This window comes from Callospermophilus lateralis, chromosome 14 (assembly GCF_048772815.1).
Source record: "Callospermophilus lateralis isolate mCalLat2 chromosome 14, mCalLat2.hap1, whole genome shotgun sequence".
Classification (NCBI taxonomy): Eukaryota; Metazoa; Chordata; class Mammalia; order Rodentia; family Sciuridae; genus Callospermophilus; species Callospermophilus lateralis.
Window position 1 is genome coordinate 61277703 of NC_135318.1, and position 72089 is coordinate 61349791.

At 40.0% G+C, this 72089-nt stretch overlaps 3 protein-coding genes across 3 annotated transcripts in view; all 3 read left to right on the forward strand.

Annotated features, from left to right (window-relative positions):
* The first annotated feature begins 3418 nt into the window (after window positions 1–3418).
* On the forward strand, window positions 3419–10349 carry LOC143380490 (uncharacterized protein C2orf78-like). Its single transcript, XM_076833555.2, is given in 4 exon segments — window positions 3419–3515; window positions 6870–7631; window positions 8435–8542; window positions 8545–10349. Coding segments are annotated over 4 exon segments (2772 nt in total).
* Window positions 10350–36432: 26083 nt separating this feature from the next.
* LOC143380491 (uncharacterized protein C2orf78-like) lies at window positions 36433–43384 on the forward strand. The gene is made up of 3 exons (XM_076833556.1): window positions 36433–36529; window positions 39904–40665; window positions 41469–43384. Exons 1-3 carry the CDS (start codon window positions 36433–36435, stop codon window positions 43382–43384), a joined length of 2775 nt encoding a protein of 924 aa, XP_076689671.1.
* A 26537-nt stretch (window positions 43385–69921) lies between these two features.
* The window catches only part of LOC143380494 (uncharacterized protein C2orf78-like), a 6941-nt gene continuing 4773 nt past the window's right edge, over window positions 69922–72089 (forward strand). The window contains exon 1 of the mRNA XM_076833558.1: window positions 69922–70018. Coding sequence (XP_076689673.1) covers window positions 69922–70018 — 97 coding nt within the window. The remainder of the gene's footprint in view (window positions 70019–72089) is intronic.

Below are 72089 nucleotides of genomic sequence, written 5' to 3' on the forward strand. Positions count from 1 at the left end.
GCAGAACTAACATCATCAAAATGGCGATATTACCAAAAGTTCTCTATAGATTTAATGCAATGCCAATCAAAATCCCAAAGGCATTGCTTGTAGAAAAAGATAAAGCAATCATGAAATTCATATGGAAAAATAAAAGACCCAGAATAGCAAAAGCAATTCTAAGCAGGAAGTGTGAATCAGGAGGTATAGCGATACCAGATTTCAAACAATATTACACAGCAATTGTAACACAAACAGCATGGTACTGGTACCAAAACAGGCGGGTGGAACAATGGTACAGAATACAGGACACAGAGACTAATCCACAAAGCTACACCTATCTTATATTTGATAAAGGAGCTAAAAGCATGCAATGGAGGAAGGATAGCATCTTCAACAAATGGTGTTGAGAAAACTGGAAATCCATATGCAACAAAATGAAACTGAATCCCCTCCTCTCGCCATGCACAAAAGTTAACACAAAGTGGATCAAGAAATTAGATATCAAATCAGAGACTCTGAGTCTGATAGAAGAAAAAGTTGGGTCCGATCTACATATAGTGGGGTCGGACTCCAAATTCCTTAATAGGACACCCATAGCACAAGAGTTAATAACAAGAATCAACAAATGGGACTTACTTAAACTGAAAAGTTTTTTCTCAGCAAGAGAAACAATAAGAGAGGTAAATAGGGAGCCTACATCATGGGAACAAATTTTTACTCCTCACAATTCAGATAGGGCTCTAATATCCAGAGTATACAAAGAACTCAAAAAATTAGACAATAATATAACAAATAACCCAATCAATAAATGGGCCAAGGACCTGAACAGACACTTCTCAGAAGAGGACATACAATCAATCAACAAGTACATGAAAAAATGCTCACCATCTTTAGCAGTCAGAGAAATGCAAATCAAAACCACCCTAAGATACCATCTCACTCCAGTAAGATTGGCAGCCATTATGAAGTCAAAAAATAACAAGTGCTGGCAAGGATGTGGAAAAAAGTGTACTCTGGTACATTGCTGGTGAAATTGCAAACTGGTGCTGCCAATTTGGAAAGCAGTATGGAGATTCCTGGGAAAGCTGGGAATGGAGACACCATTTGACCTAGCCATTGCCCTTCTTGGTCTATTCCCTGAAGACCTTAAAAGAGCATACTAGAGAAATACTGCCACATAGATGTTCATAGCAGCACAATTCACAATTGCTAGACTGTGGAACCAAACCAGATGCCCTTCAATAGATGAATGGATAAAAAAAAATGTGGCATTTATACACCATGGAGTATTACGCAGCACTAAAAAATGACAAAATCATGGAATTTGCAGGGAAATGGATGGCATTAGAGCAGATTATGCTTAGTGAAGCTAGCCAATTCCTAAAAACAAATACCAAATGTCTTCTTTGATATAATGAGAGCAACTAAGAACAGAGCAAGGAGAAACAGCATGAAGAAAAGATTAACATTAATCAGGGATGAGAGGTGGGAGGGAAAGGGAGAGAGAAGGAATATTGCATGGAAATGGAAGGAGAACCCTCAGGGGTATACAAAACTACATACAAGAGGAAGTGAGGGGAAAGAAAAAAATATATAAGGGGGAGAAATGAATTACAGTAGAGGGTGTAGAAAGAGAAGGGGGGAGGGGGGATAGTAGATGATAGGAAAGGCAGCAGAATACAACAGACACTAATATGGCAATATGTAAATCAATGGATGTGTAACTGATGTGATTCTGCAATCTTTAAACGGGGTAAAAAAGGGAGTTCATATCCCACTTGAATCAAAGTGTGAAATATGATATATCAAGAACTAGGTAATGTTTTGAACAACCAAAAATAAGAAAATAAAAATAAAAAAATAAAAAAAACAAAAATAAAAGGGGCTGGGGATGTGATGTAATGGGAAATTGCCCCTGGTTTAAATTCCAAGGACCCGTCCCCCCAGCAAAAAAAAAAAAAACAAATTAATTGCCTCTTTTATTAACACAAAATGAGACCTCAATGAGTTGACACGTTTCTAACAAAAAGTTAAAATTTAAAAGTCCATGTTAACCTCTCTTTTCTTTATGTTATCCATACTTTTTTATATTCTCTTAATGTTCTAACTATTCTCCTGGCTTTCCACCCAAGCATGCAAGACAAAGAATGTGAGAAGCCCAAGATTCTATAGTGGCTGTTTGCATGGGGGAGGAAGTCACAGTAACTGCCACACAGGATCCTCTTACATAAGAAGAGAGAAAGGATCCTCAGTGCCTCTCACATATGAAAGAGGCTGATGGCAGAAAGTCTACATGACCCAGGAGCTGTCCTCAGGAAATTATAAGTTAAAGGAGTACAACAAAAATCCAGAGAGGGAAACTTTACAGTCAGCTAGGTCTTCCACCTCTCTAGAGTTGCTGCTATTTTTCAGAAAAGAACAAAGAATCAACTCACAGAAAAGGAGACCCCTGCTTCTGGAAGCCAAAAAAAAGTAATATCAATGTGTATAAGAATGCAGACTCAAGGCTTGTCCATGAAAAAATGTCTGCAATGAAGAGCGGTGGGGGAAGAAGAGCAGAAGAGTGTTACCAGTCTAACCTGGCCCAGCCCAGGCCAAAGAAAGTAGGGATCAAGAGAAACTAAAGAGGAACTTGGGCCACATCATTCCAGAGAGAATGCACTCAAGGAACTTCCCCCTAGGGCTGGGATTGTGGCTCAGTGGTAAAATGTTAGCCTAGCATATGTGAGGCACAGGGCTTGACCCATGCATAAAATAAAAGTATTGGTTCCATCTACAGCTAAACAAACAAACAAACAAACGAACAAAAAAAACCATTTAACCACTTTCTGAATCCTTGAATACTGCAGTAACTTCACTAATCCAATCTAATTCTGTGTTCCAGAACCACTATACTTGCTCAACCTAAATGTCTCTTTCTTCCATCTCCAGGGATATTAACTGCATATGTTAATAGAGCAATGTATCACTATTACCTCTTACACTGTGAAACATCATTTATAACATATTCATAATATTTTAATGAACATTTAACATGAACACGGAGATGATATCCCTAACACAAGAGCCTGGGGGAGGGGAGTCATGGGGTGAGCCCATTATGTCCCTCTTGCAGGGCTGCACCTACCAGAACTGAGTCATTTAGCTTCTATTATAACTTTCCTGTCACTTTCTCCACCCAATCAACTCTCTTGTCATTTTCCCCACCCAATCCCACCTTCTCCTTGGGAGTCTGACCACCCTATTGGCTACCTCATACATTTAAATGGACAGTTCTGTGACATCATTCTCCCACCAAACCTACTGCCACCTGCTAGAATCTTAGGCTTGCTATGCAGTTGTAAACAAATTTGGATCATCGCAAGTGACCAGTGACCAGTAACCAGTCATTAGAGTGGCCAGTAAACAGTGACCAGTGAACTCCATACTGGGAAACATGTATTCTCTACCCTCAGCCACCCACACATCCTCTGGGGTGGTCTCCTCATCCTTTGTATCTGCAATTGATGTGACCTCTTCTCTGACCATGTCAGGTAAGGAAAGAAACATTTAAAAGTTTTTCATTAGACTTTTACCTTCCTCAATTTACTAATGGAGTCAAAAGAGCTTAGAATAATAGGGGAAAGGAGGGAACTAGAAATCTGGACACCTAATTTCATTTGGAATTTGACATGTACTGTGTATAGAACTGGACTATCTTACTCTCTCACAAAATCTGTTTCTTGATTTGCTACATGAGGATAACAGATTGCCATGTTCTGGCCCCTTACTTTTCTTGCATCTTGAGGGGCATGTTTATAGAGAATGAAATCAGATTTCATGGTTGTGTTGTTTCAACTGAAGGAGACAAATCCTAGGCAGGGTGGAAACCAAGGGATTTCCTCTGTAACAGTTTCCCTTCACCAAGATTTCCACTTCAGTATTTCAAATTTAGTACTCTTCATCAAAGGGACATTCACATATTTGGGAGTTTTCTGTTTAAACTAGGTGAAAAGAGAAATAGGGAGAGAAGAGCAGGAGGACAGGGCTGTAAGGAGGCAGATGTTCTTGGGAAAGCAAGTTTGTGACTGTTTAAGCACAAGGCAACAGGAATTCAGTGGAGGAAAAACATATAAAAATAAGGGAGAAGAAAATGTTAGAATAGTAGAGATGAAGAGAATGATGTTCTCAAGAAAAAAGAGGTTGGTTGGGATGGATGTGGAAGAAAAGCAAAGATTTGATTTAAACCAACAGACAGCATAGAGTGAATCTTCCCAGAGGCTGGTTTAGAGAATGTTTAGATTAACGGACCAGCAAGGAAACTAAGGCTTGAATTGGGGTATCACTAGGGTAAGCAGGTTATCACAAAAGTCACACGTGGCTGTTACAGTTTTTCCTATGACCTCTTTGAAAACCGACAATGTTGACAGTTTAAACATGAACATATTAGAAGTATGTTTTAGAAATGACTCTTCCTCCAAACATGCCAAGGAAAGTGGTTCTAGACAGAGCTGGAGAAATGGCATTTTCCATGTCCTATTTTGTTCTGATTCTTAAACTACAGGGATTTCTAAAAAATGTCTTGTCCAAACCTGCATCAGAAGGACACATTCCTTTGTGTGATATAAGCTGTCAAGGTGAAGATGTTTTCCATCTTTACAACAGTTTTTTTTTCTAAAACAGACAATATACAAATAGTCATTGATGATTTCGAAATCTAAGAAGCAAAAGAAAGAACTATATGAGAATAAAAATTCAAGCTCACATCTCTAATTCCAAGTTTATTTAAATAATTATCTGAAGACTTTTTGTTTTGTCTGCATTTCAAATAATTGTTTGGGGCTGGGGTGTAGGGTAGCTCAACCATTTTTGTTTTAATTTTGTTTTAACATAAAGGGAGAGGAAATGTCAGAATAAAAGACAAAAATTGTTTTAAATTTGTTATTGTATTATACTGTGATGGTTTTCTCAGACTTTATGGACAAGATTTTCTCCTAAATGTGATAATAAACTAGGCTTCTATGATTTTGTTAAAGCATTTTCCACTTTTTTTTTTATAACCAAAAGGATTATCAAAAAATGTGTTTGTATTAAATGAAATATCTACCTAGTGGGATTAATTTCTTTTATTTGGTGTGGGTAATCCTTAGAGAAAGAGAAACAAGAACAGTAATGAAATTACTTTACACTTATTGTTTTTTTCTCTAGTATGTACAAAATTTCTTTCGGAAATTCCTTCTGTCCTCCTTCCTTTCTTCTTTCCCTCACTCCCTCCATTTCTCTCTCCTTCCGACCCCGACTTGCTCCTTATTCCTTCCTTCCTCACATTCATTCTTTCTTCCTTTCTTCTCTTCTTTCCAGTTCTGAGGATTGAACACAGGGTCTCATGCATGCTAGGCAAGCATGATACACAAGCTATATCTCCAGGACATTTTACTTGTTTTCTCAGATAAGATCTTGCTGAATGGCCCAGAGTGGCTTTGAATTCCTGCAATCCCACTGCCTCAGGTTCCCGAGTGTTGGGACCAGAGACCCACCATACCATGCCCAGATTCATAGTGGGTTTTGGCTTCGGTTTTCGCTTTTCCATATGGCTACCCATCTGTTCACTTTACTTAAATTTGTGTTCACTTTACTTCAAATTTGTGTTCTCTTTACTTAAAATTACACACATTTTTAGTATAGTTTCTCTGTCTATATGTACTGCTTGAGAATGCACTCAAACTCACCTTCAATCATGAGCTTTGTTTTGATTAACAGTATTCACTAAAATCAAAGAGAAACATTCACTTTCATAATATTGTATGCATGATAACAGAACTCATTTCTTAGCAAATTTGATATACACTCACTTTTGCTACATATCCATATGTTCATTACTATCTAGTCATTCCTTTTAGTTCTGAGCTGTTTTTCACTTTTGCTTCTATCTTTCCAGAACATACTGTAACTCCCTCCAAATGAAACTTTTTGTAATATCTATTTATTAGTTGTAGTTCAACACAATACCTTTATTTTACTTATTTTTACATGGTGCTCAGGATTGAACCCAGGGCCTCGCATGTGCTAAGCAAGCACCCAAATGCTGAGCCATAACCTCAGCCCCCACATGAATCTTATGTAAAATGACTTTTATTCATGGATGAATTATCACTGTTGGTATTGTGATAACCACACTAAAGATGAGTAACCTGAAGCTCAGAAAGTTTCCATTTCTTTCAAGAAGCATTTCTTGAGAAACTGAATTTCAGGTAGTCATTTTCATGTAGGATCAGCAGTTAGGCTGAAAGAGGGCAAAGAATGACGCTTAAATTATCATTTGGATGGTAAAACTGAACTCCAGGAAATATCATGTGACCTGGACAAACAAAAGGAGATACTAAACATCACTGTGGTGATATCAGTAGATTTTCTATGAACAGGGAAAAACAAATTTCTGTTTCTCCAGATTTCTGGTCTTTGGAACAAGAGTCCTGGCCAGGAAGTAAGTTTCCATAATCTGTTGCTGATTGTGAACAAGTCGATCTCACTTCACTGACCCTTGGTGTACTCATTTGCTAACTGGTAATGTTGGAGTTTTCTCTGAGTTCGAAAATGCTTCAGTTCTAGGGCAAATTCAGGAGTCAATACTAGTGCAGGCTCAAAGGAACCATAGGAGAGGAAAAGGATGCTTTTGGGGAACAACGTGTGAAGCAGACCACTTCGGAATTCTGTGCCCAATTTGACAGAAAAGGCAGGTTATCAGAAGACTAGTTGCAGCCATCCTAAATGGAGGGATTTGGGGTCTCTCAATGATTATTAGAATGAGGGCCCTCCTGATTACTACCACATTAAGACGACATTATTCCTCGAATATTGTAAGAATCTGCCTGTCTCACCAATATTTTCACCACCTCTTCTTCCTACAGAAAATTTCCAAAATTCTTCTTTACATGGAAATGCTGATTCTCTGCAGCTCTCTCTTCCTGTGGTGACCAATGCAGCGTCCGTGACAGGAGGGGTCTGCAACTTCTCCAGAGCCTCTGCTCCAGCTGAAACTTCAGCATGGTTACTGCCCTCAACCTGTGGCACCTCCTTTCAGCCACTCATGGGCAGTGCCTACCTTTATCAACATGCTAGCACAGCCATGGTGTCTAAGGTTACTGGCCAGAACCTGATTCCCATGGCACCTGCCCCCTATCCAAGTATTTCTGAGTGGTATATCCCAGGAAGTGCTGAAAAGAGCTCATCTTCACTTGGGGACTTTAATCTGACTGTCACTGACCAGAACACAGCAGATTCTTCCCTATCAATGACATCCCAGTATGACAAAACTTCCGAAGCCAATGTCGTGATCCCTGGATATCCACTACTATCTGATAGGCTCGTCCAGGTGACACTATCTCAGATTCCAAATCAAGGACATTGCCTCTCACTACCCCACCAAGAAGGAAGCCAGGTCTACTACTATGATCAAAACTCTCTGGGGACTCTGCTCTCTGGAGAACATTGGCCCTGCCTGCAATCCTATGGCTCTGTGCCATATGCAGGAAGTAGTGCCACTGCCCCTCAAACAGAAATGGTGACAGTGCTGAAGGAAGTTCAGCCCACAAATGTCCTACCCTCAGTCCCTACACCTGTGACCTACTACTCTGTGTCCACTCAAAGTATAGAAGGAACAAATTTTCAAGGTGAGTACTAACACCAAAAAGGGGAAGGAATAAGATTACCACTCGAAATGAGGGTCCAGTTTTCAGCTGGTAACTGTGGGTCCACACATCCCTGGAATTCAAGTGCTGATTTTTTAATCACAATCTTGTTCAGCAGTCCCCATTTTCAGACTCTGTCAGAGAAGCATGCAGGACAGCATAATGGCCATCCTTGCATTTAAGAGACCTCTAGGAGCACACGGAAGGAAGCGGCTGTTCACTATTTTTGCACTCAGTCCAGCTACACAACCACACTATAAATATATTTCCCTAATTTTACTTTGGTTTAGAAAAATCAATCAACACATATCAGGATGTGACAGTTTAATTGATCCTTAATTGACTGCAGGTTTAACCTCTATATGTAGAGATGCTGTCCAAAGCAGGAGTCCAAAACCCCTGACCTTTCACATTGATTTCATGAGCAACAGCTGCACCCTCTCCTAGTTCATGGTGTTAAGTGTTCTTACATTCTGGGGAGAGTGGAGAGAATTGAGAGGCCCCTATATGAGGACGAGAGACTTCATAAAACAGATTTTCTGTGTTTCCCACAGAGGAGACAAGTGCTCTACCAGAAACCCATGCTGCCATGGTGATGAACCAGCCCAAAAGTAAGACTTCAAGGGATCACCTGTAACTAATATGCAACTCTTAACAGATACCTGTCAGTGGTCCTTAAAAAGAGCTAATAGAAATGCTTTCTCCACCATAGGTGGTTTCCCTGAATAGTGTATTTCTGGGAAGGGGGAGCATCCTACTTACCATCTTCCTTGGTTCCTTTGTAGGGATGGAAACTTCCCTAGGGATGGAGGCTTCCTTGGGAGTGCAACCTCCAAGTCAGACATTTTGTCTGCCACAGCCTCCAGAATTCCCACACATCTGCAATAAGAGAAAAAGCAAATAATTGAGAAAAACTCACAAACTGAACTTGGGGACATTACCACAATAACTCCAGTCCAGAGTTCTACAGATTTATTGGCATTGCCTCCAAATCAAAGCCAGGAACAGACAGAGATTAAGAATTTGTGTGAGATTAACACCATGCTCTCAGAGCCACTGGATGCCTACCAGATTGCCATGGAGAGCCAGGATCCTCCACTACTCCCTTTAGACATCCCTGAAATCCACCAGCTTCTGGCCTCCATTGGTCCTCTGGACCAAGAGGAGAAGCCACATTCTGAAAATACCCATCTAGAAAGGAGTAGCCTGAGTCTTGAGGACCAAGGCACACTTGGAAATGGGACTGAATTTAGCAGTGGTTTTGCAGACCTCACTGCACTGGTGGGGGATATTCACCTTCCTGAGCTTTTCAGTTCCTTAAAAGACTTTGAACAACCTGAAAGTCCCACAATAACAAAATCCAATGATACCAGAACCATCATGGAAAAGCAGGGGCAGGAAATCACAAGTGCCTTAAAGGGTCCTAGTGAGCCAATGAGGAAGAACAAACATAAAGAATCGGAGTGTCCTGATGGAACTCCTCAGGCCAAAATGCAGCCAAGGGATCTGGAATGCACATTAAGAGGAGAAATTTCTCACAGGGATGCAGACAGTAGCAGGGCTCCTATGCACACTGCCGAGCACTCTATCAGCAAAGCTCAGAAAGCTGCATCCAGCAGGAACAGCAAGGCTAAGGGCCATGGGCAGGAAAAGACCAAGAGGACCAGAGAAAACAGCTCCAGGAAAGCCCAGGAGAGGAAGCAGCCAGGCAATAAAGTCAAGGCAGAAGAGAAGCCAACTCTGCCCAAACCGAAGGGGAAGAGGAACCAACCTGACCTTTGCCAAGAGGCCTTTAAGAAGCCTCGGAGCTGTCTCGGCATGCACATGCTGGAGTCGGTGCAGGTTTTCCATGCATTGGGGAAGAAGAATGATAAGAAAACTGGGCTGTCTTCCTCCCGGGCCCCGGGAAACTCAGGCCGTAACCAAGACCCCCGTCCATGCCCAGCTAGGAAACCATGGCTGGCAGTTAAGGGTCCTGAGAAATCACAAGTCAAAGCCCAGAATCCAGATATTAGTGCTGAAGGAAAGGGTCCCTCTCCATCCATTTATGAGCCTCCACCACCTGGGAAGGTTAAATTGGTACCTTTGCCTTTTCTGACCCTGGAGAAACCTCCACCTCGACCAGTAATCAATCGGAGGCCACAATCTCTGGCCTCACGCAGACCCACTGGGGCTTACCCTGCCCAGCCTGGCCCTGCTAGCTCAGCTCAACCCATGGCAGTCAACCAATCCCAACCAGCTACTGCCAACCCATCTTGGATGCGTCCTGCCAAGCCAGCTCACCCCGTTTTGACTCATGCCATTCAGTCAGGTGTGAGTGCTTCTACCCAGCCTAGTGTCCCTCGGTCTGCTGCTTCTGGGCCTGCACCCTACAAAACATCATCTTGCACTTCTCTCCATTGGCAACCAGTTCCCAATGTTGGGACCAAGCCCCAGTCACAACCGCCCAAGCCTCAAAACCAATATCTTCTCCAAGACTTTGCCTTACAACCAATTCCATGGAGGAAACCCAATGTTTCTGGGCAAGTAGTATCAACTCCCATCACCAAACAGCAGAGGCCAGAGCGGGAAGCCATGAAGAAGAAGGCTCAACAAGAGCGTGAGAATGCTGCCAAGTACACTGCTTTGGGGAGAGTGCAGTGTTTCATTGAGAGGGAAAGAGAGATGGAGATTTCTCGCTACTATGGCTACATAATTTAAGAGCTGCTGCGATCAGTGGTGCCACTTAGGGACCAAATAGTTTTCCACATGTATATAGATAGAGAGATACACATTTATTTATTCTCAGATGCTTTCACAGTTTAATAAAATTATATAAAGAAATGGGATATAATTCACTAATACATAATAAAGAGGCCTTCTGGTACCACTGACAATTGTTAGAAAATAAAGAGGCCTTTGGGTACTACATGGGTACCAAATGGTGTTCTCATATACACATAGATAGATAGATGAAAATTTATTCATTAGGCACAGTTGAAAAGGTAATATAGTTTAATAAAGAAATCCTATAGTATTGATGAGAGGGTAAGTAATAAAGAGGCTTTATGTTGCCATTTGAATACCAAATAGTTTTCCACATATATATACAGAGAGGTACATAGATACAAAGGTATTCACTTATAGATTTTTAAGACAATATAGTTGAATAAAGAAATGTAGTAGAATTGTTTGAGAGATAAGTAATCAAGATGCTTTCTGGTACTGCTTGGGCATCACATAGTTTTCCACATGTGTAGATACAAATTTTATAAATATGTAGATATAAAGATACAAATGTATTAATTCTAATATATTTTTAAAATTTAGTCAAATTGATTGAAGAAATTCAATAGAATTGGTTAATAGATAATAAAGAAGCCTTGTGTTACCACTTGGCTATCAAACATTTGTCCTCATAGATGTATGAATATGTACTCCTTCCAATATACTTTTAAAACTTAATAAAATTGAATAAAGAAATGTAATGGAATTGATGAATAGATAATAAACAGGAGTTTTGAGTTTGAATGGTTGTTAAGTGTGGTTTAGTTTGGTAGCGGTGGGGATCACAGCCTGCATGAGAAGAAAGGAACTCAAAGTTGGCCAGGACAATTGAAGTAAAGGCTAGGAATGGGGGAAAGAGGAAGGCATATGATCTAGCACTAGGAAGGCAAAAAGAAGAGAGATGTATGGGCTTACTGGAAGAATCAGGAATTGGCAAAATGGCTGACCAATAACACAATGTTGGAAACTAGGGTTAAAATGATAAAATGTCTATCAAGTTGAAAATGATAGGAGACGGGTTCAGGTTGACCAGAACAAATGCAGAAATCAAACAAAAAACTCTCATGGAGAATGGCCTATTTTTTGGCCTACCTGAAAGATATTTTACAAAAGAAGATTCAGGGCACAGCTCCACCACGTTTGGGTCACTTAAGATCCTAGCTGGGAAAGGTGAATACAAAACACAGGGAATCTACCAGGGGTGTCAGAGGGTTCACAGTTACCCTGAGGGAAGCTGATCACCTGGGACTTGGCCAAGTGAACTGCAGCAGCATGAGGCCCACCCAGAACATGGCCTGGAATAAATCACCATTGACTCAACACCCATGCACCAGGACAGCAGAGATGCACTACTTGAATTAACCTTCACACACAAGGCCAGTATCACTCTGACACTTTACTAATGGTCGAGAAGCAAGGCCTCAATCTGAGGCTTGTGTCCTCAAGTCCTCAGTGTTGGCAAGGGCCCCCTGCAGGCAGCCAACCTGGCTTTCAGACCACAGTATAGAGATGTTGGGGTAGGGGGTGAAGGAGAGAGATCACACAGGAAAGGGCGATAAATACTGAACTGAGAAGCCTGTCAGGTCCTCTTCCATTGATTCTGGCAAGCGCTGTCTTCAGGGACCATTGCCATGAACCGAACTCACAAGAAAAAAAATCACTCCTTGGCTTCCATCTCCACCCAACACAAGCAGAGTGCGCATGCACAAGGATCAACCTGCCAACAGCTGCAGGACCCAGCAGCCCCAACAGCTTTTACCCATTCCCTCCAAATTGCCAGTCACCATCTTCACCACTCTTCCCACAGGAGACATTGCCTTTTCCCACATTTTGGAAACTTCCAGAGATATTTAACCCCAAAACGTATGTATCACAATTTGTTGAATTATCTGTCCTACAGATTTGAAATGTAACCTTTATGACATATTAAATTCCTATGTGTATTTGCATTCTTCTTTGTAGAATTTGCCTGGCTTTCTTGCTTTTCCTGTTTACCAGGTCTCTGGGATATTTTTTATCATGCATTTCATTTTTTTAAAAAAATATCATTATTCTTTCATTTTAGACATTATCTATTATGTTCATTCATGTGTTCCCTTTTAGATTGGTCTTCTTTTGATTTCTACCGTCTCATCTAATTTCCATTTATGTTGTTCTTTTTTATTATGAATCATAAAACTCAACATTTCAACCATTTTTATGTGGATAACTACAGCATTAAGTAGATGCACAATGTTATTCAAGCATTACCCACTATCCAAATCCAAAACTTTTCACCATCCCAAACAGAAAGCTATATCCATGATATAATTTTCCATTCCCCTCTCAGGTTCTGTCCTATTTTGCATTGCTTGGCCTTCTGGTTTTTAGCTAGTTTTGAAAGAGTGGGCTACTATCTGATGTGCTTGGGGGGTTCTCTTCTGACTTGTTTTCATCGTCTTGAGACGATGCGATTCTCCTGTTTCTTAGAATACCTTTATTTGGGATTTGGTTTCCTTCTTTTCTTTCTATGCACTTTTTATGCAAAATGCACTTTCTTTGTGAAAGTATGGTTGAGGACAGAGTTTCTTATGTGATGGAACAGAAACTTCCACCTCTCCTTCCTCCACCTCTTCTTCTCCCCTCCAGTTCTGTCCCTCCCCATTCTCCCTCTGCTCTCCTTCTCCTCCTCCTCCTTCTTGAACTAGTAAAAACATATCTGCTTATTTTCTAAAATTTTCTGGCTGTTTCCACCTGGAGGTTTATCCTTTGTGTCTATTGTTCCTCCCAGCGATTTCTCCTCTGGGTGAGGCCATGTCCTGAAAAGGAGCATTGGCTGTTCATTTTTCAAGAGAGTAGAGGGTCTGGACACTGTCAGCCCTTCTGATTTGAATGTGCGACATTTGTACTTATAGCTGCCCCTCAGTATCCACAGAGAACTGCACCCGGGACACCTCACAGACACCAAATTCCACAGAGTTGAAGAGAGACTGCACACATTCAAATGATCTAAATCATCTCTAATTACTTATCATAACTACAATGTAAATGCTATGTAAATAGCTGTTGTACCATACTGATTATACATCCTATAGTACATATTGTAGGAGACCTACTGCACTCACTTTGGGGTTGGCCAGAACCCCTCTCATTTTCAGCTGCTCTTCTCCTGCTGGCCCACAGTGCTTTGCACAAATGCCTGCTGGAGCTTTGAAAGCCTCCTGTCTCCCATTTCCTCTGCTGCAAGTGCTGCTGCCAGGCAGGTCTGGTGCCTCCTGCTGGTGGTTGGCCCTATCCTCTTGTTCTGAGGTTCCTAGGGAACACTGTGTTCTCTACTTTTGTGGTAAATGCTACTCTAGGGTTTGGCTTTCTTTCGTCTATTTCCATGGCCTCTAGGCCAAATGTGTCTTTTTCTTCTCTTTGTTTTGGGAGACTCCAAACTGCACTACTGCCTGCTACTTTCTGAAATCTTGATGGATAACATAATTATTTTAAATTGAGAACATTGCAGGTTTCTGTTCCCTGAAGCAGAGCTTCCTTTCCCCCAAACTAGTTAAGACTCTGAGACAGACAGTGAGTCTCCTGTAACAACCATGGCACCTGGTGTCTCTGCTTGCTATGTTGGTGTTTGAGTGAGAAGCAATCTCAAGGTTCATGGGGGAAGGACATCTGGCCACAGGAAGGGGGAGTAGTCTGCGGGACAGGTGGAGAATGGGGACATAGCCTCTAGTCCAAATGTGTCTTTTTCTTTTCTTTGTATCTTCTTTCTGAACACATTTGAGAAGGAATCTCCTATTTGCTCTTCCTCCCCTGGGGGTGGGGGTGGGGTGTCGGGTCTATACACAGTTTCCTTGTCTTCCTTAGCATCATCTTTCCAGTTGTCCAAGCCAGAATCCTTTGACATCCTTTGACTCCTTTTTCCCTCTCCCAACCACACACTTGGAATTTTCCTAAATTTTATCTGCCCTCTCTTCACATGACATCTAGAATACTATCCACTTCTAACTCCATTCCTCCATTTCTGCTGTAACATAATCCCTAACCATTTACTGCCTTTCTCTATCAATGATCGGGGACACACACATTTTCCATAAAAAGACAGATAGATGGTAAATACATAACTGTCTGTGAGCCAGATTGTCTCTGTCTCCATAGCTCCACTCTGCACTTGTAGCATGAATATGGCCATGCAAAATAGAGAGAACACATGAACTTTAGCTTTGTTTGAATAAAACTTTATTCACAAAAACAGGCTGTACTGCTTCAAAGACTCTGGCTCTGCCTGATCCACTGCTATGCTCCCTTTCAATCACTCCACCCCAGAACCCCTGAGCCCACTGGCTGTTCCAAGCCTAAAAAATGCTCCTTAACTCCGTCAAGCCTCTTCTCAAATTGTACCTTTCAATGAGGCATTGTCTCACTACACTCTTTGAAACTGCAATCACCTCTCAGGGTTTCTCCCTTCCTTCCATCTGATTCCCTTCACCAGGGACCACATCTCCTGCAGTGTTGTGAACCTTTCAATACACTGTGCAATTGAATTCTTTGTTGTCTTTATGGTTTAGACTTCCCATCACTCCCTTGCCCGTCAATTCCTAAAATGTAAGACCCTTGAGGGCACAAAATTTTCTCATATGTTGTTCATTTCCATGTGTCCCATATCTTCAACAGTGTCTCAAAAATAAGAGTAGATCAGTACATGTTTGTTGAATGGCATATACCCAAAGGGCTTAAAATCAGCATACTATACTAATGCTGACACATTCATGTTTACAGCAGTTCAATTCATAATAGCTAAATGATGGGACCAACAGAGCCCTTTAACAGATGAATGGATAAAGAAAATGTGGTATCTATATGCAATGGAATATTACTCAGTGATAAAGAAGAATGAAATCGTGGCATTTGCCAGTCGATGGATGGAACTGGAGACTGTCATGCTAAGAGAAATAAGCCAGTCCCCCCAAAACCAAAGACCGAATGTTCTTTCTGGTATGCAGATGCTAACAAAGAATGTTGGGGGAGGGGGAGGGAAGAGTAGAAGTTCACTGGATTAGAGAAAGAGGGATGAAGGGATGGAAGAACTTGGGAATAGGAAAGGCAGTAGAATGAATGGGACATAAGTTTTCTATGTTCATGTGTGAATATGTGACCAATGTAACTGCACCCGACAAACAACCACAAGAATGGGAAGTTAGGGATACATGGGTTGGGCAGCTGAGCATTGGGACCAAGGGCTAAAGCTGAGAGACTTACAAAATGCAGACCACCAGGGCACTGCTTATTTCTCCAGCTCTGACCTGCTGTTCTACCAGGGGTCTAATCAGGCCTGTGTCTGTCTCCCTCCTGAGTAGACCACAGGACTCATCTAAAAGGCCTTCCTACACCAGCTCCTCTCCACGTGGCCAGACAGAAGTTCCAGAACAGGACTGTCTCCTGTGACATTGACTCAGCACACAAGTTCATTGTGGCAGGGCTGCCACTGTAGGTGTGACCAGATCAAACTTTATAGCATGTGGTAAGATCATTATTGAGAGCAATATAATTTGTACATACTGAAATATGCAGATTTGAATGCTGTTTGCCACTCCTGTTCCCAAGCTTCATAACAATTTGTTTTCATTCACTTAATTCTATTTTGCAGTCTCAGCGTCATCATACACTCTAAAACTAGTCTAAAATGTGGTCTGAAGAACCTATAGAGCCTTGGTATAACATAGCATCACGTTCTCCCTGACCTAAATCCTCAGTTTTTATACTGAGATTATTGTTTCAAGCATAACCCCATCCCTACATTTTGTACTGATCAGGATGACTGAGACTCATTTTGGTTCACCCTACCATACTATCTGTCACTGAGGTCCTTCTATACTCTCTTCTCTGTTTTATTAACGATTGGAAACCCTCAAACCTCCATATGGTACATAGGTCCTACCCAGAACAGTCACATTTTATTAGTGTCAACTAATTCTCAATTGCTCCAAAGAACCCTTATTCCTGTCTCTATTTTCCTCTCCATGTATTAGGTATCTGGAAAAAATACCTAAAATCCTCCAATGATCTCCTGTGAGGCTTAGCATTAGAAGTCACACTCTTTACCTGGATTGCAGAGGGATTCAGCCACTGTGGCCTCACTGACCTCATCTCCCACTTTCTTTCTTCCTTGCTACTCTCCAGCCACACCCTCAGAACATCTGCAGTTCCACTCCAGACCTTTGCCCAGCTGATTACTCTCATGAGGTGCTTTTGTAGTGCTCTTCACTTGGCTGGTTCCATCTTATCATTCATGTCACCTCCTCAGAGAGAACTTCCCTGTCCATCCATTCTAAGGAGCTACCCAGTTACCCTGTATCAGTTGGTCTTGTTTCAGTTTTCTTGATAGTCCTGACCCCTCTCTGATATGGTTTGGTTGGTTTATTGTCTTTCTTTGCCCACTAGAATATGATGTCCAGAAAGACAGGAGATTTCTGACTTGCTTCCCGCTCCCTTCTCAGTGCCGACATTGTTTTGTGACCCCAGTGGACATTCAATACATATTCCCGGTTGCTCACATATTACTGAGGTCAATGCTGTCTCCTTGTGCCCAAATCAATTCCATGGATGGTCTAGCCAATTATGGTGATAACCACGATGTGCAAAACTAAACCAACCATTATGTTCCTGGGACCAAGAATTCTTCACAAGGTAGTCTGAGGTAGAAGCATAAAGCCTCAAGATTAGATGCCTTCATTAGCTATCATGGTTGGGAATCTATGCTAGCCAATGGATCTACAGTGAAAACGAACACATCCTGTTTTGATAGATTTCATAGATGTTGGCTTAGAGCCATCAGAAGGACAAATAACTTTAAAAGATGAGCAAAGGGGCTGAGGTTGTGGCTCAATGGTAGAGTGCTCACTAGCATGCATGAGGCACTGGGTTTGATCCTCAGAACCACACAAAAATAAAATAAAGATACTGTGTCCACTTAAGCTCAAACATAAATATTTTTTAAAAATTCAGCAAGATCCTTCGGAGGATTTAGGTCGGTTGCATGCATTGAAACACTACAGCAGCCTATGTGGAACATTGCTAGGGAACAGAGGTTAACAGAAAGCAGAAACGGAATGTGTATTAAAGACATTGTTCACACTGGTAAGATGTTTGCTGTGAACCCATTGGGAATATAAAAAGACAGAATTTGAAAACTAGATACTTGGGAAGACAAAGATGGGATGAACTGTTCAAATATAGGTAAATACACAAATGCATTGCAATTTTAAAATTGTACATTAGTATTGTAGGTAAATTATCTTCTTTTTCACATGGAATTGGGATTACCTGAAGATGTTGTCCCTTAAGAAGGGAGGTGATTTAGCCTTTGAAGAGGTGGGCATTAAGCCCACAAAATGTGGGCATTCAAGAAAAAGGTGGCCATAAAACCATATATGTAAAACCATAACATGAAGAGTAATCTGTGGTTTGGAGCACCACCTATATTTTTTTTTAAGGACTGATATCTCCTGTCAGCAAGGAAATGTCAGGATTGGAAGACATTTTCTTCCTCATGCGTTTAAAGATCTTTAATATGTGTGTTTGTTAAAATTAGTGAGTAAATGTGTTCCTGATGGATTGGTTGTATTTTATAAATACTCTTTTCCTTATTTTCTGGCTAGTTAGCTATGCACTATATAATTTATATTAAGTAATTCAAAATCTTTGTTTCAGTTAAATGTTGCATCTCAAGGTTGAGAATTTCTAAAAGAGTTAAATGCCATAAGAAATTTTAGGGTCCTTTGGTGTACTTCAGGTCAGGGATTTTATCATTTTCTATTTGTTTATATATTTATTTATATTTTATTAGTTGCTCAAGACAATACAATGATCTTGACATATCATACATTTGATTCAAATAGGGTATTAATTCTTATTTTTCCACATGTACAGATTGCAGGATCACATTGGTTATAAATCCATGTGATTACATACAGCAATCCTAGTGTCAGTTGTATTCTCCTGAAGTGAGTAGTAAGCAGACCCTGCAACTTTTTTGTATTTATAATTTTTTAAAGTTTTTTTAAAGACCCTGTCTCAAAATAAGATTTTAAAAGAGGAGCTGGTGACAGCTCATAATTCCTAGTACCAGAAAAAATGGGGGGTGCCTAGTAGGATATCTTCTGGTCATTGAGGCTTGAGGGTTTCCAGTATTGAAGGGGAAAATAGAGCCCAATACCTCCTCTTCCCCACCCTTCTCTCTCTTCCATTCAGGTCATAATGTAAGCAGCCTGTTCCACCATGAACTCTCTTTCATCTTGTGCTGCCTTGCCAACTGACTATGGACTGAATCATCCAAAGCTGTGAAACAAAAGAAATCCTTTCTCTTTTATAGGGTGATTATCCCAGGTGTTTGTTACAGTAACAGAAAGCTAACAATACACCACATTCCTCCTGGTTTTAGGCCTACTGCTTTTCAATGATGTGAAATTGACAAACCTCCAAAACAGGAAGCAAACATCACCCAATGATAGGACAATCCCTAAAAAGGGAAAACATTGATCCTCTCCCAAGATATCCTTTCCTGTGGCAGTGCAATAGACGCTCCACTATTGCCCTGTAAAAACACTGCTTAGTTTAAAAAAATTATAATTTTTGCATTGAGGACACTGGAAGGCGAGCTATCCCCAGGCAAGGACACCATTACCCTTGGTGCAGCTACCTCTTCCCATGTCCCATTCATTGAGTTTCTATAATGAGTAGGAATGGGCTCCACTGCCTCTACCTCCTCAGGTTGTCCATTTGAGGAGCCCCAGGTTACAGGGTGGGTGAACAGCCATGCGGTTTCATTTCTGATTGACACAGCGGCAAGCCGTTCACATTTGACACAATGGATTGGACCCACTTTTTTGGCAGACACCCTCATTATAGGGCTCTCAGGAACCACTACATATCCACTAAAGACACTCCCATTTTTTGCACAATTCAATGCTTCTCATTATCCATTCTTTATACTTATGCCACATTGCCCTTCTCCCTACTGGGACAGTATCTGGTCCACAAAGTAAAAGCCTCAATCATCATCCCCCCTTTAAACTCTACTACCATCTTCTTAATACATTCTGGCCTAGATCTAGTCCCTGAGTCCCCTAAGCGTCTGATTGTTCTTTCCCCCTTGGAATCAACCCCACAATATAGGATACTTCTCAACCTATAGCTAAACACCACTCTCCTCTTCATATCCAACTAAAAACTACCACTATGTTCCCTTCCCCAATATCCATTAACTCCCTGACTCTCAGAAGTTTAAAGCACATCAATCATCTCCCATTTATTATAGGTCCATCTCGTCATACCAACCACCTTTCCTCACAACTCCCCCATATTCAGAGTAAAGAAACTCAATGGCAAATTCTGGCAAATACAGAATGTCAGAAAAATCAATGAGGCAAGTGTTCCCACATATCCTACAGTATCCAGTCCCTATACCCTTATCTCATATCCCAGCCTCCACCACACATTTCTCAGTGCTCCACCTGAAAGCTACCTTGTTCACTATTCCCCTCCATCCTGCCTTATGCTCACTTATGCCTTTAACTGGACTGACCCAGGCACTAATGTGTCTCAGCAGCTCACCTGGGCTGTTCTCTCACAGGGCATACGAGACAGCCCCCGCTAAATTGGCCAGGCTCTCCAACAACACCTGTCCACCTTAAATTTATCTCCCAGCCATCTCATACAACATGTAGATGATCTCCTGCTCAGTAGCCCATCCCCCAAATTCTCCAAACATCACCAAAACCCTACTTAATGCCCTGGCCTCCTAGGGTACAAGGTCTCTCAATCTAAGACCCTGCTCTGCTCCCCTCAGCTGCAATAGTTAGGTATCCTACTGACCCCCCAACTCCCAAACAATACCCTCAGAATGACTCCAGGCCTTAAAGAACCTTCCCCTACCTTCCACTAAAAGAGATAGGCTTTCCCTCTTAGGACTTTTTCAGTATTTTCCCATCTGGATACCCAAATTCCCTCTCAGAGCCAAACTCTTTTATGAAGCCTCAAAAGGGAATCTTTTAGATCTTCTTCCATCTCCCCATTCCTTTTCTTCCACCATTTCTACTCTCCAGAATTCTCTTCTGGAATCACTAAATCTTTACTTACCTATCCCTAGTAAGCCTTTCTTCGTGTCACTCCACTCAGGCAAAGAAGACAAAGGAGTCCTTGAGACTTCTCTAGCAGAAATCAGGGAATATCCCCCGCCCCAGGACATTCTCATCCAAACAATTAGAATTAGTTTATCAAGGTTGGCCCTAGGCCTCAAGGTTTTAGAGACTTTAGCCCTACTGATTGATCCCTGAGGCCAGAAAAAAACATTTTTTGACATTTGTATTATGTCAACTTTTTACTATTCTTATCACACACTCTCTTTCAGAACATCTCAGCTCCTGGTCATTTCTCTCAATTCCCCCAACATTCCCCCAACCAGAGTCCAACGACTGCATGCACAACTCCTGGATCCCCTAACTAGGTAGCAGCAAGACTCCCTATTAATCCCTGCCACTCTTCTCCCAACCAAAATCCGCTCTGCCCCTGTGATTCCACACTCTTCTTCTGAACCCTTGATTTGTATTATTTTATTTTTTTAATATTTATTTTATAGTTGTAGTTGGACATAATACCTCTATTTCATTTATTTATTTTTATGTGGTGCTGGGGATTGAACCCAAGGCCCGGCCTGTGCAAGGAGAGCACTTTACCACTGAGCCAAAACCCCAACCCCTCACTTGATTTCTTAATGAACCCCTCTTCACATATAACTGATCAGCCAATCCCTGACTCTCCAGCTGGTTCATAATTGAAAGCTCCCAGACAGAGTCTCTGTTGGATATAGAAAATGACAAACTCCAAAATACTGTGACATGGGAAGTGGGGGTAAAGGAAAAACCAGCATATTGATGGCATTGATCATTGCCCACTGCATTCTATGCCAGTGACAGAAAAATCCCTATAAAGGAAGCCAGAGCATTGATACTTCCACAAATAAATCTTTTCCCAGTAACACTACAATGAGACTCTGAAGGGAAAGAGTTGAACACTGAATGCTGACCACAGACCCTCCATTCTACTCCAAGTAAAAACATTGTAGAGTAAAAACACATTTTCAAATTCTCCCAAACCTGTTTCCGGAGTACTCATTAATTAAGTCACCTTTCTGTAACCTACATAAGCATTGATTCCCCGTTGGGCGTGTGGCTCATTTTCCACCTTCTGAGAAGTGGGTTCATCGAAGGCAGCACTCTGTTCCTGCATAAAAGCTGTGCTGATCCATGAAGTTTGTATCCAGCCTGGTCCTTTTTTGCTAACAGTCCCCAAACCTTGCAGGCTATGCTATACTTCAAGGAAAGATTACAGCAGATTCTTCTTTTGTCCTCACCCATTTCATTGAGGCTCCTCCCCTCCCCTCAGGCACCACATCTTAACAAGCTGAACTTGCTGCTCTCACTCAAGTTGTATCATGAGCCAAAAACAAATCAGTCAATATTTTTACTGATGCCAAATTCACTTATAACATAATTCATTCTAATATCCTAATCTGCAGGGAAAGAGGTTTTCTTCCTCAAGCAGGAATTCTTAATGCTAATTACATAAAAAATTTGCTTGAAGCTGCTCCTCTATTCCACAAGATGGCAGCGTTGCAGGATGAAGGACATCAGGCTGGCAAGGGATACATTTCCTTAGGAAATAATACAGGGGACTGGCTGGAGAACAGGCTATTCTCTCTTACCACCACCCTTAATTATCACAAGCCTCTATGTTCACAAATCTACACTTTCTCCGTGAAGAAACTAAAGTCCTATTATCTTACCCTGATATGAGCTCCCTCCAATGATCCCTTAATAATTCACTAAACCTGTCCTCTTCACATTTACAGTATCTCCAACAAGTTCCTCAATCCTGAACCACTTGTCTCAAGGATAACCCCAATCCCAATGTGAGACCACCCTCATTTCTGACACACCAAGCTAGGGAGACCTTCCTGGCAAGAACTGGCTACTTGACTTCACCCACACGTCCCCTGTAAGAAAAACAAATAGCTCTTAGACTCCGTAGACACCTTTACTGCATGGGTCATAGGCTTTCCAGCCAATAATAAGAAGGCTTTTACCATTGCAACATAATTTCCCAAGAAATAATTCCATGTTTTGATTTACCTTCAAGTCTCATATAGGCCCCCAAGTTACTTTCTTTATTACCCAACAATTGGCTAAAGTTTAAATATAAAATGAAATTTCCACATTCCCTATCGTCTGTAGCCCTCAGGAAAGGTTGAAAGGACAATTATGTCCTTAAAGGCAACCTTAACCAAATTATCTAGAGATATTCCTTGGATTTGATTAAGCTCTTCACTTCGGCCCTTCATGGATCCAGAGACTGCCCCCAGATCCTCTTATGATCAGCCTCTTTAAACTTCTTTATGGGAGACCCTTTGTTCCCCCACCACCATTCAACCTCAAACACCTAGCATTCCTCAGGTGTGCCAAAACCCTCCTACCTCACCTCAGGGATGCCCTCGGGAAATATGCCCACACTCATCTTCCAACCCCCAATCTTCAAACTCTCCAATAAAGCGACATAGACTGGTAACATGGATTTAAAAAACAAATCCAACAATATGCTGCCCCCAGGAGACACATCTGACTGGAAAAGATATACACAGGCTGAAGGAGAAAGGTTGGGAAAAAATATACCACGCACACGGTCCTCGCAAACAAGCAGGGGTGGCCATCCTCATATCGAACAAAATCGACTTCAAGACTAAGTTAATCCAAAGGGATAAGGAAGGGCATTATATACTGTTAAAAGGAACCATTCACCAAGAAGACATAACAATTATCAATATTTATGCACAAAATAATGGTGCTGCGACGTTCATAAAACAAATTCTCCTCAAGTTCAAGAATCAAATAGACCACAACACAATAATTATGGGTGACTTCAACACACCTCTCTCACCATTGGACAGATCCTCCAAACAAAATTTCAATAACAAAACTACAGATCTAAATAACACAATCAATAACCTAGACTTAACTGACATATATACAATATATCAACCATCATCCAGTGAATTTAATTGTTTTTCAGCAGCACATGGATCCTTCTCAAAAATAGACCATATATTATGCTATAGGGCAACCCTCAGTAAATATAAAGGGGTGGAGATAATACCATGCATTTTATCTGATCATAATGGAATGAAACTGGAAATCAATAATAAAAGAAGGATGGGAAAATCTTATATCACATGGAAAATAAACAATATGTTACTGAATGATCAAGGGGTCACAGAAGACATAAAGGAGGAAATCAAAAAATTCTTAGAGATAAATGAAAATACAGACACAACTTATTGGAATCTATGGGACACAATGAAAGCAGTTTTAAGAGGGAAATTTATCGCCTGGAGGTCATTCCTCAAAAAAAAAAGAAAAACCAACAAATAAATGAGCTCACACTTCATCTCAAAGCCCTAGAAAAGGAAGAACAAAACAACAGCAAATGCAGCAGAAGGCAAGAAATAATTAAAATCAGAGCGGAAATCAACGAAATTGAAACAAAAGAAACTATTGAAAAAATCAACAAAACTAAAAGTTGGTTCTTCAAAAAAATAAACAATATTGACAGACCCTTAGCCATGCTAACGAAGAGAAGAAGAGAGAGAACTCAAATTACTAACATACGGGATGAAAAAGGCAATATCACAACAGATGCTACAGAAATAAAGAAGACAATTAGAAATTATTTTCAAAACCTATATTCCAATAAAATAGAAGATAGTGAAGACATCGATAAATTTCTTAAGACATATGATTTGCCCAGACTGAGTCAGGAGGATGCACACAATTTGAACAGACCAATATCAATGGATGAAATTGAAGAAGCAATCAAAAGACTACCCACCAAGAAAAGCACCGGACCGGATGGGTATACAGCGGAGTTTTACAAAACTTTTAAAGAAGAATTAATACCAATACTTTTCAAGTTATTTCAAGAAATAGAAAAAGAGGGAACTCTTCCAAATTCATTCTATGAGGCCAACATCACGTTGATTCCGAAACCAGACAAAGACACCTCAAAAAAAGAAAACTACAGACTTCATCCATGATGAACCTAGATGAAAACTTCATCCCTGATGAACCTAGATGCAAAAATCCTCAATAAAATTCTGGCGAATCGGACACAAAGGCACATCAAAAAAATTGTGCACCATGATCAAGTAGGATTCATCCCTGGGATGCAAGCATGGTTCGTTATATGGAAATCAATAAATGTTATTCACCACATCAATAGACTTAAAGATAAGAATCATATGATCATCTCGATAGACACAGAAAAAGCAGTCGACAAAGTACAGCATCCCTTTATGTTCAAAACATTAGAAAAACTAGGGATAACAGGAAATTACCTTGACATTGTAAAAGCTATCTATGCTAAGCCTCCAGCTAGCATCATTCTGAATGGAGAAAAATTGAAGTCATTCCCTCTAAAATCTGGAACAAGACAGGAATGCCCTCTATCAACACTTCTATTCAAGATAGTTCTCGAAACACTGGCCAGAGCAATTAGACAGACGAAAGAAATTAAAGGCACAAAAATTGGAAAAGAAGAACTTAAATTATCACTATTTGCGGATGACATGATTTTATACCTAGAAGACACAAAAGGGTCTACAAAAAAACTACTAGAACTAATAAATGAATTCAGCAAAGTAGCAGGATATAAAATCAACACGCATAAATCAAAGGCATTCCTGTATATCAGCAACAAAACTTCTGAAATGGAAATGAGGGAAACCACTCCATTCACAATGTCCTCAAAAAAAATAAAATACTTGGGAATCAACCTAACAAAAGAGTTGAAAGATTTATACCATGAAAACTACAGAACCCTAAAGAGAAAAGTAGAAGAAGATCTTAGAAGATGGAAAAATATACCCTGTTCATGGATAGGCAGAACTAACATCATCAAAATGGTGATATTACCAAAAGTTCTCTATAGGTTTAATGCAATGCCAATCAAAATGCCAAAGGCATTGCTTGTAGAAATAGATAAAGCAATCATGAAATTCATATGGAAAAATAAAAGACCCTGAATAGCAAAAGCAATTCTAAGCAGGAAGTGCAAATCAGGCGGTATAGCGATACCGGATTTCAAACTATATTACAGAGCAATAGTAACAAAGACAGCATGGTACTGGTACCAAAACAGGCGGGTGGACCAATGGTACAGAATAGAGGACACAGAGACCAATCCACAAAGTCACAACTATCTTATATTTGATAAAGGGGCTAAAAACATGCAATGGAGGAAGGATAGCATCTTCAACAAATGGTGTTGGGAAAACTGGAAATCCATATGCAACAAAATGAAACTGAAACCCCTCCTCTCACCATGCACAAAAGTTAACTCAAAATGGTTCAAAGACCTTGATATCAAATCAGAGACTCTGCGTCTGATAGAAAAAAAAGGTGGCTACCATCTACATATAGTGGGGTCGGGCTCCAAATTCCTAAATAGGACACCCATAGCACAAGAGTTAATACCAAGAATCAACAAATGGGACTCACTTAAACTAAAAAGTTTTTTTAACAGCAAGAGAAACAATAAGAAAAGTAAATAGGGAGCCTACATCATGGGAACAAATATTTACTCCTCACAAGTCAGATAGAGCCCTAATATCCAGAATATACAAAGAACTCAAAAAATTAGACAATAAGATAACAAATAACCCAATCAACAAATGGGCCAAGGACCTGAACAGAACCTTCTCAGAGGAGGACATACAATCAATCAACAAGTACATGAAAAAATGCTCATCATCTCTAGCAGTCAGAGAAATGCAAATCAAAACCACCCTAAGATACCATCTCACTCCAGTAAGATTGGCAGCCATTATGAAATCAAACAACAACAAGTGCTGGCGAGGATGTGGGGAAAAGGGTTCTCTTGTACATTGGTGGTGGGGCTGCAAATTGGTGCGACCAATTTGGAAAGCAGTATGGAGATTCCTGGGAAAGCTGGGAATGGAACCACCATTTGACCCAGCTATTGCCCTTCTCGGACTATTCCCTGAAGACCTTAAAAGAGCGTATTACAGGGATTCTGCCACATCGATGTTCATAGCAGCACAATTTACAATAGCTAGACTGTGGAACCAACCCAGATGCCCATCAATGGATGAATGGATTAAAAAAATGTGGCATCTATACACCATGGAGTATTACGCAGCACTAAAAAATGACAAAATCTTGGAATTTGCAGGGAAATGGATGGCACTAGAGCAGATTATGCTTAGTGAAGCTAGCCAATCCCTAAAAAACAAATACTAAATGTCTTCTTTTATATAATGAGAGCAACTAAGAATAAAGCAGGGAGGAAGAGCAGGAAGAAAAGATTAACATTAAACAGAGACATGAGGTGGTAGGGAAAGGAAGAGAAAAGGGGAATTGCATGGAAACGGAGGGAGACCCTCATTGTTATACTAAATTACATATAAGAGGTTGTAAGTGGAATGGGAAAATAAACAAGGTGAGAAATGAATTACAGTAGAAGGGTAGAGAGAGAAGATGGGAGGGGAGGGGAGGGGGGATAGTAGAGGATAGGAAAGGTAGCAGAATACAACAGTTACTAGTATGGTATTATGCAAAAATGTGGATGTGTAACCCATGTGATTCTGCAATCTGTACTTGGGGTAAAAAAGGGAGTTCATAACTCACTTGAAGCTAATGTATGCTAATGTATGAAATATGATATGTCAAGAGCTTTGTAGGGTTTTGAACAACCAATAAAAAATAAATAAATAAAAGTAAAGAGATGAGGAAAGATGTACAATGATAACATAGGTCAAAAGAAAGCAAGACCAGCTATATAAATTTCTGAGAGAGCTCACTCAAAAGCAAGGATATCTACTAGGAATACAGAAGGACATTACATGATGACAAGGAGATCAATACGCCAAGACATAACAATCCTTAATGTGAATGCACCTCACAATAGAACATTTGAATGCATCTGGCAAAAACTGACATAACTAAAAGAGACTAGATGAATCCATTATTAAAGCCAGGAACTAAAACACTGCTCTGTCAAAAACAGATAGATCTGTGGAAGAAAAATCAGCAAGGGTATAGTTGACCTGAATGGCATCATCAATCAACTAAACACATTTGATCTAAGTTTCCATCTTAGGAAAAGAGAAAAATAAGAGAATATTAAATTCGAAGTAAATTGAAGAAAAGAAATATTGAAAATTAAAGCAAAAACCAATGAAATTAAAAACAAAAGATCCATAGCAAAAAAACCCACAAGACCAAAACGCTATAAAATCAGTAAGCTCCTCCTAAGAAAAAAAAGAGAAAACACAAACTCTTAATATTATAAATTTGAAAAGGTGTCTCCACAGATCCCATGGATTTCAAAAGGTAATAAAAGGATATTATGAACAAATGTATGCCAAAAAAATTGCCCATAAATTTGATAACCCAGATGAAATGGACACATTTCTTTAAAGGCACAATCTGCCAAAACTAACATAAAAAGAATTAGACTATTTAAATAGACCTATTAAAGAAATTGAATCAATATTAATAACCTTACAAAATAAAATAACCTAGATTGGTTCACTGATAAATTCTACCAAAAATATAAGGAAAAAGTTATACTAATTCTCTACCATCTCTTTCAGAAGAAAGAAGCAGAGGAAATAATTTCTAACTCATTCTTATGAAGCCAGAAGTCCCCTAATACCAAGACTAGGCAAAGGCATAATATAAAAAGTGCACAACAATATATCTCCTGAACACAGATGCAAAGATCCTCAAAACACAGTTAATAAATCAGATCCAACAATGTGTTAAGAGCACTTATATCCCATAACTGGTATTGACTCAATGTTTGTATCCTCTAAAGTGTATATGTTGAAATCCTCCCCCTGCCAAAATTAAAATTGTTATAAGGTCATATTTCCAAAAGCAAGCTATAGATTCATTGAAATACTTTTCAAAATACACACGATATTTTTCACATAACTAGAAAAAACAATCCTAAATTCATATAAAAGAACAAAAGACCCAGAATAGCCAAAGCCATCCTGAGCAAAAAGAGCATTGCTGGAGGCATATACTTCAATTTCAAATTATACCGCAGAGCCATAATAACAAGAACAGCATGGTATGGGCATAAAAACAGATGCATAGTCCAATAGAACAGAATAGAAGACACAGAGACAAACCCACATAGTTATTGACTCAGGTGCCAGAAACATACACTGGAAAAAATGACAGCCTCTTTAATAAATGATGCTGAGAAAACTTGATAACCTTTGATAGACGAATGGAACTCACTCCTTATCTCTCACCCTCTGTAAAACTCAGAATGGATGGAAGACTTACTTAGAAATTTGCAACTGTTAAAAGAAAAAGGAGGGAAAACACCTCAACATATAGGTACAGGTAGACTTCCTGAATAAGACCCCTATAGCTCAGGAAATCAGAGCCAGAATCAATAAATGGTACAGCACTGAATTTAAAAACTTATGTGCAAAAAAGGAAATAACTAACAGGGTCAAGAGACAATATACAGAATGGAAGAAAATCTTTGCCAACTACTGTTCTGGCAGAAGATTCATATCCAGAATATATAAAGAACTCAAAAAAGTTAATATTAAAAAGCAGATAACCCAATCAATCAATTGGCAAACTAACTCAACACACTTCTCAAATGAAGTAGAAATGGCCAACAAATATATACATATATATATATATATATATATATATATATATATATATATATATGTGTGTGTGTGTGTGTGTGTGTGTGTGTGTGTGTGTGTGTGTAAAGCTTAACATCTTTAGCAATCAGGGAAATGCAAATCAAGACTACGTTGAGATTTTATCTCACTTCATCTCACTCGAGTTAAAATGGCAATCACCAAGAATACAAATAACAGTAAATGAAGTGATACAGTGTTGGTGGGAATATAAATTAGTAAAGCCACTATGGAAATAAATATGGACTATCCTCAGAAAGCTAAAAATAGAAGTGCTATGTGAACCAACTATCCCATTTTTGGTATTTATCTAAAAGAATTCAAGTCATCATATTTAAAAATACGTGCATGTCCATGCTTATCACAGCACAATTCAGAATACCCACGCTATGGAATCAGTCTAGTGTGTGTCAACAGAAGAATGGGTTAAAAAATGTGATATATAGAGTCTTGTTCACCTGCAGTGAATAATGAAATCATGTCATTTTCAGAAAATGATGGAACTGGAGACCATGATTTTGAGTGAAATAAATTAGACTTAGAAAGAAAAAAAAAAAAGCTACAGAGAAAGGAGGCAGATTACATTCAGGGGTAAACCAATAAGGTTAACAACGGATTTCTCATCACAGATGAAGAAAGCGAGAAGATCCTGGAATAATATATTGCAAACACTGAAAGACAATGGATGCCAACCAAGAATTCTGTATCCAGCAAAATTAAGCTTCAGGTACGATAACGAAATAAAAATCTTTCATGATAAACAAAAGCTAAAAGAATTTGCAGTCAGAAAACCAGCATTGTAAAGTGTCTTCAGCAAAACGCTACACAAGGAAGAAATGAAAAACAACAACCAAAATTATCAGTGGGAAGAGCCTCGGTAACAACAGAGGACAGCGGGGAAAGCTAATCATGGAGAAACAAACTAAATTTAAAAAAAAGATAAATAATTAAACATGGCTGGCAGTACAAACCATATATGAATAGTAACTATAAACGTTAATGGCTTAACCTCACCAATAAAGTGACATAGGCTGGTAACATGGATTAAAAAAACAAACCCAACAATATGTTGCCTCCAGGAGACACATCTGATTGGAAAAGACATACACAGGCTGAAGGTGAAAGGGTGGGAAAAATATATCACGCACACGGTCCTCGGAAGCAAGCTGGGGTAACCATCCTCATATCGAATAAAATCAACTTCAAGACTAAGTTAATCAAAAGGGATAAGGAAGGACATTATATACTGTTAAAAGGAACGATTCACAAACAAGACATAACAATTATCAATATTTATGCACCAAATAATGGTGCTGCAACGTTCATAAAACAAATTCTCCTCAAGTTCAAGAATCAAATAGACCACAACATAATAATTATGGGTGACTTCAACACACCTCTCTCACCATTGGACAAATCCTCCAAACAAAAGTTGAATAAAGAGACTATAGAGCTCAATATCGCAATCAATGACCTAGACTTAACTGACATATATAGAATATATCAACCATCATCAAGTGGATATACTTTTTTCTCAGCAGCACATGGATCCTTCTCAAAAATAGACCATATATTATGCCACAGGGCAACACTCAGTAAATATAAAGGGGTAAAGATAATACCATGTATTTTATCTGATCAGAATGGAATGAAACTGGAAATCAATGATAAAAGAAGAAAGGAAAAATCCTACATCACATGGAAAATGAACAATATGTTACTGAATGATCAAGGGGTCACAGAAGACATAAAGGAGGAAATCAAAAAATTCTTAGAGATAAATGAAAATACAGATACAACATATAGGAATCTATGGGACACAATGAGAGCAGTTTTAAGAGGGAAATTCATCGCCTGGAGGTCACTCCTCAAAAAAAGGAAAAACCAACAAATAAATGAGCTCACTCTTCATCTCAAAGCCCTAGAAAAGGAAGAGCAAAACAACAGCAAATGTAGCAGAAGGCAAGAAATAATTAAAATCAGAGCGGAAATCAATGAAATTGAAACAAAAAAAAACTATTGAAAAAATTGACAAAACTAAAAGTTGGTTCTACGAAAAAATAAATAAGATCAACAGACCCTTAGCCATGCTAACGAAGAGAAGAAGAGAGAGAACTCAAAATACTAACATACAGGATGAAAAAGGCAAGATCACAACAGATGCTACAGAAATACAGAAGACAATTAGAAATTATTTTGAAAACCTATATTCCAATAAAATAGCAGAGAGTGAAGACATCGATAAATTTCTTAAATCCTATGATTTGCCCAGACTGAGTCAGGAGGATACACACAATTTGAACACACCAATACCAATGGATGAGATTGAAGAAGCATTCAAAAGACTACCAACCAAGAAAAGCCCAGGACCGGATGGGTATACAGCGGAGTTTTACAAAACCTTTAAAGAAGAATTAATACCAATACTTTTCGAGTTATTTCAGGAAATAGAAAAAGAGGGAGCTTTGCCAAATTCATTCTATGAGGCCAACATCACCCTGATTCCGAAACCAGACAAAGACACCTCAAAGAAAGAAAACTACAGACCAATATCTCTGATGAACCTAGATGCAAAAATCCTCAGTAAAATTCTGGTGAATCAGAATCAAAAGCACATCAAGAAAATTGTGCACCATGATCAAGTAGGATTCATCCCTGGGATACAAGCATGGTTCGTTATACAGAAATCAATAAATGTTATTCACCACATCAATAGACTTAAGGATAAGAACCATATGATCATCTCAATAGACGCAGAAAAAGCAGTTGACAAAGTACAGCATCCCTTTATGTTCAAAACATTAGAAAAACTAGGGATAACAGGAACTCTCCTCGACATTGTAAAAGCTATCTATGCTAAGCCTCAGGCTAGCCTCATTCTGAATGGAGAAAAATTGAAGGCATTCCCCCTAATATCAGGAACAAGACAGGGATGCCCTCTATCACCACTTCTATCCAATATAGTTCTCAAAACACTGGCCAGAGCAATTAGACAGACAAAAGAAATTAAAGGCATAAAAATACGAAAAGAAGAACTTAAAATATCACTGTTTGCGGATGACATGATTCTATACCTGGGAGACCCAAAAGGGTCTACCAAAAAACTTCTAGAACTAATAAATGAATTCAGCAAAGTGGCAGGATATAAAATCAACACGCAGAAATCAAAGGCATTTCTGTATATCAGCGACAAAACTTCTGAATCGGAAATGAGGAAAAACACTCCATTCACAATATCCTGAAAAAAAATAAAATACTTGGGAATCAACCTAACAAAAGAGGTGAAAGACTTATACAATGAAAACTACAGAACCCTAAAGAGAGAAATAGAAGAAGATCTTAGAAGATGGAAAAATATGCCCTCTTCAAGCATAGGCAGAACTAACATCATCAAAATGGCGATATTACCAAAGTTCTCTATAGATTTAATACAATGCCAATCAAAATCCCAACGGCATTTCTTGTAGAAATAGAGAAAGCAATGAGGAAATTCATATGGAAAAATAAAAGACCCAGAATAGCAAAAACAATGCTAAGCAGGAAGTGTGAATCAGGCGGTATAGCGATACCAGATTTCAAACTATATTACACAGCAATTGTAACACAAACAGCATGGTACTGGTACCAAAACAGGCGGGTGGAACAATGGTACAGAATACAGGACACAGAGACTAATCCACAAAGCTACACCTATCTTATATTTGATAAAGGAGCAAAAAGCATGCAATGGAGGAAGGATAGCATCTTCAACAAATGGTGTTGGGAAAACTGGAAATCCATATGCAACAAAATGAACCTGAATCCCCTCCTCTCACCATGCACAAAAGTTAACACAAAGTGGATCAAGGAATTAGATATCAAATCAGAGACTCTGCGTCTGATAGAAGAAAAAGTTGGCTCCGATCTACATATAGTGGGGTCGGGCTCCAAATTCCTTAATAGGACACCCATAGCACAAGAGTTAATAACAAGAATCAACAAATGGGACTTACTTAAACTGAAAAGTTTTTTCTCAGCAAGAGAAACAATAAGACATGTAAATAGGGAGCCTACATCATGGGAACAAATTTTTACTCCTCACACTTCAGATAGGGCTCTAATATCCAGAGTATACAAAGAACTCAAAAAATTAGACAATAATATAACAAATAACCCAATCAATAAATGGGCTAAGGACCTGAACAGACACTTCTCAGAGGAGGACATACAATCAATCAACAAGTACATGAAAAAATGCTCACCATCTTTAGCAGTCAGAGAAATGCAAATCAAAACCACCCTAAGATACCATCTCACTCCAGTAAGATTGGCAGCCATTATGAAGTCAAAAAACAACAAGTGCTGGCGAGGATGTGGGGAAAAGTGTACTCTAGTACATTGCTGGTGAAACTGCAAACTGGTGCTGCCAATTTGGAAAGCAGTATGGAGATTCCTGGGAAAGCTGGGAATGGAGACACCATTTGACCTAGCCATTGCCCTTCTCGGTATATTCCCTGAAGACCTTAAAAGAGCATACTACAGAGATACTGCCACATCGATGTTCATAGCAGCACAATTCACAATTGCTAGACTGTGGAACCCACCCAGATGCCCTTCAATAGATGAATGGATAAAAAAAATGTGGCATTTATACACCATGGAGTATTACGCAGCACTAAAAAATGACAAAATCATGGAATTTGCAGGGAAATGGATGGCATTAGAGCAGATTATGCTTAGTGAAGCTAGCCAATTCCTAAAAACAAATACCAAATGTCTTCTTTGATATAATGAGAGCAACTAAGAACAGAGCAGGGAGAAATAGCATGAAGAAAAGATTAACATTAATCAGGGATGAGAGGTGGGAGGGAAAGGGAGAGAGAAGGAATATTGCATAGAAATGGAAGGAGAACCCTCAGGGGTATACAAACCTACATACAAGATTAAATGAGGGCATGAGAAGAAGATTAACATTAAACAGGGATGAGAGGTGGGAGGGAAAGGGAGAGAGAACGGAAATTGCATGTAAATGGAAGGAGACACTCAGGGGTATACAAAATTACATACAAGAGGAAGTGAGGGGAAAGGAGGAAAACATAAGGGGGAGAAATGAATTACAGTAGAGGAAGTAGAGAGAGAAGAGGGGAGGGGAGGGGGGAGGGGTATAGTAGAGGATAGGAAAGACAGCAGAATACATCAGACACCAGAATGGCAATATGTAAATCAATGGTTCTGCAACTGATGTGATTCTGTAATCTGTATATGGGGTAAAAATGGGAGCTCATGTCCCACTTGAATCAAAGTGTGAAATATGATATATCAAGAACTATGTAATGTTTTGAACAACCTACAATAAAAATTAATTTGAAAAAAAAAAGAGGAAGTGAGGGGAAAGAAAAAAATATATAAGGGGGAGAAATGAATTACAGTAGAGGGTGTAGAAAGAGAAGGGGGGAGGGGGGATAGTAGATGATAGGAAAGGCAGCAGAATACAACAGACACTAATATGGCAATATGTAAATCAATGGATGTGAAACTGATGTGATTCTGCAATCTTTAAACGGGGTAAAAAAGGGAGTTCATATCCCACTTGAATCAAAGTGTGAAATATGATATATCAAGAACTAGGTAATGTTTTGAACAACCAACAATAAGAAAATAAAAATAAAAAAATTAAAAAAATAAAAATAAAAGAGGCTGGGGATGTGATGTAATGGGAAAGTGTCCCTGGATTAAATTCCAAGGACCCGTCCCCCCAGCAAAAAAAAAAAAAAAAAAAAAAAAAATTAATTCCCTCTTTTATTAACACAAAATGTGACCTCAATGAGTTGACACGTTTCTAACAAAAAGTTAAAATTTAAAAGTCCATGTTAACCTCACTTTTCTTTATGTTATCCATACTTTTTTATATTCTCTTAATGTTCTAGCTATTCTCCTGGCTTTCCACCCAAGTATGCAAGACAAAGAATGTGAGAAGCCCAAGATTCTATAGTGGCTGTTTGCATGGGGGAGGAAGTCACAATAACTGCCACACAGGATCCTCTTACACAAGAAGAGAGAAAGGATCCTCAGTGCCTCCCACATATGAAAGAGGCTGATGGCAGAAAGTCTACATGACCCAGGAGCTGTCCTCAGGAAATTATAAGTTAAAGGAGTACAACAAAAATCCAGAGAGGGAAACTTTACAGTCAGCTAGGTCTTCCACCTCTCTAGAGTTGCTGCTATTCTTCAGAAAAGAACAGAGAATCAACTCACAGAAAAGAAGACCCCTGCTTCTGGAAGTCAAAAGAAAGTAATATCAATGTGTATAAGAATGTAGACTCAAGGCTTGTCCATGAAAAAATGTCTGCAATGAAGAGGGGTGGGGGAAGGAGAGCAGAAGAGAGTTACCAGTCTAACCTGGCCCAGCCCAGGCCAAAGAAAGTAGGGATCAAGAGAAACTAAAGAGGATCTTGCGCCACATCATTACAGAAAGAATGCACTCAAGGAACTTCCCCCTAGGGCTGGGATTGTGGCTCAGTGGTAAAATTTTAGCCTAGCATATGTGAGGCACAGGGCTTGACCCATGAATAAAATAAAAGTATTGGGTCCATCTACAGCTAAAAAAAACAAACAAACAAACAAACAAAAAAAACATTTTAACCCCTTTCTGAATCCTTGAATACTGCAGTAACTTCACTAATCCAATCTAATTCTGTGTTCCAGAACCACTACACTTGCTCAACCTAAATGTCTCTTTCTTCCATCTCCAGGGATATTAACTGCATATGTTAATAGAGCAATGTATCACTATTACCTCTTACACTGTGAAACATCATTTATAACATATTCATAATATTTTAATGAACATTTAACATGAACACGGAGATGATATCCCTAACAAAAGAGCCTGGGGGAGGGGAGTCATGGGGTGAGCCCATTATGTCCCTCTTGCAGGGCTGCACCTACCAGAACTGAGTCACTTAGCTTCTATTATAACTTTCCTGTCACTTTCTCCACCCAATCAACTCTCTTGTCATTTTCCCCACCCAATCCCACCTTCTCCTTGGGAGTCTGACCACCCTATTGGCTACTTCATACCTTTAAACGGACAGTTCTGTGACATCATTCTCCCACCAAACCTACTGCCACCTGCTAGAATCTTAGGCTTGCTATGCAGTTGTAAACAAATTTGGATCATCGCAAGTGACCAGTGACCAGTAACCAGTCATTAGAGTGGCCAGTAAACAGTGACCAGTGAACTCCATACTGGGAAACATGTATTCTCTACCCTCAGCCACCCACACATCCTCTGGGGTGGTCTCCTCATCCTTTGTATCTGCAATTGATGTGACCTCTTCTCTGACCATGTCAGGTAAGGAAAGAAACATTTAAAAGTTTTTCATTGGACTTTTACCTTCCTCATTTTACTAATGGAGTCAAAAGAGCTTAGAATAATAGAGGAAAGGATGGAACTAGAAATCTGGACACCTAATTTCATTTGGAATTTGACATGTACTGTGTATAGAACTGGACTATCTTACTCTCTCACATAATCTGTTTCTTGATTTGCTACATGAGGATAACAGATTGCCATGTTCTGGCCCCTTACTTTTCTTGCATCTTGAGGGGCATGTTTATAGAGAATGAAATCAGATTTCATGGTTGTGTTGTTTCAACTGAAAGAGACAAATCCTAGGCAGGGTGGAAACCAAGGGATTTCCTCTGTAACAGTTTCCCTTCACCAAGATTTCCACTTCAGTATTTCAAATTTAGTACTGTTCATCAAAGGGACATTCACATATTTGGGAGTTTTCTGTTTAAACTAGGTGAAAAGAGAAATAGGGAGAGAAGAGCAGGAGGACAGGGCTGTAAGGAGGCAGATGTTCTTGGGAAAGCAAGTTTGTGACTGTTTAAGCACAAGGCAACAGGAATTCAGTGGAGGAAAAAAATATAAAAATAAGGGAGAAGAAAATGTTAGAATAGTAGAGATGAAGAGAATGATGTTCTCAAGAAAAAAGAGGTTGGTTGGGATGGATGTGGAAGAAAAGCAAAGATTTGATTTAAACCAACAGACAGCATAGAGTGAATCTTCCCAGAGGCTGGTTTAGAGAATGTTTAGATTAACGGACCAGCAAGGAAACTAAGGCTTCACTTGGGGTATCACTAGGGTAAGCAGGTTATCACAAAAGTCGCACTTGGCTGTTAGAGTTTTTCCTATGACCTCTTTGAAAATCGACAATGTTGACAGTTTAAACATGAACGTATTAGAAGTATGTTTTAGAATTGACTCTTCCTCCAAACATGCCAAGGAAAGTGGTTCTAGACAGAGCTGGAGAAATGGCATTTTCCATGTCCTATTTTGTTCTGATTTTTAAACTACAGGGATTTCTAAAAATGTCTTGTCCAAACCTGCATCAGAAGGACACATTCCTTTGTGTGATATAAGTTGTCAAGGTGAAGCTGTTTTCCATCTTTACAACAGTTTTTTTTCTAAAACAGACAATATACAAATAGTCATTGAAGATTTCTAAATCTAAGAACCAAAAGAAAGAACTATATGAGAATAAAAATTCAAGCTCACATCTCTAATTCCAAGTTTATTTAAATAATTATCTGAAGACTTTTTGTTTTGTCTACATTTCAAATAATTGTTTCGGGCTGGGGTGTAGGGTAGCTCAAACATTTTTGTTTTAATTTTGTTTTAACATAAAGAAAGAAGGAAATGTCAGAATAAAAGACAAAAATTGTTTTAAATTTGTTATTTTATTATACTGTGATGGTTTTCTCAGACTTTAGGGACAAGATTTTGCGCTAAATGTGATAATAAACTAGGCTTCTATGATTTTGTTAAAGCATTTTCCACTTTTTTTTATAACCAAAAGGATTATCAAAAAATGTGTTTGAATTAATTGAAATATCTACCTAGTGGGATTAATGTCTTTTATTTGGTGTGGGTAATCCTTAGAGGAAGAGAAACAAGAACAGTAATGAAATTACTTTACACTTATTGTTTTTTTCTCTAGTATGTACAAAATTTCTTTTGGAAATTCCTTCTGTCCTCCTTCCTTTCTTCTTTCCCTCACTCCCTCCATTTCTCTCTCCTTCCCTCCCCGACTTGCTCCTTATTCCTTCCTTCCTTCCTCTCATTCATTCTTTCTTCCTTTCTTCTCTTCTTTCCAGTTCTGAGGATTGAATACAGGGTCTCATGCATGCTAGGCAAGCATGATACACAAGCTATATCTCCAGGACATTTTATTTGTTTTCTCAGATAAGATCTTGCTGAATTGCCCAGAGTGGCTTTGAATCCTGCAATCCCACTGCCTCAGGTTCCCGAGTGTTGGGACCAGAGACCCACCATACCATGCCCAGATTCATAGTGGGTTTTGGCTTCGGTTTTCGCTTTTCCATATGGCTACCCATCTGTTCACTTTACTTAAATTTGTGTTCACTTTACTTAAATTTGTGTTCACTTTACTTCAAATTTGTGTTCACTTTACTTAAAATTACACACATTTTTAGTATAGTTTCTCTGTCTATATGTACTGCTTGAGAATGCATTCAAACTCACCTTCAATCATGAGCTTTGTTTTGATTAAAAGTATTCACTAAAATCAAAGAGAAACATTCACTTTCATAATATTGTATGCATGATAACAGAACTCATTTCTTAGCAAATTTGATATACACTCACTTTTGCTACATATCCATATGTTCATTACGATCTAGTCATTCCTTTTAGTTCTGAGCTGTTTTTCACTTTTGCTTCTGTCTTTCCAGAACATACTGTAACTCCCTCCAAATGAAACTTTTTGTAATATCTATTTATTAGTTGTAGTTCAACACAATACCTTTATTTTACTTATTTTTACATGGTGCTGAGGATTGAACCCAGGGCCTCGCATGTGCTAAGCAAGCACACAAATGCTGAGCCATAACCTCAGCCCCCACATGAATTTTATGTAATATGACTTTTATTCATGGATGAATTATCACTGTTGGTATTGTTATAACCACACTAAAGATGAGTAACCTGAAGCTCAGAAAGTTTCCATTTCTTTCAAGAAGCATTCCTTGAGAAACTGAATTTCAGGTAGTCATTTTCATGTAGGATGAGCAGTTAGGCTGAAAGAGGGCAAAGAATGATGCTTAAATTATCATTTGGATGGTAAAACTGAACTCCAGGAAATATCACGTGACCTGGACAAACAAAAGGAGATACTAAACATCACTGTGGTGATATCAGTAGATTTTCTATGAACAGGGAAAACAAATTTCTGTTTCTCCAGATTTCTGGTCTTTGGAACAAGAGTCCTGGCCAGGAAGTAAGTTTCCATAATCTGTTGCTGATTGTGAACAAGTCGATCTCACTTCACTGAACCTTGGTGTACTCATTTGCTAACTGGTAATGTTGGAGTTTTCTCTGAGTTCGAAAATGCTTCAGTTCTAGAACAAATTCAGGAGTCAATACTAGTGCAGGCTCAAAGGAACCATAGGAGAGGAAAAGGATGCTTTTGGGGAACAACGTGTGAAGCAGACCACTTGGGAATTCTGTGCCCAATTTGACACAAAAGGCAGGTTATCAGAAGAGTACTTGCAGCTATCCTAAATGGAGGGATTTGGGGTCTCTCAATGATTATTAGAATGAGGGCCCTCCTGATTACTACAACATTAAGACGACATTATTCCTCGAATATTGTAAGAATCTGCCTGTCTCATCAATATTTTCACCACCTCTTCTTCCTACAGAAAATTTCCAAAATTCTTCTTTACATGGAAATGCTGATTCTCTGCAGCTCTCTCTTCCTGTGGTGACCAATGCAGTGTCCGTGACAGGAGGGGTCTGCAACTTCTCCAGAGCCTCTGCTCCAGCTGAACCTTCAGCATGGTTACTGCCCTCAACCTGTGGCACCTCCTTTCACCCACTCATGGGCAGTGCCTACCTTTATCAACATGCTAGCACAGCCATGGTGTCTAAGGTTACTGGCCAGAACCTGATTCCCATGGCACCTGCCCCCTATCCAAGTATTTCTGAGTGGTATATCCCAGGAAGTGCTGAAAAGAGCTCATCTTCACTTGGGGACTTTAATCTGACTGTCACTGACCAGAACACAGCAGATTCTTCCCTATCAATGACATCCCAGTATGACAAAACTTCCGAAGCCAATGTGGTGATCCCTGGATATCCAGTACTATCTGGTAGGCTCGTCCAGGTGACACTATCTCAGATTCCAAATCAAGGACATTGCCTCTCACTACCCCACCAAGAAGGAAGCCAGGTCTATTACTATGATCAAAACTCTCTGGGGACTCTGCTCTCTCGAGAACATTGGCCCTGCCTGCAATCCTATGGCTCTGTGCCATATGCAGGAAGAGGTGCCACTGCCCCTCAAACAGAAATGGTGACAGTGCTGAAGGAAGTTCAGCCCACAAATGTCCTACCCTCAGTCCCCACACCTCTGACCTACTACTCTGTGTCCACTCAAAGTATAGAAGGAACAAATTTTCAAGGTGAGTACAAACACCAAAAAGGGGAAGGAATAAGATTACCACTCGAAACGAGGGTCCAGTTTTCAGCTGGTAACTGTGGGTCCACACATCCCTAGAATTCAAGTGCTGAGATTTTAATCACAATCTTGTTCAGCAGTCCCCATTTTCAGACTCTGTCAGAGAAGCATGCAGGACAGCATAATGGCCATCCTTGCATTTAAGAGACCTCTACGAGCACACGGAAGGAAGCGGCTGTTCACTATTTTTGCACTCAGTCCAGCTACACAACCACACTATAAATATATTTCCCTAATTTTACTTTGGTTTAGAAAAATCAATCAACACATATCAGGATGTGACAGTTTAATTGATCCTTAATTGACTGCAGGTTTAACCTCTATATGTAGAGATGCTGTCCAAAGCAGGAGTCCAAAACCCCTGACCTTTCACATTGATTTCATGAGCAACCGCTGCACCCTCTCCTAGTTCATGGTGTTAAGTGTTCTTACATTCTGGGGAGAGTGGAGAGAATTGAGAGGCCCCTATATGAGGACGAGAGACTTCATGAAACAGATTTTCTGAATTTCCCACAGAGGAGACAAGTGCTCTACCAGAAACCCATGCTGCCATGGTGATGAGCCAGCCCAAAAGTAAGACTTCAAGGGATCACCTGTAACTAATATGCAACTCTTAACAGATACCTGTCAGTGGTCCTTAAAAAGAGCTAATAGAAATGCTTTCTCCACCATAGGTGTTTTCCCTGAATAGTGTATTTCTGGGAAGGGGGAGCATCCTACTTACCATCTTCCTTGGTTCCTTTGTAGGGCTGGAAACTTCCCTAGGGATGGAGGCTTCCTTGGGAGTGCAACCTCCAAGTCAGACATTTTGTCTGCCACAGCCTCCAGAATTCCCACACATCTGCAATAAGAGAAAAAGCCAAATAATTGAGAAAAACTCACAAACTGAACTTGGGGACATTACCACAATAACTCCAGTCCAGAGTTCTACAGATTTATTGGCATTGCCTCCAAATCAAAGCCAGGAACAGACAGAGATTAAGAATTTGTGTGAGATTAACACCATGCTCTCAGAGCCACTGGATGCCTACCAGATTGCCATGGAGAGCCAGGATCCTCCACTACTCCCTTTAGACATCCCTGAAATCCACCAGCTTCTGGCCTCCATTGGTCCTCTGGACCAAGAGGAGAAGCCACATTCTGAAAATACCCATCTAGAAAGGAGTAGCCTGAGTCTTGAGGACCAAGGCACACTTGGAAATGGGACTGAATTTAGCAGTGGTTTTGCAGACCTCACTGCACTGGTGGGGGATATTCACCTTCCTGAGCTTTTCAGTTCCTTAAAAGACTTTGAACAACCTGAAAGTCCCACAGTAACAAAATCCAATGATACCAGAACCATCATGGAAAAGCAGGGGCAGGAAATCACAAGTGCCTTAAAGGGTCCTAGTGAGCCAATGAGGAAGAACAAACATAAAGCCTCGGAGTGTCCTGATGGAACTCCTCAGGCCAAAATGCAGCCAAGGGATCTGGAATGCACATTAAGAGGAGAAATTTCTCACAGGGATGCAGACAGTAGCAGGGCTCCTATGCACACTGCCGAGCACTCTATCAGCAAAGCTCAGAAAGCTGCATCCAGCAGGAACAGCAAGGCTAAGGGCCATGGGCAGGAAAAGACCAAGAGGACCAGAGAAAATAACTCCAGGAAAGCCCAGGAGAGGAAGCAGCCAGGCAATAAAGTCAAGGCGGAAGAGAAGCCAACTCTGCCCAAACCGAAGGGGAAGAGGAACCAACCTGACCTTTGCCAAGAGGCCTTTAAGAAGCCTCGGAGCTGTCTCGGCATGCACATGCTGGAGTCGGTGCAGGTTTTCCATGCATTGGGGAAGAAGAATGATAAGAAAACTGGGCTGTCTTCCTCCCGGGCCCCGGGAAACTCAGGCCGTAACCAAGACCCCCGTCCATGCCCAGCTAGGAAACCATGGCTGGCAGTTAAGGGTCCTGAGAAATCACAAGTCAAAGCCCAGAATCCAGATATTAGTGCTGAAGGAAAGGGTCCCTCTCCATCCATTTATGAGCCTCCACCACCTGGGAAGGTTAAATTGGTACCTTTGCCTTTTCTGACCCTGGAGAAACCTCCACCTCAACCAGTAATCAATCGGAGGCCACAATCTCTGGCCTCACGCAGACCCACTGGGGCTTACCCTGCCCAGCCTGGCCCTGCTAGCTCAGCTCAACCCATGGCAGTCAACCAATCCCAACCACCTACTGCCAACCCATCTTGGATGCGTCCTGCCAAGCCAGCTCACCCCGTTTTGACTCATGCCATTCAGTCAGGTGTGAGTGCTTCTACCCAGCCTAGTGTCCCTCGGTCTGCTGCTTCTGGGCCTGCACCCTACAAAACATCATCTTGCACTTCTCTCCATTGGCAACCAGTTCCCAATGTTGGGACCAAGCCCCAGTCACAACCGCCCAAGCCTCAAAACCAATATCTACTCCAAGACTTTGCCTTACAACCAATTCCATGGAGGAAACCCAATGTTTCTGGGCAAGTAGTATCAACTCCCATCACCAAACAGCAGAGGCCAGAGCGGGAAGCCATGAAGAAGAAGGCTCAACAAGAGCGTGAGAATGCTGCCAAGTACACTGCTTTGGGGAGAGTGCAGTGTTTCATTGAGAGGGAAAGAGAGATGGAGATTTCTCGCTACTATGGCTACATAATGTAAGAGCTGCTGAGATCAGTGGTGCCACTTAGGGACCAAATAGTTTTCCACATGTATATAGATAGAGAGATACACATTTATTTATTCTCAGATGCTTTCAAAGTTTAATAAAATTATATAAAGAAATGGAATATAATTCACTAATACATAATAAAGAGGCCTTCTGGTACCACTGACAATTGTTAGAAAATAAAGAGGCCTTTGGGTACTACATGGGTACCAAATGGTGTTCTCATATACACATAGATAGATAGATGAAAATTTATTCATTAGGCACAGTTGAAAAGGTAATATAGTTTAATAAAGAAATCCTATAGTATTGATTAGAGGGTAAGTAATAAAGAGGCTTTATGTTGCCATTTGAATACCAAATAGTTTTCCACATATATATACAGAGAGGTACATAGATACAAAGGTATTCACTTATAGATTTTTAAGACAGTATAGTTGAATAAAGAAATGTAGTAGAATTGTTTGAGAGATAAGTAATCAAGATGCTTTCTGGTACTGCTTGGGCATCACATAGTTTTCCACATGTGTAGATACAAATTTTATAAATATGTAGATATAAAGATACAAATGTATTAATTCTAATATATTTTTAAAATTTAGTCAAATTGATTGAAGAAATTCAATAGAATTGGTTAATAGATAATAAAGAAGCCTTGTGTTACCACTTGGCTATCAAACATTTGTCCTCATAGATGTATGAATATGTACTCCTTCCAATATACTTTTAAAACTTAATAAAATTGAATAAAGAAATGTAATGGAATTGATGAATAGATAATAAACAGGAGTTTTGAGTTTGAATGGCTGTTAAGTGTGGTTTAGTTTGGTAGCGGTGGGGATCACAGCCTGCATGAGAAGAAAGGAACTCAATGTTGGCCAGGAAAGAGAAGTAAAGGCTAGGAATGGGGGAAAGAGGAAGGCATATGATCTAGCACTAGGAAGGCAAAAAGAAGAGAGATGTATGGGCTTACTGGAAGAATCAGGAATTGGCAAAATGGCTGACCAATAACACAATGTTGGAAACTAGGGTTAAAATGATAAAATGTCTATCAAGTTGAAAATGATAGGAGACGGGTTCAGGTTGACCAGAACAAATGCAGAAATCAAACAAAAAACTCTCATGGAGAATGGCCTATTTTTTGGCCTACCTGAAAGATATTTTACAAAAGAAGATTCAGGGCACAGCTCCACCACGTTTGGGTCACTTAAGATCCTAGCTGGGAAAGGTGAATACAAAACACAGGGAATCTACCAGGGGTGTCAGAGGGTTCACAGTTACCCTGAGGGAAGCTGATCACCTGGGACTTGGCCAAGTGAACTGCAGCAGCATGAGGCCCACCCAGAACATGGCCTGGAATAAATCACCATTGACTCAACACCCATGCACCAGGACAGCAGAGATGCACTACTTGAATTAACCTTCACACACAAGGCCAGTATCACTCTGACACTTTACTAATGGTCGAGAAGCAAGGCCTCAATCTGAGGCTTGTGTCCTCAAGTCCTCAGTGTTGGCAAGGGCCCCCTGCAGGCAGCCAACCTGGCTTTCAGAGCACAGTATAGAGATGTTGGGGTAGGGGGTGAAGGAGAGAGATCACACAGGAAAGGGTGATAAATACTGAACTGAGAAGCCTGTCAGGTCCTCTTCCATTGATTCTGGCAAGCGCTGTCTTCAGGGACCATTGCCATGAACCGAACTCACAAGAAAAAAAAATCACTCCTTGGCTTCCATCTCCACCCAACACAAGCAGAGTGCGCATGCACAAGGATCAACCTGCCAACAGCTGCAGGACCCAGCAGCCCCAACAGCTTTTACCCATTCCCTCCAAATTGCCAGTCACCATCTTCACCACTCTTCCCACAGGAGACATTGCCTTTTCCCACATTTTGGAAACTTCCAGAGATATTTAACCCCAAAACGTATGTATCACAATTTGTTGAATTATCTGTCCTACAGATTTGAAATGTAACCTTTATGACATATTAAATTCCTATGTGTATTTGCATTCTTCTTTGTAGAATTTGCCTGGCTTTCTTGCTTTTCCTGTTTACCAGGTCTCTGGGATATTTTTTATCTTGTATTTCATTTTAAAAAAATATCATTATTCTTTCTTTTTAGACATTATCTATTATGTTCATTCATGTGTTCCCTTTTAGATTGGTCTTCTTTTGATTTCTACCATCTCATCTAATTTCCATTTATGTTGTTCTTTTTTATTATGAATCATAAAACTCAACATTTCAACCATTTTTATGTGGATAACTACAGCATTAAGTAGATGCACAATGTTATTCAAGCATTATCCACTATCCAAATCCAAAACTTTTCACCATCCCAAACAGAAAGCTATATCCATGATATAATTTTCCATTCCCCTCTCAGGTTCTGTCCTATTTTGCATTGCTTGGCCTTCTGGTTTTTAGCTGGTTTTGAAAGAGTGGGCTACTATCTGATGTGCTTGGGGGGTTCTCTTCTGACTTGTTTTCATCGCCTTGAGACGATGCGATTCTCCTGTTTCTTAGAATACCTTTATTTGGGATTTGGTTTCCTTCTTTTCTTTCTATGCACTTTTTATGCAAAATGCACTTTCTTTGTGAAAGTATGGTTGAGGACAGAGTTTCTTATGTGATGGAACAGAAACTTCCACCTCTCCTTCCTCCACCTCTTCTTCTCCCCTCCAGTTCTGTCCCTCCCCATTCTCCCTCTGCTCTCCTTCTCCTCCTCCTCCTTCTTGAACTAGTAAAAACATATCTGCTTATTTTCTAAAATTTTCTGGCTGTTTCCACCTGGAGGTTTATCCTTTGTGTCTATTGTTCCTCCCAGCGATTTCTCCTCTGGGTGAGGCCATGTCCTGAAAAGGAGCATTGGCTGTTCATTTTTCAAGAGAGTAGAGGGGCTGGACACTGTCAGCCCTTCTGATTTGAATGTGCGACATTTGTACTTATAGCTGCCCCTCAGTATCCACAGGGAACTGCACCCGGGACACCTCACAGACACCAAATTCCACAGAGTTGAAGAGAGACTGCACACATTCAAATGATCTAAATCATCTCTAATTACTTATCATAACTACAATGTAAATGCTATGTAAATAGCTGTTGTACCATACTGATTATACATCCTATAGTACATATTGTAGGAGACCTACTGCACTCACTTTGGGGTTGGCCAGAACCCCTCTCATTTTCAGCTGCTCTTCTCCTGCTGGCCCACAGTGCTTTGCAGAAATGCCTGCTGGAGCTTTGAAAGCCTCCTGTCTCCCATTTCCTCTGCTGCAAGTGCTGCTGCCAGGCAGGTCTGGTGCCTCCTGCTGGTGGTTGGCCCTAACCTCTTGTTCTGAGGTTCCTAGGGAACACTGTGTTCTCTACTTTTGTGGTAAATGCTACTCCAGGGTTTGGCTTTCTTTCGTCTATTTCCATGGCCTCTAGGCCAAATGTGTCTTTTTCTTCTCTTTGTTTTGGGAGACTCCAAACTGCACTACTGCCTGCAACTTTCTGAAATCTTGATGGATAACATAATTATTTTAAATTGAGAACGTTGCAGGTTTCTGTTCTCTGAAGCAGAGCTTCGTTTCCCCCAAACTAGTTAAGACTCTGAGACAGACTGTGAGTCTCCTGTAACGACCATGGCACCTGGTGTCTTTGCTTGCTATGTTGGTGTTTGAGTGAGAAGCAATCTCAAGGTTCATGGGGGAAGGACATCTGGCCACAGGAAGGGGGAGTAGTCTGCGGGACAGGTGGAGAATGGGGACATGGCCTCTAGTCCAAATGTGTCTTTTTATTTTCTTTATATATTCTTTCTGAACACATTTGAGAAGGAATCTCCTATTTGCTCTTCTTCCCCTGTGGGTGGAGGTGGGGTTTCAGGTCTATACACAGTTTCCTTGTCTTCCTTAGCATCATCTTTCCAGTTGTCCAAGCCAGAAACCTTTGACATCCTTTGACTCCTTTTTCTCTCTCCCAACCACACACTTGGAATTTTCCTAAATTTTCTGCCCTCTCTTCACATGACATCTAGAATACTATCCACTTCTACCTCCATTCCTCCATTTCTGCTGTAACATAATCCCTAACCATTTACTGCCTTTCTCTATCAATGATCGGGGACACACACATTTTCCATAAAAAGACAGATAGACGGTAAATACATAACTATCTGGGAGCCAGATTGTCTCTGTCTCCATAGCTCCACTCTGCACTTGTAGCATGAATGGGGCCATGCAAAATAGAGAGAACACATGAACTTTATTTTTGTTTGAATAAAACTTTATTCACAAAAACAGCCTGTACTGCTTCAAAGACTCTGGCTCTGCCTGATCCACTGCTATGCTCCCTTTCAATCACTCCACCCCAGAACCCCTGAGCCCACTTGCTGTTCCAAGCCTTAAAAATGCTCCTTATCTCCTTCAAGCCTCTTCTCAAATTGTACCTTTCAATGAGGCATTGTCTGACTACACTCTTTGGAACTGCAATCACCTCTCAGTGTTTCTCCCTTCCTTCCATCTGATTCCCTTCACCAGGGACCACATCTCCTGCAGTGATGTGAACCTTTCAATACACTGTTTAATTGAATTCTTTGTTGTCTTTATGGTTTAGACTTTCCATCATTACCTTGCCCTTCAATTCCTAAAATGTAAGACCCTTGAGGGCACAAAATTTTCTCATATGTTGTTCATTTCCATGTGTCCCATGTCTTAAACAGTGTCTCAAAAATAAGAGTTGATCAGTACATGTTTGTTGAATGGCATATACCCAAAGGGCTTAAAATCAGCATACTATACTAATGCTGACACATTCATGTTTGCAGCAGTTCAATTCATAATAGCTAAACGATGGGACCAACAGAGCCCTTTAACAGATGAATGGATCAAGAAAATGTGGTATCTATATACAATGGAATATTACTCAGTGATAAAGAAGAATGAAATCGTGGCATTTGCCAGTCGATGGATGGAACTGGAGACTGTCATGCTAAGAGAAATAAGCCAGTCCCCCCAAAACCAAAGACCAAATGTTCTTTCCGGTATGCGGATGCTAACAAAGAATGTTGGGGGATGGGGGAGGGAAGAGTAGAAGTTCACTGGATTAGAGAAAGAGGAATGAAGGGATGGAAGAAGGTGGGAATAGGAAAGGCAGTAGAATGAATGGGACGTAAGTTTTCTATGTTCATGTGTGAATATGTGACAATGTAAGTGCACCCAACAAACAACCACAAGAATGGTAAGTTAGGGATACATGGGTTGGGCAGCTGAGCACTGGGACCAAGGGCTAAAGCTGATAGACATAAAAAATGCAGACCACCAGGGCACTGCTTATTTCTCCAGCTCTGACCTGCTGTTCTACCAGGGGTCTAATCAGGCCTGTGTCTGTCTCCCTCCTGAGTAGACCACAGGACTCATCTATAAGGCCTTCCTACACCAGCTCCTCTCAAGGTGGCCAGACAGAAGTTCCAGAATAGGACTGTCTCCTGGGACATTGACTCAGCACACAAGTTCATTGTGGCAGGGCTGCCATTGTTGTTGTGACCAGATCAAACTTTATAGCATGTGGTAAGATCATTATTGAGAGCAATATAATTTGTACATACTGAAATATGCAGATTTGAATGCTGTTTGCCACTCCTTTTCCCAAGCTTCATAACAATTTGTTTTCATTCACTTAATTCTATTTTGCAGTCTCAGCATCATCATACACTCTAAAACTAGTCTAAAATGTGGTCTGAAGAACCTAAAGAGCCTTGGTATAACATAGCATCAAGTTCTCCCTGACCTAAATCCCCTGTTTTTACACTGAGATTATTGTCTCAAGCATAACCCCATCCCTACATTTTGTACTGATCAGGATGACTGAGACTCATTTTGGTTCACCCTACCATACTATATGTCACTGAGGTCCTTCTATACTCTCTTCTCAGTTTTATTAACGATTGGAAACCCTCAAACCTCCATATGGTACATAGGTCCTACCCAGAACAGTCACATTTTATTAGTGTCAACTAATTCTCAATTGCTCCAAAGATCCCTTATTCCTGTCTCTATTTTCCTCTCCATGTATTAGGTATCTGGAAAAAATACCTAAAATCCTCCAATGATCTTGTGTGAGGCTTAGCATTAGAAGGCTTACTCTTTACCTGCATTGCAGAGTGACTCAGCCACTGTGGCCTCACTGACCTCATCTCCCACTTTCTTTCTTTTTTGCTACTCTCCAGCCACACCCTCAGAACATCTGTAGTTCCACTCCAGACCTTTGCCCAGCTGATTACTCTCATGAGGTACTTTTGTAGTGCTCTTCACTTGGCTGGTTCCATCTTATCATTCATATCACCTCCTCAGAGAGAACTTCCCTGTCCATCCATTCTAAGGAGCTACCCAGTTACCCTGTATCAGTTGGTCTTGTTTCAGTTTTCTTGATAGTCCTTACCCCTCTCTGATATGGTTTGGTTGGTTTATTGTCTTTCTTTGCCCACTAGAATATGATGTCCAGAAAGACAGGAGATTTCTGACTTGCTTCCAGCTCCCTTCTCAGTGCCGACATTGTTTTGTGGCCCCAGTGGATATTCAATACATATTCCCGGTTGCTCACATATTACTGAGGTCAATGCTGTCTCCTTGTGCCCAAAATCAATTCCATGGATGGTCTAGCCAATCATGGTGATAACCATGATGTGCAAAACTAAACCAACCATTATGTTCCTGGGACCAAGAATTCTTCACAAGGTAGTCTGAGGTAGAAGCATAAAGCCTCAAGATTAGATGCCTTCATTAGCTATCATGGTTGGGAATCTATGCTAGCCAATGGATCTACAGTGAAAACGAACACATCCTGTTTTGATAGATTTCATAGATGTTGGCTTAGAGCCATCAGAAGGACAAATAACTTTAAAAGATGAGCAAAGGGGCTGAGGTTGTGGCTCAATGGTAGAGTGCTCACTAGCATGCATGAGGCACTGGGTTTCATCCTCAGAACCACACAAAAATAAAATAAAGATACTGTGTCCACTTAAGCTCAAACATAAATATTTTTTAAAAATTCAGCAAGATCCTTCGGAGGATTTAGGTGGGTTGCATGCATTGAAACACTACAGCAGCCTATGTGGAACATTGCTAGGGAACAGAGGTTAACAGAAAGCAGAAACGGAATGTGTATTAAAGACATTGTTCACACTGGTAAGATGTTTGCTGTGAACCCATTGGGAATATAAAACGACAGAATTTGAAAACTAGATACTTGGGAAGACAAAGATGGGATGAACTGTTCAAATATAGGTAAATACACAAATGCATTGCAATTTTAAAATTGTACATTAGTATTGTAGGTAAATTATCTTCTTTTTCACATGGAATTGGGATTACCTGAAGATGTTGTCCCTTAAGAAGGGAGGTGATTTAGCCTTTGAAGAGGTGGGCATTAAGCCCACAAAATGTGGGCATTCAAGAAAAAGGTGGCCGTAAAACCATATATGTAAAACCATAACATGAAGAGTAATCTGTGGTTTGGAGCACCACCTATATTTTTTTTTAAGGACTGATATCTCCTGTCAGCAAGGAAATGTCAGGTTTGGAAGACATTTTCTTCCTCATGCGTTTAAAGATCTTTAATATGTGTGTTTGTTAAAATTAGTGAGTAAATGTGTTCCTGATGGATTGGTTGTATTTTATAAATACTCTTTTCCGTATTTTCTGGCTACTTAGCTATGCACTATATAATTTATATTAAGTAATTCAAAATCTTTGTTTCAGTTTAATGTTGCATCTCAAGGTTCAGAATTTTTAAGAGAGTTAAATGCCATAAGAAATTTTAGGGTCCTTTGGTGTTCTTCAGGTCAGGGATTTTATCATTTTCTATTTGGTTTACACATTTACTTTATGTATTTATTTATATTTTATTACTTGCTCAAGACAATACAATGATCTTGACATATCATACATTTGATTTAAATAGGGTATGAATTCTTATTTTTCCACATGTACAGATTGCAGGATCACATTGGTTATAAATCCATGTGTATACATACAGCAATCCTAGTGTCAGTTGTATTCTTCATGAAGTGAGTAGTAAGCAGACCCTGCAACTTTTTTGTATTTATAATTTTTAAAAGTTTTTTTAAAGACCCTGTCTCAAAATAAGATTTTAAAAGAGGAGCTGGTGACAGCTCATAATCCCTAGTACCAGAAAAAATGGGGGGTGCCTAGTAGGATATCTTCTGGTCATTGAGGCTTGAGGGTTTCCAGTATTGAAGGGGAAAATAGAGCCCAATACCTCCTCTTCCCCACCCTTCTCTCTCTTCCATTCAGGTCCTAATGTAAGCAGCCTGTTCCACCATGAACTCCCTTTCATCTTGTGCTGCCTTGCCAACTTACTATGGACTGAATCATCCAAAGCTGTGGAAAAAAGAAATCCTTTCTCTTTTATAGGGTGATTATCCCAGGTGTTTGTTACAATAACAGAAAGCTAACAATACACCACATTCCTCCTGGTTTTAGGCCTACTGCTTTTCCATGATGTGGAATTGACAAACCTCCAAAACAGTATGGCCTTTGAAGAAGATGGGGGAAGAAGGAAGAACAGAAATAACATTGATCTTTCCCAATACATCCTTTCCTAGTGACAAGACAATACCTGGGCAGGAAGCAAACATCACCCAATGATAGGACAATCCCTAAAAAAGGAAAACATTGATCCTCTCCCAAGATATCCTTTTCTGTGGCAGTGCAATAGACCCTCCACTATTGCCCTGTAAAAACACTGCTTAGTTTAAAAAAAATTATAATTTTTGCATTGAGGACACTGGAAGGAGAGCTATCCCCAGGCAAGGAAACCATTACCCTTGGTACAGCTACCTCTTCCCATGTCCCATTCATTGAGTTTCTAGAATGAGGAGGCCTGGGCTCCACTGCCTCTACCTCCTCAGGTTGTCCATTTGAGGAGCCCCAGGTTACAGGGTGGTTGAACAGCCATGCGGTTTCATTTCTGATTGACCCAGCGGCAAGCCGTTCACTTTTGACACAATGGATTGGACCCACTTTTTTGGCAGACACCCTCATTATAGGACTCTCAGGAACCACTACATATCCACTAAAGACACTCCCATTTTTTGCACAATTCAATGCTTCTCATTATCCATTCTTTATACTTATGCCACATTGCCCTTCTCCCTACTGGGACAGTATCTGGTCCACAAAGTAAAAGCCTCAATCATCATCCCCCCTTTAAACTCTACTACCATCTTCTTAATACATTCTGGCCTAGATCTAGTCCCTGAGTCCCCTAAGCGTCTGATTGTTCTTTGCCCATTGGAATCAACCCCACAATATAGGATACTTCTCAACCTATAGCTAAACACCACTCTCCTCTTCATATCCAACTAAAAAATACCACTATGTTCCCTTCCCCAATATCCATTAACTCCCTGACTCTCAGAAGTTTAAAGCACATCAATCATCTCCCATTTATTATAGGTCCATCTCCTGATACCAACCACCTTTCCTCACAACTCCCCCATATTCAGAGTAAAGAAACCCAATGGCAAATTCTGGCAAATACAGAATGTCAGAAAAATCAATGAGGCAAGTGTTCCCACATATCCTGCAGTATCCAGTCCCTATACCCTTATCTCATATCCCAGCCTCCACCACACATTTCTCAGTGCTCCACCTGAAAGCTACCTTGTTCACTATTCCCCTCCATCCTGCCTCATGCTCACTTATGCCTTTAACTGGACTGACCCAGGCACTAATGTGTCTCAGCAGCTCACCTGGGCTGTTCTCTCACAGGGCATACGAGATAGCCCCCGCTAAATTGGCCAGGCTCTCCAACAACACCTGTCCACCTTAAATTTATCTCCCAGCCATCTCATCCAACATGTAGATGATCTCCTGCTCAGTAGCCCATCCCCCAAATTCTCCAAACATCACCAAAACCCTACTTAATGCCCTGGCCTCCTAGGGTACAAGGTCTCTCAATCTAAGACCCTGCTCTGCTCCCCTCAGCTGCAATAGTTAGGTATCCTACTGACCCCCCAACTCCCATACAATACCCTCAGAATGACTCCAGGCCTTAAAGAACCTTCCCCTACCTTCCACTAAAAGAGATAGGCTTTCCCTCTTAGGACTTTTTCAGTATTTTCCCATCTGGATACCCAAATTCCGTCTCAGAGCCAAACTCTTTTATGAAGCCTCAAAAGGGAATCTTTTAGATCTTCTTCCATCTCCCCATTCCTTTTCTTCCACCATTTCTACTCTCCAGATTTCTCTTCTGGAATCACTAAATCTTTACTTACCTATCCCTAATAAGCCTTTCTTCCTGTCACTCCACTCAGGCAAGGAAGACAAAGGAGTCCTTGAGACTGCTTTACCAGAAATCAAGTAATATCCCACGCCCCAGGACATTCTCATCCAAACAATTAAAATTAGTTTATCAAGGTTGGCCCTAGGCCTAGGGTTTTAGAGACTGTAGCCCTACTGATTGATCCCTGAGGCCAGAAAAAAACATTTTTTGACATTTGTATTATGTCAACATTTTACTATTCTTATCATACACTCTCTTTCAGAACTTCTCAGCTCCTGGTCATTTCTCTCCATTCCCCCAACATTCCCCCAACCAGAGTCCAATGACTGCATGCACAACTCCTGGATCCCCTAACTAGGTAGCAGCAAGACTCCCTATTAATCCCTGCCACTCTTCTCCCAACCAAAATCCCCTCTGCCCCTGTGATTCCTCACTCTTCTCCTGAACCCTTGATTTGAATTATTTTATTTTTTTAATATTTATTTTATAGTTGTAGTTGGACATAATACCTCCATTTCATTTATTTATCTTTATGTGGTGCTGGGGATTGAACCCAAGGCCCGGCCTGTGCAAGGAGAGCACTTTACCACTGAGCCAAAACCCCAACCCCTCCCTTGATTTCTTAATGAACCCCTTTTCACATATAACTGATCAGCCAATCCCTGACTCTCCAGACTGGTTCATAATTGAAAGCTCCTACACAGAGTCCCTGTTGGATATAGAAAATGACAAACTCCAAAATACTGTGGCCTAGGAAGAGGGGGTAAAGAAAAAACCAGCATATTGATGGCATCGATCATTGCCCACTGCATTCTATGCCAGTGACAGAAAAATCCCTATAAAGGAAGCCAGAGCATTGATACTTCCACAAATAAATCTTTTCCCAGTAACACTACAATGAGACTCTGAAGGGAAAGAGTTGAACACTGAATGCTGACACCAGACCCTCCATTCTACTCCAAGTTAAAACACTGTAGAGTAAAAACAAATTTTCAAATTCTCCCAAACCTGTTTCCCAAGTACTCATTAATTAAGTCACCTCTCTTTAACCTACATAAGCATTGATTCCCCATTGGGCCCATGGCTCATTTTCCACCTTCTGAGAAGTGGGATCATCGGAGGCAGCACTCTGTTCCTGCATAAAAGCTGTGCTGATCCATGAAGTTTGTATCCAGCCTGGTCCTTTTGTGCTAACAGTCCCCAAACCTTGCAGGCTATGCTATACTTCAAGGAAAGATTACAGCAGATTCTTCTTTTGTCCTCACCCATTTCATTGAGGTTCCTCCCCTCCCCTCAGGCACCACATCTTAACAAGCTGAACTTGCTGCTCTCACTCAAGTTGTATCATGAGCCAAAAACAAATCAGTCAATATTTTTACTGATACCAAATTCACTTATAACATAATTCATTCTAATATCCTAATCTGCAGGGAAAGAGATTTTCTTCCTCAAGCAGGAATTCTTAATGCTAATTACATAAAAAAATTGCTTGAAGCTGCTCCTCTATTCCACAAGATGGAAGCATTGCACGGTGAAGGACATCAGGCTGGCAAGGGATACATTTCCTTAGGAAATAATACAGGGGACTGGCTGGAGAAGCAGGCTATTCTCTCTTACCACCAACCTTAATTATCACAAGCCTCTATGTTCACAAATCTCCACTTTCTCCCTGAAGAAACTAAAGTCCTATTATCTTACCCTGATATGAGCTCCCTCCAATGATTCCTTAATAATTCACTAAACCTGTAATCTTCAGATTTACAATATCTCCAACAAGTTCCTCAATCCTGAACCACTTGTCTCAAGGATAACCCCAATACCAATGTGAGACCACCCTCATTTCTGACACACCAAGCTAGGGAGACCTTCCTGGCAACAACTGGCAACTTGACTTCACCCACACGTCCCCTGTAAGAAAAACAAATAGCTCTTAGACTCCGTAGACACCTTTACTGCATGGGTCATAGGCTTTCCAGCCAATAATAAGAAGGCTTTTACCATTGCAAAATAATTTCCCAAGAAATAATTCCATGTTTTGATTTACCTTCAAGTCTCATATAGGCCCCCAAGTTACTTTGTTTATTACCCAAGAATTTGCTAAAGTTTAAATATAAAATGAAATTTCCACATTCCCTATCGTCTGCAGTCCTCAGGAAAGGTTGAAAGGACAATTATGTCCTTAAAGGCAACCTTAACCAAATTATCTAGAGATATTCCTTGGATTTGATTAAGCTCTTCACTTCGGCCCTTCATGGATGCAGAGACTGCCCCCAGATCCTCTTATGATCAGCCTCTTTAAACTTCTTTATGGGAGACCCCTTGTTCCCCCACCACCGTTCAACCTCAACCACCTAGCATTCCTCAGGTGTCCCAAAACCCTCCTACCTCACCTCAGGGATGCCCTCTGGAAATATGCCCACACTCATCTTCCAACCCCCAATCTTCAAGATCCCCTCCTCCTATTTCCATAAGGGACTTAGTTTACCTCTCCCCTTATCAAAAAAAAAAAAAATGAAAGGGCCATTTTGAGGTGATTCTGACCACACCCACCACAACCAAAATACAATGCCACCCATTCCAAATCCATTTAAGCAATTTCCAATTTGTTCCTCTAATGCCACTTACCATTCTGTTCTCACAGGCCTCACACTACTACACATGATCTACCTCCCAGATATTCCTGAGGAAAAGCGCTGATCCTCATACCCAGAATTCTTAGTGTTACTGTCTTAAGTATCCTTTTACAATTAAAAAATATTTTATCAATTATAGTTGGGCACGATACCTTTATTTTACTTGTTTATTTATACGTGGTACTGAGTATCGAATGCAGCGCTTCGCATTTGCTAGGTGAGTGCTCTACTGCTGAGCCAAAACCCCAACCTCTACTACCTTTTCTTAATAGCACTCAAGAGTGAAATTAAATTCATCATATTTACTCCCCCTTCATCTTTCTCCTCTTCAAACATTAAAACTCATTTGAGATCCCTGGCTTCAAGGAACATTCATTGTCCTGACACCCACCCAAATTTATTTCCTCTCTTTGTGTTTTCCACATATCATCTTTAACTTCACAAACTGCCACACCAGACCAGAAACAGCAGAGACAAGAAGTGGCTGATGTACTCAGTGAGAATCCTCTCTCTATAGGCAAAAATGTTAATGTCTTGAGCCTAGAAGACACACCTCAGACCATGGGGTTAGGTTAAGAAAACAAGAGAGACAACCGGGGTGGGGGCCAATTGAGGAAAACAGGTCAGTTCATTATTCCTATTAGCATGTTCCTCATGCTGGTCATCACAATATGCACAACTGCGAGCATGGCTAGAGACACAGGCTTATAGGGCCCACATTCTACAGCCTGTCACTGCTCACCCAGTAACATGGTTTGATCCTCCCCCTTCAATCTATCTGAATTCCAAGCCTCTTGCCTGGTCCTTTCTTGGTCCTCCCAACAATTTTGGTTCAATTATTCAGGACTGCACTCCTCACCCCCTCTTTCCATTTCTCTCAAAAATTGGGCCTCAAAACTTGGCTTACATATGTCCCAAAATAACAGGATCAAGAGGCCAGGCTTATTTTCCTCACTGGCAGAGGCTCACCTGCATGCCAGGAAGTTAATGTTAATTACTCATGAAGCAGACCCATATGCTCTTACCATTGGCACAGAAATCATTCACCGAAAGTTTTACAATGGTCTGAAGGTGATACACCTCATCCTTGGAATATTTCTGTGCAGGAAAACAAGTTATAGATTGTGGTTCTCCTGGGAAACTGACTGATGCTGAATCTAGAGCTTTAGAATGAAAATTACCTTATAGGGACAATTCATAGGACAGTTATAGAACTGTTTTACATTCCAACTCCACTAGATATTGGTCTTAGGGAGAATTATTACCTGCCATTAGAATGCATTTTGGACCAATTAAGGACCCGATATGGAAAATAGGTCTGACTGAGGAGACATTTGGGATCTGGAATGCTGATTCTCAATATAATAAGTTGAAAAATGTTATCTATAGAAACATTTCCTTCCATAAGGAATTGTATCTCCCAGTATGTGTATTAAATCCCTATGTTTTAGGGTCCACACCCATTCAAATACAATATGATGCCTCACAAAATCTATATTATGTTAAATGTGTATAAAGTGTATGCTACAACAACATTTCAACTCTATGGCAAAATTCAGCACAAACTATAATTACTCTCAAAAGGCTCCTTGTAAAATTAAAAGGACCATGGCAGGAGGCCCCTTCAGTCATTCAATGCAGAAACTACTGAGGCACTGAAACACCACGCTAAATGGCTCATCTGGTGGCTGAGAGCTGGGACTGTTGTTTTGACTGGCATCATTACCTCTGCCACCACTGCAGTGGAGACATCGCATCAGAAGGTCCAAACACCCTTTACCTTCAACAATTCCATAAGAATTTTACCGAGTCTTGGCAAACTCAACAACATAGGGATCCAGATCATTCAAATAAAATTCAACAAATAAAAAATTCTATTATTTGACTAGGAGAATAAGTACAAGATTTACAATGGGCTCAGAGACTTCAGTGCCATTGTAACATCACCCAATTTTCTGCTATTAGAGATTCATATGATGACACAGATTCAGTGGCAAAATATATGTAATCACCTAATGGGACTTGATCCTCTTCATATCAATACTTGTTTGGATTAAAATTACAATCTCCAGTTCTGCCATAGCTAATGCAAAAACACCAAGTTTTGATAAGAAATTTGGTGCAGATTAACTAAACGGATTTCTTCCCTCAACCCTTTGAAGTACTTCTCTACACATATAGCTGGGCTACGAGTTAGAACTATACTGTTAATTTCTCTTGTTGTTCTACACAGTCTGTCAAATAAGTTGGAAATGATTAAACCATCAGGGAAATATGGTTCCAAAGTTAGTCATGCTTGAAATGCTCCAAAGGACCCAAACTCCTGAGATCTTGGAAAGTGCACCCTTAGGTTGAAAGGGATACAATGGTCTTGATTAAGAGAAATAGGTTCTCCAATGACAGGACCTGCTAAAATTGTTTTCCTAGCACTAGCAAATCAGTTAATCTTCACCTTTATTATAATAACCTTTCTTCTCCCTATTCTTAAAGGTGTACAAAAAAAAATCATAATGAGGTGACCAACCTAGCTCAAGCCCCCTCCAGAACACAGTCCCATTTTTTGAAACCACAAAAGGAGGATTGTGCCTGAACCCCAAGTCTACTCCCACATATACTCCTCTTAAGCCTCAACCACCAGAGAACCCATGTTCTTTTCCAGACCTCTGAAAGCAGGGCTCCTCCACTTCACACCTTCTCAGCAAGAAGCAGCCAGATCTGAAATCATTGCCCCTATACATTATGCCTTTTCAGAGTCTGCAATCAAGGATATGCAAATGACAACCCCCAAATAGTGTGGCCTGGGAACAGGAAGGGAGGAAAAAGCAGAACATTGATAACATTGATTCTTTCCCAATAATTCCATTCCCAGTGACATAAAAATCCCTGGGAAGGAAGCAAACATCACTCAGTGACAGGACATCCCTGGAAAAGGGCAAGCATTGGACCTGTCTCAATATATCCATTATCAGTGATAGGACAATGCACCCTCCATTCTTGCCCTATGAAAACACTGCCAGTAAAAACAAATTTCTAATTTTCACAACCTTTTTCCTGAATGCCCACATCCTGTTAAAGTCTTCAATGGGTAAGTTACCTCCCAGTGTGTAACCTATATAAACCCACACCAGCAGCCATTTCTAACCAAAAAGTCTGCCCATCTGATGCCTGACTCCACAGCTGAATAAAGGCTTTGCTGAATTCATGAGGTCTGCACCTGTCTCCATCATTTTGTGCTTATACCCTTAACCTATAGTAGCTGTGGATACCCTTGATTTCTGAGAGAACTTATGAAATGATCTGACTTGCAGATACTCACTGTATGTTCTCAGTCTCATATTACTCTCCAGTATTATAGAAGTAAGCTATCTGAGGTATGCAAATGAGATCAAAAGAAAAAAATACCCTGAAAAAGTTGACAAAGATAGTTCAAGCCATATCTTTATACAGCCAAACATTCCACAGTCCCTCTTAGCTAAGCATTATCTCACACACAACCAGCAAAAAAAAAAAATTATATTCCATAATTATCAGTGTAAGATATGAGAACAATAGGCCTATAAATGCAATATTTATCTTTATTTCTGAGCAATTTTTTCGGTGTATATGTGCTTGTCTAACTGTGGGTTCTTGACATCATGAATCACACTATCTACTCATTGTCTCTAAAGAAGTCCAAAAATTAAATAAAGGTCTATTGGCAACTAACAGAATATTTTTTTAAAAAAACAACTTACCACATTTCTGGGTGGGGTGACACACGCCTATAATCTCAGCAGCTTGGGAGACTGAGGCAGGAAGATCGCAAGTTCAAAGCATACATCAGCAATGGCAAGGTGCTAAGCAACTCAGTGAGACTCTGTCTCTAGTAAAACATAAAATAGGGCTGGTGATGTGGATCAGTGGTAGAGTTCAATCCCTGGTTGAACTCTAGGTTGAATTCAACTCCTGGTTAAATCCCCCACCACCAAAAAAAAAAAAAAAAAAAAAAAAAAAAAGCGTACCACCAAGGAAAATGATTAAATCCCACAGTTGTACTCCCCCAAACCAGCTCAGTACTCATATATATATTATTACCAATTCAGTCCTGACTGACTTTATCCCATTACAAGAGAAAGTGGTGAAACTAACACTCTCCAGGGGATCAAAAGCAAAAGAAATTTAGATGAAGTTGGGCTGAACAGACACACCTCTTCATTGGGTCCACAGCATAACCACAATGCTTTTTCCACAAGCATCTCTTTGCATGTCTACACAAATCCATCAGGCCCTAAGCAACATAGTGAGACCCTGACACTAAAGAAAAATAAAAGGGGTGCAGCTTGTGGTCCGCTCCTTATGCTCCTGTGCCTGCTCGCGTCCCCTTGGACTTGGGTCTCTTTCAGGAGTTTTGCGACTGCAACGTCTACAGGTTCTTGTAGGTTTCAAAACCTTAATACTATAAAGCCGAACAAAGGGGCAAAGAACTGGGAGTTTCGCAGCCGGAGCAGAGGCTGGGATGCCAGTTCGCGTCCCCTCCCAGACGCTGGGCCGAGAAACGTGAGGGCACCCCAGCCACTCCAAGCACCCACTGAGTCTCTCCCTCTTTTGCCCTAGCCATGGAAGGGATGGAGGATGCAGAGGCCGACTGCTCTGTAGCGTTCGCGGAGGCTCAGAGATGGGTGGAGGAATCAATTTGGAATTGACCTTGTTGACTGAAGAAAATCTTGACAGTCTATCAAAAGCACCAGACACATTGGCTGGTCATAACTTCCCTCTTAAAATATTCTCTTCCGGATAGGAGAAGATGGCGGCGAAGGGAGTGCAGCACCCCAGTGTACCGCGTCACTGAGCAGGAAAATGACAAGGTAGAATGGCTAAAAGCTAGCTTGTTAGGAATTTCCAGCAAAATTGGGGTGCTCCGAAACCTAGAGGAAGGATCTCCATCGCATAAGGACCAGCTACTGGGGCTCAAACACGAGAGATTTGTCCGCACGGAGGGTCACGCTGCTTATTCAGCAGAGCGCCCCGCGGCCAGAGTCTGCAGCGCTCCCTGGGAAACGACGACGAGATAACAACACAAAGATACAGCACTACGGATTCTGCAGCTCCCGCCAGCTGTGCAAATACTGTACTCAGAGCTGAATTCTGGGCTTGACAAGGGAAGGAAGCTGTCCAATTCTGTTCTCCACAACGGTCAGACCACAGAGGAAGCCAGCGGCCACCATCTTGGAGAGCTGACGTCATCATCTCTGTTTTTGACTGATCACAACTCTTTCAGCTATAAAACAGCGGGGAATACTTAAGGGCCCCTCCCAGCTCTCCTGTGAGCGCGATAGCCAGACCCAGGGAATCAGGAGTGGCGTGGGAGCCGTGGCGGCACGGGACTTTCGCCTACCACTCCGACCAGTGCTGACAACTGAGGTCTCTTGCATTGACTCGCCGCGGCATGGGACTCCCGACTACCGCTCTCACCAGTGCTGACAACTGAGGTCTCTTGCACCAGATACCCGGGGCGTGGCTACCAGAAGGTAAGCAAATTTACTGGGGGTTCTCAGCCCAAGCTCTACAAATTTAGGGTCTGAGGGAGGCAAACACGGAGAGTGTGCTCAGGTGCTAATGAAAACAGGCTCCCAGGAGCAGAAGACCTGGCATGTAGCCAGTATTGTGGTGAGCGTCACAGGTGAGCGGGGCCTGGCTGGAGGAAACACAAGAGAAGGCCCTAGACACTCAGGATTAGAGACCCGCCCACTCTGGAAGGAAGAGCTGCTGCACAGTGACTGGTTCCCACCTATTGAGAGGAGAAGCTTGACCCAGTGGGCACAGCTCCACCTACTGGAAGAGAAGCAAATCGAACTCTATGACTGCATTTATTATTACTATTATTATTGTTGTTATTTTTTTTAATTTGGGTTTTTTTCTCTATTCTTTCATTTTCATTTTTTTATGGTTGCTGTTCTTTAATTTTTTTATGTTTTTAATTTTTTTAACCTTTTAAAATTTTTATTATTTTTTTTAAATTTTAACTTTCATTTTTTATTATCATTATTATCTTTTAAAAAATAATTCTTTCTTCCCCTATTTTCTATTTTTTTGTCTTTTCATCTCTTTACAATTTTCTTATTCCCCCTTTCATGAGTTCTACTTGCCTACCCTCATTCTCTTTAGTGACCTCTTCCCTTCCCTTCTAATATCTTTCCTCCCAAGCATCAAATAAATTTATAAGAGTCAACAGTAACTCAGCAATCAAACAGAACAATAAGTAATATGAGCAGCATAAAAAAGCAAGGAAGAAAGGGAGTACAAACAATGAAAGACAACCTAAATATTCAGGAGGACCTAGAGTTACCAGAAAAATGGTCATATAAAGAACTCAAGGAACACCTTAGACAGATGGAATGGAACCTTAAAGAGGATATGAGACAGCAAATTCAAACAGTGAAAGAACACATTGAAAATGAATTACATAAACAGATAAAAGAAAAAGTAAAGCATCTTTATCAGGAGATAGAGATTATTAAAAAAATCAAACAATAATACTAGAAATGAAGGAAACGATAAACCAAATTAGAAACTCAATTGAGAGTATTACTAACAGAGTGGAGCAAGTAGAAGCCAGAATGTCAGATAATAAAGACAAAATATATCATCTTGAAAAGAGTCTAGCCAACTCAGAAAGACTGGTACAAAATCACGAGAAAAACATCCAAGAGATATGGGATAACATTAAAAAACCAAACATACGAGTCATCGGGATAGAAGAAGGTACAGAGAATCGAACCAAGGGAATGAATAACCTTCTGAATGAAATAATACCAGAAAATTTTCCAGAAATAAAAAAGGAAACGGATATACAAATTGTAGATGCATACAGGACACCGAGCACACAAAATACAGTAGACGAACACCAAGACACATTGTTATGAAGATAGCCAATATACAGAGCAAACAGAAAATACTAAAAGCTACAAGAGAAAGAAGGCAGATTACATTCAGGGGTAAACCAATAAGGTTAACAACGAATTTCTCATCATAGACACTTAAAGAGAGAGGATCCGGGAATAACATATTGCAAACACTGAAAGACAATGGATGCCAACCAAGAATTCTGTATCCAGCAAAATTAAGCTTCAGGTACGATAACGAAATAAAAATCTTTCATGTTAAACAAAAGCTAAAAGAATTTGCAGCCAGAAAACCAGCATTGCAATCCATCTTGAGCAAAACACTACACGAGGAAGAAATGAAAAACAACAACCAAAACCATCAGGGGGAAGAGCCTCGGTAACGACAGAGGACAGCGGGGAAAGCTAATCATGGAGAAAGAAACTATATTAAAAAAAAAAAGATAAATAATTAAACATGTCTGGCAGTACAAACCATATATCAATAGTAACTCTAAACGTTAATGGCTTAAACTCACCAATAAAGCGACATAGGCTGGTAACATGGATTAAAAACAAACCCAACAATATGTTGCCTCCAGGAGACACATCTGATTCGAAAAGACGTACACAGGCTGAAGGTGAAAGGGTGGGAAAAATATACCACACACACGGTCCTCGGAAGCAAGCAGGGGTGGCCATCCTCATATCGAATAAAATCAACTTCAAGACTAAGTTAATCAAAAGAGATAAGGAAGGACATTATATACTGTTAAAAGGAACGATTCACCAACAAGGCATAACAATTATCAATATTTATGCACCAAATAATGGTGCTGCAACGTTCATAAAACAAATTCTCCTCAAGTTCAAGAATCAAATAGACCACAACACAATAATTATGGGTGACTTCAACACACCTCTCTCACCATTGAAAAAATCCTCCAAACAAAAGTTGAATAAAGAGACTATAGAGCTCAATATCACAATCAATGACCTAGACTTAACTGACATATATAGAATATATCAACCATCATCAAGAGGATATATTTTTTTCTCAGCAGCACATGGATCCTTCTCAAAAATAGACCATATATTATGCCACAGGGCAACACTCAGTAAATATAAAGGGGTGGAGATAATACCATGTATTTTATCTGATCATAATGGAATGAAACTGGAAATCAATGATAAAAGAAGGAAGGAAAAATCCTACATCACATGGAAAATGAACAATATGTTACTGAATGATAAGGGGTTACAGAAGACATAAAGGAGGAAATCAAAAAATTCTTAGAGATAAATGAAAATACAGATACAACATATAGGAATCTATGGGACACAATGAGAGCAGTTTTAAGAGGGAAATTCATCGCCTGGAGGTCATTCCTCAAAAAGAGGAAAAACCAACAAATAAATGAGCTCACACTTCATCTCAAAGCCCTAGAAAAGGAAGAGCAAAACAACAGCAAATGTAGCAGAAGGCAAGAAATAATTAAAATCAGAGCGGAAATCAACGAAATTGAAACAAAAGAAACTATTGAAAAAATTGACAAAACTAAAAGTTGGTTCTTCGAAAAAATAAATAAGATCAACAGACCCTTAGCCATGCTAACGAAGAGAAGAAGAGAGAGAACTCAAATTACTAACATACGGGATGAAAAAGGCAAGATCACAACAGATGCTACCGAAATACAGAAGACAATTAGAAATTATTTTGAAAACCTATATTCCAATAAAATAGCAGAGAGTGAAGACATCGATAAATTTCTTAAATCCTATGATTTGCCCAGACTGAGTCAGGAGGATACACACAATTTGAACACACCAATACCAATGGATGAGATTGAAGAAGCATTCAAAAGACTACCAACCAAGAAAAGCCCAGGACCGGATGGGTATACAGAGGAGTTTTACAAAACCTTTAAAGAAGAATTAATACCAATACTTTTCAAGTTATTTCAGGAAATAGAAAAAGAGGGAGCTTTGCCAAATTCATTCTATGAGGCCAACATCACCCTGATTCCGAAACCAGACAAAGACACCTCAAAGAAAGAAAACTACAGACCAATATCTCTGATGAACCTAGATGCAAAAATCCTCAGTAAAATTCTGGTGAATCAGAATCAAAGGCACATCAAGAAAATTGTGCACCATGATCAAGTAGGATTCATCCCTGGGATGCAAGCATGGTTCGTTATACGGAAATCAATAAATGTTATTCACCACATCAATAGACTTAAAAATAAGAACCATATGATCATCTCAATAGACGCAGAAAAAGCAGTTGACAAAGTACAGCATCCCTTTATGTTCAAAACATTAGAAAAACTAGGGATAACAGGAACTCTCCTCGACTTTGTAAAAGCTATCTATGCTAAGCCTCAGGCTAGCATCATTCTGAATGGAGAAAAATTGAAGGCATTCCCTCTAAAATCAGGAACAAGACAGGGATGCCCTCTATCACCACTTCTATCCAATATAGTTCTCGAAACACTGGCCAGAGCAATTAGACAGACAAAAGAAATTAAAGGCATAAAAATAGGAAAAGAAGAACTTAAATTATCACTGTTTGCAGATGACATGATTCTATACCTAGGAGACCCAAAAGGGTCTACAAAAAAACTACTAGAACTAATAAATGAATTCAGCAAAGTGCCAGGATATAAAATCAACACGCAGAAATCAAAGGCATTTCTGTATATCAGCGACAAAACTTCTGAATCGGAAATGAGGAAAAACACTCCATTCACAATATCCTGAAAAAAAATAAAATACTTGGGAATCAACCTAACAAAAGAGGTGAAAGACTTATACAATGAAAACTACAGAACCCTAAAGAGAGAAATAGAAGAAGATCTTAGAAGATGGAAAAATATGCCCTGTTCATGGATAGGCAGAACTAACATCATCAAAATGGCGATATTACCAAAAGTTCTCTATAGATTTAATACAATGCCAATCAAAATCCCAACGGCATTTCTTGTAGAAATAGAGAAAGCAATCAGGAAATTCATATGGAAAAATAAAAGACCCAGAATAGCAAAAACAATGCTAAGCAGGAAGTGTGAATCAGGCGGTATAGCGATACCAGATTTCAAACTATATTACACAGCAATTGTAACACAAACAGCATGGTACTGGTACCAAAACAGGCGGGTGGAACAATGGTACAGAATACAGGACACAGAGACTAATCCACAAAGCTACAACTATCTTATATTTGATGAAGGAGCTAAAAGCATGCAATGGAGGAAGGATAGCATCTTCAACAAATGGTGTTGGGAAAACTGGAAATCCATATGCAACAAAATGAAACTGAATCCCCTCCTCTCGCCATACACAAAAGTTAACACAAAGTGGATCAAGGAATTAGATATCAAATCAGAGACTCTGAGTCTGATAGAAGAAAAAGTTGGCTCCGATCTACATATAGTGGGGTCGGGCTCCAAATTCCTTAATAGGACACCCATAGCACAAGAGTTAATAACAAGAATCAACAAATGGGACTTACTTAAACTGAAAAGATTTTTTTTAACAAGAGAAACAATAAGACAGGTAAATAGGGAGCCTACATCATGGGAACAAATTTTTATTCCTCACACTTCAGATAGGGCTCTAATATCCAGAGTATACAAAGAACTCAAAAAATTAGACAATAATATAACAAATAACCCAATCAATAAATGGGCCAAGGACCTGAACAGACACTTCTCAGAGGAGGACATACAATCAATCAACAAGTACATGAAAAAATGCTCACCATCTTTAGCAGTCAGAGAAATGCAAATCAAAACCACCCTAAGATACCATCTCACTCCATTATATTGGCAGCCATTATGAAGTCAAAAAACAACAGGTGCTGGCGAGGATGTGGGGAAAAGTGTACTCCGGTACATTGCTGGTGAAACTGCAAACTGGTGCTTCCAATTTGGAAAGCAATATGGAGATTCCTGGGAAAGCTGGGAATGGAGAAACCATTTGACCTAGCCATTGCCCTTCTCGGTGTATTCCCTGAAGACCTTAAAAGAGCATACTAGAGAGATACTGCCACATCGATGTTCATAGCAGCACAATTCACAATTGCTAGACTGTGGAACCAAACCAGATGCCCTTCAATAGATGAATGGATAAAAAAAATGTGGCATTTATACACCATGGAGTATTACGCAGCACTAAAAAATGACAAAATCAAAGAATTTGCAGGGAAATGGATGGCATTAGAGCACATTATGCTTAGTGAAGCTAGCCAATTCCTAAAAACAAATACCAAATATCTTCTTTGATATAATGAGAGCAACTAAGAACAGAGCAGGGAGAAACAGCATGAAGAAAAGATTAACATTAATCAGGGATTAGAGGTGGGAGGGAAAGGGAGAGAGAAGGAATATTGCATGGAAATGGAAGGAGAACCCTCAGGGGTATACAAAACTACATACAAGAGGAAGTGAGGGCATGCGAAGAAGATTAACATTAAACAGGGATGAGAGGTGGGAGGGAAAGGGAGAGAGAAGGGAAATTGCATATAAATGGAAGGAGACCCTCAGGGGTATACAAAATTACATACAAGAGGAAGTGAGGGGAAAGGAGGAAAATATAAGGGGGAGAAATGAATTACAGTAGAGAAGGTAGATAGAGAAGAGGGGAGGGGAGGGGGGAGGGGGATAGTAGAGGATAGGAAAGGCAGCAGAATACCACAGACACCAGAATGGCAATATGTAAATCAATGGTTCTGCAACTGATGTGATTCTGTAATCTGTATATGGGGTAAAAATGGGAGCTCATGTCCCAATTGAATCAAATTGTGAAATATGATATATCAAGAACTATGTAATGTTTTGAACAACCTACAATAAAAATTAATTTAAAAAAAAAGAGGAAGGGAGGGGAAAGAAAAAATATATAAGGGGGAGAAATGAATTACAGTAGAGGGTGTAGAAAGAGAAGGGGGGGGATAGTAGATGACAGGAAAGGCAGCAGAATACAACAGACACTAATATGGCAATATGTAAATCAATGGATGTGTAACTGATGTGATTCTGCAATCTTTAAACGGGGTAAAAAAGGGAGTTCATATCCCACTTGAATCAAAGTGTGAAATATGATATATCAAGAACTAGGTAATGTTTTGAACAACCAACAATAAGAAAATAAAAATAAAAAAATTAAAAAAATAAAAATAAAATAGGCTGGGGATGTGATGTAATGGGAAAGTGTCCCTGGTTTAAATTCCAAAGACCAGCCCTCCCAGCAAAAAAAAAACAAAAACAAATTAATTCCCTCTTTTATTAACACAAAATGAGACCTCAATGAGTTGACACGTTTCTAACAAAAAGTTAAAAATTTAAAAGTCCATGCTAACCTCTTTTTTCTTTATGTTATCCATACTTTTTTATATTCTCTTAATGTTCTAACTATTCTCCTGGCTTTCCACCCAAGCATGCAAGACAAAGAATGTGAGAAGCCCAAGATTCTATAGTGGCTGTTTGCATGGGGGAGGAAGTCACAGTAACTGCCACACAGGATCCTCTTACATAAGAAGAGAGAAAGGATCCTCAGTGCCTCCCACATATGAAAGAGGCTGATGGCAGAAAGTCTACATGAGCCAGGAGCTGTCCTCAGGAAATTATAAGTTAAAGGAGTACAACAAAAATCCAGAGAGGGAAACTTTACCTCAGCTAGGTCTTCCACCTATCTAGAGGTGCTGCTATTCTTCAGAAAAGAACAAAGAATCAACTCACAGAAAAGAAGACCGCTGCTTCTGGAAGTCAAAAGAGAGTAATATCAATGTGTATAAGAATGCAGACTAAAGGCTTGTCCATGAAAAAATGTCTGCAATGAAGAGGGGTGGGGGAAGGAGAGCAGAAGAGAGTTACCATTCTAACCTGGCCCAGCCCAGGCCAAAGAAAGTAGGGATCAAGAGAAACTAAAGAGGATCTTGCGCCACATCATTCCAGAAAGAATGCACTCAAGGAACTTCCCCCTAGGGCTGGGATTGTGGCTCAGTGGTAAAATTTTAGCCTAGCATATGTGAGGCACAGGGCTTGACCCATAAATAAAATAAAAGTATTGGGTCCATCTACAACTAAAAAAAAAAAAAAAAACAAACAAACAAAAAAAAAAACCATTTTAACCCCTTTCTGAATCCTTGAATACTGCAGTAACTTCACTAATCCAATCTAATTCTGTGTTCCAGAACCACTATACTTGCTCAACCTAAATGTCTCTTTCTTCCATCTCCAGGGATATTAACTGCATATGTTAATAGAGCAATGTATCACTATTACCTCTTACACTGTGAAACATCATTTATAACATATTCATAATATTTTAATGAACATTTAACACGAACACGGAGATGATATCCCTAACACAAGAGCCTGGGGGAGGGGAGTCATGGGGTGAGCCCATTATGTCCCTCTTGCAGGGCTGCACCTACCAGAACTGAGTCATTTAGCTTCTATTATAACTTTCCTGTCACTTTCTCCACCCAATCAACTCTCTTGTCATTTTCCCCACCCAATCCCACCTTCTCCTTGGGAGTCTGACCACCCTATTGGCTACTTCATACCTTTAAACGGACAGTTCTGTGACATCATTCTCCCACCAAACCTACTGCCACCTGCTAGAATCTTAGGCTTGCTATGCAGTTGTAAACAAATTTGGATCATCGCAAGTGACCAGTGACCAGTAACCAGTCATTAGAGTGGCCAGTAAACAGTGACCAGTGAACTCCATACTGGGAAACATGTATTCTCTACCCTCAGCCACCCACACATCCTCTGGGGTGGTCTCCTCATCCTTTGTATCTGCAATTGATGTGACCTCTTCTCTGACCATGTCAGGTAAGGAAAGAAACATTTAAAAGTTTTTCATTAGACTTTTACCTTCCTCAATTTACTAATGGAGTCAAAAGAGCTTAGAATAATAGGGGAAAGGATGGAACTAGAAATCTGGACACCTAATTTCATTTGGAATTTGACATGTACTGTGTATAGAACTGGACTATCTTACTCTCTCACAAAATCTGTTTCTTGATTTGCTACATGAGGATAACAGATTGCCATGTTCTGGCCCCTTACTTTTCTTGCATCTTGAGGGGCATGTTTATAGAGAATGAAATCAGATTTCATGGTTGTGTTGTTTCAACTGAAAGAGACAAATCCTAGGCAGGGTGGAAACCAAGGGATTTCCTCTGTAACAGTTTCCCTTCACCAAGATTTCCACTTCAGTATTTCAAATTTAGTACTGTTCATCAAAGGGACATTCACATATTTGTTAGTTTTCTGTTTAAACTAGGTGAAAAGAGAAATAGGGAGAGAAGAGCAGGAGGACAGGGCTGTAAGGAGGCAGATGTTCTTGGGAAAGCAAGTTTGTGACTGTTTAAGCACAAGGCAACAGGAATTCAGTGGAGGAAAAACATATAAAAATAAGGGAGAAGAAAATGTTAGAATAGTAGAGATGAAGAGAATGATGTTCTCAAGAAAAAAGAGGTTGGTTGGGATGGATGTGGAAAAAAAGCAAAGATTTGATTTAAACCAACAGACAGCATAGAGTGAATCTTCCCAGAGGCTGGTTTAGAGAATGTTTAGATTAACAGACCAGCAAGGAAACTAAGGCTTGAATTGGGGTATCACTAGGGTAAGCAGGTTATCACAAAAGTCACACGTGGCTGTTACAGTTTTTCCTATGACCTCTTTGAAAACCGACAATGTTGACAGTTTAAACATGAACATATTAGAAGTATGTTTTAGAAATGACTCTTCCTCCAAACATGCCAAGGAAAGTGGTTCTAGACAGAGCTGGAGAAATGGCATTTTCCATGTCCTATTTTGTTCTGATTTTTAAACTACAGGGATTTCTAAAAAATGTCTTGTCCAAACCTGCATCAGAAGGACACATTCCTTTGTGTGATATAAGCTGTCAAGGTGAAGATGTTTTCCATCTTTACAACAGTTTTTTTTCTAAAACAGACAATATACAAATAGTCATTGATGATTTCGAAATCTAAGAACCAAAAGAAAGAACTATATGAGAATAAAAATTCAAGCTCACATCTCTAATTCCAAGTTTATTTAAATAATTATCTGAAGACTTTTTGTTTTGTCTACATTTCAAATCATTGTTTAGGGCTGGGGTGTAGGGTAGCTCAAACATTTTAGTTTTAATTTTGTTTTAACATAAAGGGAGAAGGAAATGTCAAAATAAAAGACAAAAATTGTTTTAAATTTGTTATTTTATTATACTGTGATGGTTTTCTCAGACTTTAGGGACAAGATTTTCTGCTAAATGTGATAATAAACTAGGCTTCTATGATTTTCTTAAAGCATTTTCCACTTTTTTTTTATAACAAAAAGGATTATCAAAAAATGTGTTTGTATTAATTGAAATATCTACCTAGTGGGATTAATGTCTTTTATTCGGTGTGGGTAATCCTTAGAGGAAGAGAAACAAGAACAGTAATGAAATTACTTTACACTTATTGTTTTTTTCTCTAGTATGTACAAAATTTCTTTTGGAAATTCCTTCTGTCCTCCTTCCTTTCTTCTTTCCCTCACTCCCTCCATTTCTCTCTCCTTCCGTCCCTGACTTGCTCCTTATTCCTTCCTTCCTTCCTCTCATTCATTCTTTCTTCCTTTCTTCTCTTCTATCCAGTTCTGAGGATTGAACACAGGGTCTCATGCATGCTAGGCAAGCATGATACACAAGCTATATCTCCAGGACATTTTACTTGTTTTCTCAGATAAGATCTTGCTGAATTGCCCAGAGTGGCTTTGAATTCCTGCAATCCCACTGCCTCAGGTTCCCGAGTGTTGGGACCAGAGACCCACCATACCATGCCCAGATTCATAGTGGGTTTTGGCTTCGGTTTTCGCTTTTCCATATGGCTACCCATCTGTTCACTTTACTTAAATT

What these genes read in the sequence shown, in the direction of transcription:
- LOC143380491 (XM_076833556.1), top strand. Translation starts at nt 36,433, where the DNA reads ATGTATTCTCTACCCTCAGCCACCCACACATCCTCTGGGGTGGTCTCC. An exon ending in CTCTTCTCTGACCATGTCAG is followed by an intron (nt 36,530 to 39,903) that starts GTAAGGAAAGAA and finishes TTCTTCCTACAG; the next exon opens with AAAATTTCCAAAATTCTTCT. An exon ending in AGAAGGAACAAATTTTCAAG is followed by an intron (nt 40,666 to 41,468) that starts GTGAGTACAAAC and finishes GTTCCTTTGTAG; the next exon opens with GGCTGGAAACTTCCCTAGGG.